A 72,089-nucleotide genomic window follows, 5' to 3' on the forward strand; every position below is an offset into this window, starting at 1 on the left:
GGGAGAGCCTAACCACCTCCCCTTGACATTCAGCTGCATTACCATCGCCGAATCCCCTACCATCAACATCCTGGGGGTCACCATTGACCAGAAACTTAACTGGACCAGCCATATAAACACTGTGGCTGAAAGAGCAGGTCAGAGGCTGGGTATTCTCCGGCGAGTGACTCACCTCCTGACTCCCTAAAGGCTTTCCCCCATCTACAAGTCACTGGTCAGAAGTGTAATGGAATGGTCTCCACTTGCATGGATGAGTGCAGCTCCAAAAACACTCAAGAAGCTCGACACCATCCAGGACAAAACAGCCCGCTTAATTGACACCCCATCCACCACCATAAACATTCACTCCCTTCAACATCGGCGCATAGTGGCTGCAGTGTGTACCTCTCACTGGATGCACTGCAGCCCCTCCCAAACCGGCGACCTCGAACACCTAGAAGGCAAGAGCGGCAGGCACATGGGAATACCACCACCTTCGTGTTCCCCTCCTAGTCACACACCATCCCGACTTGGAAATATATCGCCGTTCCTTCATCGTCGCTGGGTCAAAATCCTGGAACTCCCTTCCTAACAGCACTGTGGTAGAACCTTCATCACACGGACTGCAGCGGTTCAAGAAGGCGGGTCACCACCAACTTCTCAAGGGCAATTAGGGATGGGCAGGAAATGTTGGCCTCGCGAGTGACGCCCACATCCCATGAACGAATAAAAAAAAATCTACTCATCACTTCTGGCTGAAGATGGCTGCAAACGCTTCAACCTTGTCTTTTGCACTGACCTGCTGAAATCCGCTATCATTGAGGATGGGGATATTTACAGAGCATCCTCCTCCCGTCAGTTGTTTAATTGTCCACCACCATCCACGACTGGAAGAAGTCGGACTGCAGAGCTTTGATTTGATCCGTTGGTTGTGGAATTGCTTAGCTCTGTCTATAGCATGTTGTTTCCGCTGTTTTGCATGAATGTAGTCCTGTGTTGTAGCTTCACCAGGTTGGGCCCTCATTTTTCGATACGCCTGGTGCTGCTCCTGGCATGCTCTTCTAAACTCCTCATTGAACCAAGGTTGATCCCCTGCCTTATTGGTAATGGTAGAGTGAGGAATATTCCGGGCTATGATCTTACAGATTGAGCTGGAATACAATTCTGCTGCTGCTGCTGATGGCCGACAGCGCCTCGTGGATGCCCAGTTTTGAGCTGCTCGATCTGTTCTGAATCTATCCCATTTGGCACATTCGTTGTGCCACCGAACACGTTGTATGGTGTCCACAGTTTGAAGACCGGACTTCGTCTCGACAAGGGCTGTGCGATGGTCACTCCCACCAATACTGTCATGGACTGATGCATCTGCTATGTGTTCGATTGGTGAGGACGAGGTTAAGTCGGTTTCCCCCTCATTTGGGTTCGCTCACCACCTGCCGCAGGCCCAGTCTGGAGGTTTGTCATTCAGAACACGGCCAGTAGTGGCGCTACCAAGCCACTCTTGGTGATGGATATTGAAGGCCCCGAGCTGAGGATATTCTGTGCCCTTGCTACCCTTATTGCTTCCTCCAAGTGGTGCTCAACATGGAGGAGCACTGATTCATTAGCTTATGGATGACGGTAGGTGGTAATCAGCAGGAGGTTTCCTTGCCCATGTTTGACCTGATGCCATGACATTTCACGATATCCGAAGTCAATGTTGAGGACTCTCAGGACCACTCCCTCCTGAATGTATATCACTGTGCCGCCACCTCTGGTGACTTTGTCCTGCCAGTGGGACAGAACATACCAATGGATGGTGATGGAAGAGTCTGGGACTTTGGCTGAAAGGTATGATTCTGTGAGCATGGCTATGTCAGGCTGTTGCTTCGCTAGTCTGTATGACAGCTCTCCCAATTTTGGTGCAAGTTTCCAGATGTTATTGAGGACAACTTTGCAGGGTCGACTGGGCCTGGTTTGCCCTTGTCGTCTCCAGTGCCTAGTGATCCATCTGTTTTTATTCTTATTCTGACTTTTTGTAGCGAGATTGTACAACTAAGTGGCTTGCTGGGCCATTTCAGAGGGCAATTAAGAATCAACGACGTTGCCGTGGGTCTTGAGTCACATATAGGCCCGACCGGATAAGGACCGCAGGTTTCCTTCTCTGAAGGGCATTAGTCAACCAGATGGGTTTTTTTTAATGACAATCCGGTAGTTTCATGGCCACCATTACTGATCCTAGTTTTTCTATTATACCACATTTATTTCATTGAATTTAAATTCCCCAGCCACCATGACGGGATTTGAATTCATGAGTCCGGATTATTAGTCCAGGCCTCTGGATTACTAGTCCAGTCATATAACCACTGTAACGCTTTTATCCTTTTTGTGGCTTGATGTTACATTTTTGATAATTGCCCTTCTGAAGCATCTTGGGATGTTTTACTCCGTTAAATGCATTGTTGTGAGGAGGGAGATCACAAACTGGCAGAGTTCCAGTGAAACAGAGTTCCAGTTACGCAGAGCAGAAACAGGCCTAAGACGTGGTTTCCCCCATCTCTGTATAAGTGCACACAACGAATGGTGGAAGGATCAGGGAGTGAGATGGGAAGTGTTGTCAAATGGGAAGAGTTTAGGAAACGGATTCTAGAGTGTCGTGAATGAAGACTGGACCACCAATGGCGGAGAGAACACACAGTACCAAGAACAGTAACAACCTGCATGGTTGGCCACATATTTGGTGCAATAGGTGGAGATGAAAGTTATCTAAACAGTTGAGATCTTCATAAATGCCACGCCACAGACCGCCCTGCAGTGGAGGGCTTAAAAAGAAAAGCTTTTCGTTCAATCCAAGATTGAATGAAAATGGATAACTTTATTAACATTCAAAACCAACATATTTTTAAATTGATTCTCGGGATGTGGGCGTCACTGGCAAGGCCAGCATTTAATACCCATCTCATGTTGCCTTAAGGTGGTGGTGGGCCATCTTTATGCGCTGCAGTCCGAGTGGTTTTATTTTTGTTCTTCTCTGTAGTGGGTTTGATATCTCTGAATGGTTTGCTGGGTCACTTCAGAGGACAGTTAAGAATCAACCCTGTTTGTGTGGGACTGGAGTCACATATATGCCCAGACTGGGTAAGGACAGCAGGTTTCCTTCCTTAAAAAGGACATTAATGAATCAGCTGGGTTTTTATGACAATCCGACAGCTTCACGGTCACTTCCATTGAGACCAGATTTTTATTTCCAAGTTTTGTAAACAGATTTAGTTCAGCTGCTGGGAACAAGGCCGGAGGTGTGAGCAAATATTTTCAGGTGGCAACATGGAGTGCACACATTCAAGCAGCACCAGATTGTGTCAATCTTTCGAGAGCAGTGCAACAATATTTTCAGGGAATGCAGTGAGTTTACAAATGGAGATAGCTCTACTAAGAGCTCCATCTTTAATGGAGCATGTGGAACTGAGACAATATTTCTTTTGGTGTCCGGTGGTCCGTATGCATTGAGGTCGTCTGCAGACTATAGGAGGCGGGATGTCTGCAGGAGGGAATCACAATTCTCAGGGGATTTGGGGGAATTTACCATTTTTACATGACAGTCGGGGAACATTTTTATATTCAGATACAATTTATTGGAGCCTTTTGATATTCAGTTTTGTGTCACTGTGTTCAGAGGTTTGTAGGAGTGTTAATATTCCACGGCAGTGCATCAACATTTGCAAGAGATCTTGGATTTTGTCACTTTTTACATAGAGTAGAGGAGACTTTACACATTCTTGCAGTTCCCATTCATGAGAGTATTTCCAACGGTTTGTGGAGGTATGTCAGAGGAGTGTGTCAGTTCTTTCCCCCCAAGGGGTCCCCAGAGGGAGATCTAGGATAAAGTTCGATATTTGCTGGGGTCCGTGAGAGTGAGGCAATATTTGGAGGGCGTGTCAGACAGTTCCACCCGCGCCCAACCCCAAAGTGTGATAGTCTTTACACAGGACAGTGGCGGTCACCGAGTTCCCAGAAATGTGCCAGTATTCACAGGCGGGAACCAGAATGGTGTTCCTTTCTCACAGGTGTTCCCGAGAAGGGGATTCAATCAAACATCCAATTATTTCTGGGACTGAGTCTATATTTTAGAGAGAATCACGATATCATCTTCAATATTTTCAGGATGGCCGCAGGGGAGTGGATTGTGACAATAATCTAAAGTATTTTACAATATTTGCAGGGTGTACAGCGCCAATACTTATAGGCGAACCAGAGAATGTGCAGGTTTTTGCAGGGGATCGTAGGTAGTGTGCCTTTATTTGGAGAGGTCATGGAATCATCACAGAACTTTATAACACAGAAGGAGTCCACTCGGGCCATCGTGCTTGTGCCGGATCTTTTAAAGAGTTGCCCAATTGGACCCACGCACCTGCTCATTCCCCATCGTCCTGCAATTCTCTCCCTTCAAGGTCCCTGAAAGTGTTAATATTTGCAGAGAGTACCCCAGTCAAAGAATATTTGCAAAAGATCCCGGGAATTTTCTCTGGATTCATCCGGTCGACTGGAGTAATAGCCGAGTAGGATCAGATTTCTCTCAGATCACAGGGATTGCATTTCATAAATAATCTCAAATAAATGAACGAATCTCCTCTCACTTTTCATCTGGATTCTAAGACACAGAATTTCACACAATGTCCTGTTTTTCCATCAATCATTCGAATAATTTTCTGGTCGTTTCCACTGACGTTAACATAACATGTGATAAATGGACTTTTTTCCATGAAACGAGTCCGAGTGCAGGGGAATAGCTGAAGCTGTTTGTTCAATGACTGTAATTAATGTCAGTCTCAATGGATCACATTTGACTCACTGGAGGGTTTTCCCAGTAATATAAGGAAGCAGGCTCATTTCGCAGTGTCAGCGGACTGTGTTTCTCATAGAAAGTGGGAACATGGATCGCAGTCAAATGCAGGGGATTCACAGATCGCCAGGTGTGAAACAAAGTGAAAGGTCAGGGTGGTCTTATTTGGCACTGCTCAAGATATCGTTTGAATTTCGGAAAATACAGAGGATTTACTATCCAATCCTGGCTGCTTTTGGTGTTCCTTGTAAGTTGGTCTATCCAGATATTATTTCTGTAATTCATGCTTTGACGTATTACTGTTCTTGCCATTTATTGACCCATCCTCACTACTGTTGGTGACCCAGGTAATTCACTCTATTAACACATGGAAACTATGTTCATTTCAATGACTGTTCTTATCATTTGTTATCCCTCCTTCGCTGCTTTTAATGTACCACGTAAGTCACTATATTCAGCTATTAGTTCTATAAACTCGCTTTCACTTTATATATTTTCGGATTATTTCTTTCACGATATCGGTGGTTACTTGTGTTGAGTACATTCAATGTGTTGTATGGATATTAACGCTCCATGTTCCCCTGACATGATTCTTTCCCAGTCGCTAATTCACTAGTCTGAGATCTCAGTGTCTTGATTTCAATAACTTCAGATCATAACCGCTGCTCAGGTTTTTTTCGGACAGCAGGTGCTGGTAATGGTTCTGATGTTGCCATCTACAGCTCCTCTGGACCCATTTTTTGTTCCTTTACTTGTCCAATTAACGCCATTATAGCCTTGCACCTTCATTCCATTTGTCATTTAATCACTCCTGCCCACAACCCGATCCCTTTTTCCTTTCCTTCCCTCCCCCACCCACTTTGCGTTGCTCTGAACTTGCTTAAAAACTTAAATCTTCATCTTTTTAAATCGTTCTTGGGACGTGGACGTCGCTTGCAAGGCCAGCATTTATTGCCCATCCCTAATTGCCCTTGAGAAGGTTGTGGTGAGCCGCCTTCTTGAACCGCTGCAGTCCGTGCGGTGAAGGTTCTCCCACAGTGCTGTTAGGGAGGGAGTACCAGGATTTTGACCCAACGATGAAGGAACGGCGCGACATTACCAAGTCAGGATCTGTGTGGAGGGGAACGTGCAGGTGGTGTTGTTCCCGTGTGGTTGCTGCCCTTGTCCTTCTAGATAGTAGAGGTCACTTCTTTGGGAGGTGCTGTCGCAGAAACCTTTTCGAGTTGCTGCAGTGCATCTTTAGTTGGAAAACATTGCAGCCACAGTGCGTCGGTGCTGAAGGGAGTGAATATTTAGGGTTGTGGATGGGGTGCCAGTCAAGTGGGCTGCTTTGTCTTGGATTGTGCCGAGCTTCTTGAATGTTGTTGAAGCTGCACTCATCCAGGCAAGTGGAGAGTATTCCATCACACTCCTGACTTGTGCAAATTAGTTGGTGGAAAGCCTTGGGGCAGTCAGGAGGTGATTGTTGAGTATGTCCAGCATTTTCTGTTTTCATTAAAATTGGAGCTTTCGTTCAACAAAATGTTTCATCATTATACATCAGTGATTTGATTCCCAATCATTGTTCCGAAATGTGATATAATACCTGTGCAGGACAGTTGACGGTCAGAACAGAGAAACGGAGGGTATCTTTCTATTATCGCTTACTCAAATTTAATGTAAATGGTCTTAGTTGCTTGAACCTAGAGTTTTATTACTTTGTTATTTGAAGCTCATGTTCCAGTATCAATTAGGAGAACTCTCATTCCTCACTAACAATTATAAACATACAGGAGACGAAAATTCAAAAATTTTCGCAAATTTTGTTTGTGAAACCCGAGAGATAGTTTTCAGTGATCATTGATGTTATCGAACTATCTGAAGTGAAAGACGCATTCTAAAGAAAGAAAAGGAAAACGGTGAATTTATCTAGCGCCTTTCCCGGCCTTGGGACCTCCAATAAAGCAATTCTTGAAATATGGTCACTTTTCTAATGGAAGCAATGATCTGATCAAAGCAGAAAATGCTGGAAATACTCTGCCGGCCAGGTAGCATCTATGGAGAGAGAAACAGAGTTAACGTTTCAGATCGATGATCTTTCCTCAGAACTGGAAGCAGTAAATTAAAGTAAAGTAGTTTTTAAGCATATACAGGGCCAAGGAAAGGGGGAGTGGAAGAAAGTACAAAAGCGAAGGTCTGTGATGGGGTGGAGGGCAGAAGTGATTAAACGACAAAAGCAATGATGGTGCAAGGCAAATGGGGGTGGTAACGAACAGGAGCTGCAAATGGGCTGATTCCTCCTCCATAACCCAGGGTCACTGGATAATGGTCAGGAGCAGAACACGTGGCTGGTCGACCTCCTTAATAGTGAGCAAGAGCAAAATATGGGACTCATTTACCTTCGCCAATCCAGGGTAACTGAGAACAATTAGATCACTGTGACTGCTAACTCAATTCCCACCGAGAACTTGGCTTGGCACATTCTGGAGCAGTTCAGTGCCCTGTTCCAACCATTCTTGCTCTCGCAATTGAAGCATCTCAGGCGCTCATTTTATCACTGCGCTTTTTCTGATTAATATGTCGCCATTTATTTATTTTCCAATTTAATGTACTGTATTTAAGAGGAAACGAGGTCAGCTCAAAGAATCATAGAATAGTTTCAACACGGAAGGAGGCCATTCGGCCTATCGAGTCCGTGCCTGCTCTCTGCAAGAGCAATCCAGCCAGTCCGACGTCCCCGCTCTATCGCCGTATCCCTGCAATTATTTTCCCTTCAAGTATTTATCCAATTCCTTTTTGAAAGCCACGATTGAATTTGCCTCCACCACCGCCTCAGTTAATTCATTCCAGATCCTAACCACTCGCTGTGTAAAACACATTTTCCGTCATGTTACCTTTGGTTCTTTTCCAATCACCTTAAATCTATGTCCTCTGGTTCTTGACTCTTCCACCAATGGTAACGGTTTATCTCTATCTACTCTGCTAAACCTTCATGATTTTGAATACCTCTATCAAATCTCCTCTCAAACTTATTTGCTCCATGGAGAACAACCCCAGCTTCTCCATCCTATCCAAGCAACTGATGTCCCACATCTCTGGAACCATTCTAGTTAATCACTTCTGCACCCTGTCTAAGGCATTCGCGTCCTTTCCAAAGTGCGTTGCCCAGTACTGGACACAATACTCCAGTTGTTGCCGAACCAGTGTTTCATAAATGTTCAACGTAACTTCCTTGCTTTTGTACTCTATGCCTCTAGTTGTAAAGCCCACGATCCCGTATGCTTTTTTTAACCGCTTTCTCAACCTGCCCTGTCACCTTCAACGATTTGTGCACATTTACCACCAGATCTCTCTTTTCCTCCCCGAGGGAGAAAGGAATAGAACAATGTGTTGATCGGGTTCGACAGTGAAAGGTGGGAGGAGGCGCACGTGGCGCACGCATGGACCAGTTGGGCTGAATAGTTTGTTTCTGAGCTGTAAATTCTATGAAGCTATATAATCTTTTATGGTAAATAAAATGTATCGAGCAATCACTCCTGGTGACGGGTGAAATAATTAGATTCCGTCAATTCATGCAGTAACAAAGATCTCATTTTTGCCAATAACTCCGTCAGCCGTTCGCCCTGATACTGATCCTTTCTCTTTTCATTCCTTCCAGTTAACGTGGTGACGATTGTGATCCTATCTCGGGGAAAGTGCGGTCTCTCCAAATGTGTCACTCGCTACCTGGTGGCAATGGCAGCAATGGACCTACTCGTTATTATCATCGATGTGATACTGCGTCATACCCGTGTTGTTTATAATGTAGAGTTCTCTTTCATAAGATACATCCCAGTGTGCAATATCCACGCCGTCCTGCTTTACACAGTCACAGACTGTTCTGTCTGGTTCACGGTCAGTTTTACCTTTGATCGATATATAGCCATTTGTTGCCAGAACCTGACAACTAAATATTGTGTGGAGAAAACGGCGACTGTGGTTCTAGCAACAATTACAGTGTTTTTCTCTTTCAAAAATATTTTCTGGTTCTTTATGTACACGAATAGATATGGTTTCAGCAATCTATCCTGGTTTTGTGTTGTGAAAGACAGCGTTGCAGAGTCTAAGGTATGGGGCGCGTTTGAATTCTTTCATTATATTTTAACTCCATGCATTCCATTTCTTTTGGTCTTGCTGTTCAATGCTTTAACAGTTAGGTACATTTTAGTGGCCAACAGAGCCCGCAAAAGACTCCTGAATCGCGTCGGTGGAGAGAGTCCCAGTGACCCAGAGATGGAGAACCGCAGGAAATCCATGATTATATTGTACGCTATATCAGCAAATTTTATACTGTTATGGACGATATATATGATATATTCTATTTATTGGCGAATGGGTTACCTTGGTTATGAGGATGTGTATCTACCTGTGTTTGTCCGGGAGTTGGGGTTCATGTTTCAACTCATGGGTTGTTGCACCAACACCTGTATTTATGCGGTGACGCAGCGCAAATTCAGAGATGAGTTGAACAATCTGTTGAAATATCCTTTTACTGTAATTGTTAAATTAATTAAAAGATGAAAACAACTCAACACTAGAACTCAATCTCGCCTGGACTTTTATCATTTCCACCACCGACTCGACTCAGTGATCGGGACATAATGGGTCACATGAACTGTGAACTGTCACGTTCGTAGATGACACTGAGTTAGGAGGAACATTAAATTGTGTACATGGGGCAGGAAATTGTAAAATGAACAGGACAGATGAAGTGAGTGTGCGAAATTATGGTAAATGGAAGAGATAGCAGATGCACCATTGCATACATATAAAAATTCATTAAAGAAGAGAATAGTGCCAGACTGCTGCTGCACAGCTAATGTAATTCCTATGTTTAAAAAAAGAGTTAGAACCCTCCAGGGATCTATAGCCCAATTAGCTTAACATCGGTGGTAGGAGATCTAATGCAATCCTTATTCAAAGATGTAATCGAAAAAACATCAAGAAACCGAAAATATAATAAAGAACAGTCAGCTCAGATTTGAAAAGGGAATATTATGCTTCACCAACCTTATTAAATTCTTCCAAGGAGCAACAGAAAGGTTAGACAAGGGTAATGCAGTCGATGTAATGTATTTGATAATGAAAAGGCCTTCGATAAGCTACTACATAGTAGATTCATGACTAAAGTCAGAGCATGTGGAATCAGGGGACAAGTAGCAGAATGGATTGCAAGCCAGCGAGAAAACAGAAAACAGAGAGTAGAGGTTAGATGAAGTTAATCAGACTGGCAAAAGGTGGGAGGTGGTTTTCCACAAGGATCGGTGTTGGGACCACTGTTGTTCACTATTTTTATCAAAGATTGAGACTCGGGAATTGGAAGTAGAATTTCAAAATTAGTCGATGACACCAAATTGGATGGTACATTTAAAACCAAGGACGACTGTGACACAATGCAGGTAGACATGAATAAACTTGTAAAATGGGCATGTAATTGGCGAATGAATTTCAATATAGTTAAGTGTGACGTATTACATTTTGGTAGGAAGAATAAGGGGGCCTCATACTGCTTGGAAAATACGTCTAAACGGGGTCGAGGAGCAGAAGGATCTGGGCATTAATAATGACATAAGAAAAGCAAACCAAGAACTGGGATTCATTTCCAGAGTGATAGAATTGAAAAAAAGAGAAGATATGTTAAACTTCTATAGACCCATGGTTAGAACATACTTGGTGTACTATGAACAGTTCTGGTCTCCATGTTATAAAAAGGTTATAGACGCAATGGAGAATATAGGAACATAGGAACATGGGAACAGGAGTAGGCCATTCAGCCCTTTGTGCCTGCTCCGCCATTTGATAAGATCATGGCTGATCTGTGATTTCACTCCATATACCCGTCTTTGGCCCATATCCCTTAATACCTTTGATTGCCAAAAAGCTATCTATCTCAGATTTAAATTGAGCAATTGAGCTAGTATCAATTACCATTTGCGGAAGAGAGTTCCAAACTTCTACCACACTTTGTGTGTCGAAATGTTTTCTAAACTCGCTCCTAAAGGTGCATAAAAGATATACTCGGATGATTCCGGAACTCAGAGGTTTTCCCGTCAGGAACGATTGAAAAGAGTGGTGCTCTTTTCTCCAGAAAAGAGAAAACTGAGAGGTAAGCTGATAGAAGTCTTTAAGATTATGGAAGTGTTAGATATGGTAGACGTGGAGGAGATGTTTCCACTTGCAGGGGAGACCAGAACTTGGGGCTATAAATAAAAGATGGTCACGAATAAATCGAATAAGTAAATCAGGAGAAACATATTTTCCCAGAGTGTGGTTAGAATGTGCAACTCGCTACCACAAGGCGTAGCTGAGGCGACTAGCAAAGATGCATTGAAGGGGAAGCTAGATAAACACATGAGGGAGAAAGGAATGGAAGAATATGCTGATCGGGTTCGATGAATTAGCGGGGTAGAGGCTAGTGTGGAGCATAAACTCCGCCATGGACCTGTTGGGTCGAATGGCCAATTTCTGTGCTGTCCATTCTTTGTAATTCCATGTAAATGGAGTTCAATGTGAGGAAGTGTGACTTTAACAACTTTGGAGTCAGGAAAGTAAAATCGGAGATTTTCTCAATCGTGATGAAGTCGGAACTGAAGAAGAGCAAAGAGATTTGGGAGTCCATGTAAACAAATCATTTCAAAGTACAAAAAACAATTGAAAATGCAAACAGAATATTGGACTTTATCTCAAGGGGGCTGGAATGCAAAGTGGAGAAAGTTATGCTTCAATTATATCGAGTCTTGGTCAGACCCCATCTGGAGTATTGCTTTCAGTTTTGGGCACCGCACCTCAGGATGCACATATTGGCCTTGGAGGGAGTGCAGCGCAGATTCAGCTGAATTATACCGGGGCTAAGAGTTCCAGATGATAAAAACAGGTTACATAAACTTTGCATATACTTCCTTGAGTATAGGAGAATGAGGTGTGATCAGATCTAGGCGTTTAAAATATGGAAATGGAATGATAGGGTATGAAGAGATTAACTATTTCCTGTGGTGTTGGCATCAAGAACAAATCTGCACAATCTTAAAATTAGAGCTAGGCCATTCATGAGGGAAATCAGGAAGCACTTTACGGCACAAATGGTACTATAAATATAGCACTCTCCATCCCAATAGGCTGTGGATGCTGGGGGACAATTGGATTGCGATAGGTACACGTTTATTAGGTAAGGTTATCGAGGGATATGGATCATAGGCGGGTCACAAAAATCCATTGCTCTCACTCTTCAAAGCTCCAATTGAACCCAGCATCCACAGAACTCTGGGGAGAAAATTACAGATTTCCATTACCCTCTGTGTTTTATTTCATTCGTTTCTGGGATGTGGGCCTCTCTGGCAAGGCCAGCATTTATTGTCAATGCCAAATTGCGCTTGAGAAGGTAGTGGTGAGATGCCTTCTTTAATCGCTGAAGTTCATGTGGTGAAGAATCTCCCACAATGCTGTTAGGAAGGGAGTTCCAGGATTTTGACCCAGCGACGATGACGGAACGACGATATATTTCCAAGTCGGGATGGTGTGTGACTTGGAGGGGAACGTGCAGGTTGTGTTGTTCCCATGTGCCTGCTGCCCTTGTCCTTCTAGCTGGTAGAGGTCGCGGGTTTGGGAGGTGCTGTCGAAGAAGCCTTCGCGAGTTGATTCAGTGCATCCTGTAAAAAAAAACGCTTGCTGATTTTATTCCTGAATGGACGGGCTCTAATTTAAAATTTGTGCCCTTTGTTCTTGACTCCCACATCAGAGAAAATGGTCGCATTCTACCTGCTCTATCAAATCGTGCTTTTATCATTTTAAACACCTCGATCAGATTATCACTCTGCCTGCTTTACTCAAGGAAATACGGTCCAAATTTATACAATCTGTCCTCATAGTTTACCACTCTTAGCCCCGGTATTATCCTGGTGAATCTGTCCTTCTCCCTCTCCAAGGCCACTGTATCCTTCCTGAGGTGCAGTGCAGAAAAATAAATGCAGAATCTCCAGGTTGGATCTGACCAAGGTTTCGTACAACGGAAGCATCACTTGTTCGCTTTTCTGTTCCAATCCACTTGAGATAAAGTCAATATTCCATTAATCCTTTTCATCACTTCTGTATCTGTATATCAGCTCAATATTTACATTTATTCCTGGGATGGGGGAAACATTACCAAAGCTACAGTTATTGTCCAATATCAACTGTCCTCTGAAGTGGCCCGGCAAACCACTCAGCTCTGCAAAAGCGATGCAATGAATAATAGGAATAAAACCAGATGGACCACTCATCTGAAACCTAACCAATGAATAAGAACACGACGGAGGCACACCGATCCCAATTAACTACAATCGGCCGCATTTATATGTAGGGATTTGTGCCCAAGTACGGAACAATGTCCCACAAATTAGCCTAGCATCAGACTGACATATTAAAACTTAGAGAATCATAGCTAACAGCCAATGTCCCAGACCGTTCTAACACAATCCCATAACTTGTCCTGTGCCACCGCCAGGACAGACCCACCAGCGGTGAGGGCGCAGTGGTTTACAGTCAAGTGGGAATAAGCGTGGGAGTCCTTAACATTGACTCCGGGCCCCATGAAGTCTCATGGCTTCAGCTCAAACGTGGGCCAGAAAACCTCCTGCTGATTACCAACTACCGCCCTCCCTCAGCCGATGAATCAGTACTCCTCCATATTCATCACCAGTTGAAGGAAGCACTGAGGGTAGCAAGGTGACTCTGGGAGGGGGACTTCAATGTCCATCACCAGGAATGGCTCGGTAGAATATAACTTGACTGAACTGGCCGAGTCCTGAAAGAAACAGCTGCGACAGGTGGTGAGAGAACCAAGACGATGGAATAACCTACGTGACCTCGCCCTCACCAATCTACCTGTCGCAGATGCGCCTTTCCATGGCAGTATTGGTAGGAGTGAACACTGCACAGTTCTTTTGTGCTCAGGTCTTGTCTTCAAATTGAGGACACCCTCTATCAAGTTCGTCATCATCAAGCCAGATGAGTGCAGAAGATATATCTCAAAATGAGGTGTAAACCTGGTGAAGCAACAGCATAGGACTGAATGCTTGCTAAATAGCGGTTGCAGTATGCTCCAGACAAAGCTAAACGATCGCACAAAGAACGGATCAAATCAAAGCTCTGAGTCCTGCCACATCCAGACGTGAATGGTGGTAGACAATTAAGCAACGATTCAGCAGGATTGTACCGGGGCTCAGAATTCGAGATGATGAAAACAGGTTACATAAACTTGGCAAGTATTTCCTTCAGTACAGGAGAATGAGGAGTGGTCTGATCCAGGCGTTTAAAATATGGAAAGGGTTTGATGGGGTATGAACAGATGAACTATTTCCTCTGGTGTTGGCATCAAGAAAACATTTGCACAATCTTAAAATTACAGCTAGGCCATTGAGGAGGGAAATCAGGAAGCACTTTTCCATACAAAAGGCAGTAGAAATATGAAACTCTCCACCCCAATAGGCTTTGGATGCTGGGGGACAATTGGATTGCGATGGGTACACGTTTATTGGTAAGGTTATCAAGGGATATGAATCATAGGCGGGTCACACAAATCTATTGTTCTCCGTCTTGAAAGCTCCAATTGACCCCCAGCATTCACAGACCTTTGGAGAGAAAATTACAGATTTCCACCACCCTCTCTGTTTTATTTTATTCGTTCATGGGATTTGGGCGTCGCTGGCAAGGCCAGCATTTATTACGATGAAAAGACAAGCTGAGTTTATGACCTGAAATCTAGAAAAGTTGCTCAACCCTCATTGATTAAGGCAGCAAACTGTCCAGCAGCAGCGATTGGCAACCAGGTGCATTTTATTTATTTGTCCCATATTTTCAAACAGATGGGGCAAGAATGGACGTTCCACCGAAATTTGAACTCCGATCACTGGATTCAATGTCCAGCTTGCTCACCATTACACCATGGAAGCGCAACTCTCGGATCTTAGAAAATTCTGCTTTCGCCAGCTCTCCTATCATTAACAGCCATTGGAATCTCTCCTGATTCCAGTTCAGTGTGAATTGTGAGAGAATTATCGAAATTTACAGCACAGAAGGAGGCCATTCGGCCCATCGTGTCTGTGTCAGCCGAACAAGAGCTTTTGCAGCCTAATTCCACTTTCCAGCTCTTGATCCGTATCCTTGTAGGTTACGGCACTTCATGTGCATTTCAAAGTACTTTTTAAATGCAATGAGGGGTTCTGATTCTGCCACTCTTTCAGACAGTGAGTTCCAGACCCGCACCACCCTCTGGGTGAAAATATTTCTCCTCAGCTCCCCGATAATCCTTCCACCAATTACTTAAAATCTATGCCTTCTGGTCACTGACTCCTCTGCAAAGGGAAATGGGTCCTTCCTATCCACTCTATCAAGTCCCTCATAATTTTACACACCTCAATTAAATCTCCCATCTGCATTGTCTGTTCCAGAGCTAACAACCCCGGCCTATCCAATCTTTATTATTCTTGATGGTGTACCCCCAGCCCCCCACCCCCCGCATTTTTTGATGGTGGATGTATCTATGAATGATATTTATATGAACTTCCATAAGGTTCTACATAGGAGACTGTTAACAAAATATAACATAGAGTAGTGATAATGGGATAGGGATATATACTCAAAGTGGCATGATGTGACGAGTGGTGTCTTCCAGGGATTTATATAGGGGCCTCAGCTATTCACTGTATTTATAGAATGTTATGGCACAGAAGGAGGCCATTCAGCCCATCGTGTCCATGCAGGCCGAAAAACAGATTTACAGCCTAATCCCAATTTCCAGCATTTGGTCCGAGACCCTACAGGCTCAAGTGCACATCCAAGTATTTTTTAAATGAGCTGAGGGTTTCTGCCTCTACCACACTTTCAGGCAGTGAGATCCGGACCCCCATCGCCCTTTGGGTGAAAATCTTTCTGCTCATCTCCCCTCTAATTCTTCTACGAATCACTTTAAATCTATGCCCCCTGGTCAGTGACCCCTCTATTAAAGGGAGATTGGTCCTCCCTATCCATTCTATCTGGGCCCCTCATAATTTTATACACGTCAATTAAATCTCCCCTCAGCCTCTTTTGTTCCAAAGAAAACAACCCCAGCCTATTCAATCTTTTCTCATAGCTAAAATTCTGCAGCCCTGACAACATCATTGTAAATCTCCTCTGTACCTTCTCTCCTGCAATCACATTTTTCCTGTAATGCGGTGACCAGAGCTGCAGGCAGTGCTCAAGCTGAGTCCGAATTCGTGTTTTATACAGTTCCACCATAACCTACCTTATAGTCTATGCCTCGGCTAATAAAGGAAATTATCCAGTATGCCGCGGAAGATATGTACCCAAAGTGGCAGGATGTGACAAGCGGTGTCCCCCAGGGATCTGCACTGGAGCCTCAGCTATTCACTATATTTATAAATGACATGGATGAAGGAATTGACAGCTGTATATCCAAGTTTGCTGATGATACCAAATTAGCTGGCATCGTGAAGTGGGGGCAGAAAGTTGTAAAGGGACATTGATACATTAAATGAGTGGGCAAAACTGTGGCAGATGGAGTTCAAAGTGGGAAAGTGTAAGGTCACCACGTTGGACCTGAGAAAGATAGATCAGAGTATTTTCTCATTGTCTAAATGGCAAGAAGTTAGTAACTGTGGATGGAGAGAGAGATTTATGGGTCCAAGCCCAGAAATCACGAAAAGCTAGAATAATTTAAAAAGCTGTTGTCCTTTATCTCACGGAGGCTGGAATAAAATGGGGTGGAAATAATGTTACAGCTGTACAGAGCTCTGGTTAGATTTCATCTGGAACGCTGTATTCAGTTGTGGGCACGACACCTCAGGAAGGATAAACTGTATTGGCCTTGGAGGGGTTGCAGCACAGCTTCACCAGAATGATTCCACGGCTAAAAGGATTAAATTATGAGAATAAGTTGCAGAGACCACATTAATATTCCTTTGAGTACTGAAGATTAAGAAGTGAACTAATTGAGGTGTTTAAGATGATTTAAGGAATTGATAAGCTTGATACAGACCACAAGGCGGCATAACTTTAAAATTAGAGCGAGGCCATTCAGGGGTGATGTCAGGAATCATTTCTTTCCCTTTTCACTTCATCAAATCAGTTCATAATTTAAAACATCTGTTAAATCAGCACTTCGCCTTCTCTGATCCATTGCAAAGTCTCGGTATCTCAAGTCTCTGCTCAATTATAGTTTCCGATTCTTGGCATGTGACTAAGGCGGTTGGGGGAGGGGGAGATCATTGCCCAGGGGAGGTTCGGTCAGTGCCTGGGGGTCAGTGTCCGGAGAGGACAGTGTCTGGGTTCAGTGTTCTGCCGTGGTTTCAGTGTCCAGGGTGGAGGCGATGCCCAGGGAGGGGGGCGTAGGTGTCAGTACCCTGTCAGCGACTGGCGTGGGATCATTATTCCGGGGCTGGGGGCAAGTGCCGAGGCGTTTAATGCCCTGGGCCGGGGTAGGGTCAGTGTCCAGGGGCGCGTCACTGTCTCGGGGACTGGCAGTGCCCCGGGAGAACAGTGGCCGGGGTGTCAGTATCCGGGGGAGAAACGTATCCGGCGGGTCAGTGTCCGGCGGAGAACAGTGTACGGGCGGTAGTGTGGGATGTTCAGTGTCCGGGGGATAACAGTGTCAGGGGTGTGCGGGAGTTGGACATTGTCCGTTGTTGTTATCAGTGTCCTGGGGCTCTCAGTGCTCTGAGGTTCAGAGAAACGTCGGGGGATCAGTGGCCGTGGGAGTCGTCAGTATCCGGATGGTCAATGTCCGTGTGGTATCACTTTCTGTGGGGTTTAGTCATCAGGGGTGTCAGTGCATCAAGGGGAACAGTGCCTGGGATGAGTCAGTTTCCTGCAGGCTTTCACCGTCCAGGGAGCAGGTGGGGGGTGGTGGTGCTCAGTGTGCTGGGCGGGGGGGGGCTGCAGTTTCGGGTGGGTGATGTTAATTTCAGCGGGGGTGCATCATGATCCCTGGGGTTCAGTGACAGGGTCAGGGTAAGGTGGCGTCATGTCTGTGAGGAGGTCAGTGTCTGGGCGGGGGGCGGGTTGGGATTGTGCTCTGTGCCTGGAAGAGAGAAATGTCCGTGGTGATCATTGCCTGTGATGTGACAGTGTCTGGAGGTGGGGTTCAGCATCCGGGAATGTGTTCAGTTTCGAGGGCGTCAGTGCCCTGGTGGGGATCAGTGTCTGGGGAGATAATTGCCTGTGGGGGGACAGTGAGTTCCCACGGGGGTGGGTGGGGTGGGGTGTTGGTCAGTATCCGGAGGGTGTCAGCGTCCAGGGAGGGGATCAGGGTCGGGGTGGCGGGTTCAGAATAGACAGATGGAGCTTATGATCTGAAATCTGGACAAGGAGTTCAATCATTGTATGCGCATTCCATGGTGTAATGGTGAGCTCGGGACTCTGACGCCAGAGCTCCGACTTCGAAATCGGTTGGGCATGTTTTGAATCAATCCCTACGTTTCCCATGCGGAAGGTGTTACTTTTTGAAATGTGTACAGTAGTTGTCTCTTGGTGCAGGTCTGCTGCTGCTTTTATTCCACAATCTCAGTCTTCTACTCTCGGGTCCACTACCGCTCTGCAGGAAAAGTTTGGAAAAGCAATGCAAAGCAGCACCTACTCTCTGCCTCCCACCTCCGAACTAATTCCCTGCACAGTCAACACGTTGCCTCCAATACCATGTACTCTCATTATTGCTAGCAGTCTCCTTTGTCTCTTATGCACAGTTTAAGCCAAGGATTTCCAATATACAATGGATCGAATGCCTCTGCTGGACTTTGCAGACAAACTTACCCAGAATGCCCAGCTTTGATTGCTCTTTTACGAACGTTGGAACAGGAGGAGGCCATTCAGCCTCTCAAGCCTGTTCTGCCATTCAATGAGATCATGGCTGATCTGTATCCTAACTCCCTTCACCCGCCTTTGCTCCATATCCCCTAATACCTATGGCAAGAACAATATATCGATCTCAGGTTTAAAGTTGTTGATTGAGCAAGCATTTACTGTTTTTTGTGGGAGAGAGTTCCAAACTTCTCCCACCCTTTGCATGTAGAAGTGTTTCCTAACCTCTCCTGAATGGCCTGGCTATGGTTTTACGGTTATGTATTCTTGCCTTAGAATCCCCACCAGCGGCAAAACTTTCTCTCCATCTGCCCTATCAATTCCTTTCAAAATTCTAAAAGGTTCAATAAAATCGAGTCTTAACCTTCTATATTGCAGGGAACGCAAGCCTCGCCTTGATTGGGCCGACTCCCCCTCGATGACATTGGCTGCAATGAAACATTCAGAATGGCCACGTTTAGTCTTTGACAGTTTTATTTTTCCTTCAATTATTATAGAATCATAGAATCGTTACAGCACAAAGGGTGGCCATTCGGCCTCTCGAGCCTGTGCCGGCTCTTTGTCATAGCAATCCAGTTCGTCCCATTTCCCTGCTCTTTCCCATAGTCCGTCATTTTTTTTCCTTCAAATATTTATCGAATTCCTTTTTCAAAGTCACAATTGAATTTGCTTCCAACACCGTTTCAGGAAGAGCATTCCAGACCAATACCACTCGCTGCGTAAAACATGTTTTTCCTCACGTCACCTTTGTATTTATGTGTTTATTCCCTTTAAAAAGTTATTAGTGTATCAGTTTAGACCTTCCTTTCAGGCAGTGCATTCCAGATCATAACAACTCACTGCTTAACGACAATCTTCTCATCACCTCTCTTATTCTATGCCAAGTACTTTCAATCTGTGTCCTTTGTTTCCCAAACCTTCTGCCACTGGAAGCAGTTTCTCCCTATTTATTAAAACCCTTCTTGATTTTGAACAACTCGATTAAGTCCTATCTTAATCTTCTTTGCTCCAAGGAGAACAACCGCAGCTTCTCCAGTCTCTCCACATAACTCAAGTCCTTCATCCTTGCTGGCAATCTAGTAGACCTCGGCTGTACCCTTTCTAGTGCCAGAACATCCTTCCTAAAGTAAATGCAGTTAAGATACAGATCAGCCAAATTAATCGCTGAATGGCCTCCTCCTATTCCGAAGTTCCAAAATGAAACCAACTGTGCCAATCTTGCCCCACGAACTGTGGGAAAGCATTCCATTGTGCGCTCCTTGTGCAAGGACATTTCTCCAAAACCCTTCCAAACTCTCTAATTGTCATGTCTTAAACCGTTGCCTCCACAATAGAGGAAATACTCTTTCCCTATCCACTCCATCAAAATAATTCATGATTTAAATCATCTCTTTTAGAATCATAGATTATAGAATCATAGAAGTTTACAACATGGAAACAGGCCCTTCGGCCCAACATGTCCATGTCGCCCAGTTTATACCACTAAGCTAGTCCCAATTGCCTGCACTTGGCCCATATCCTTCTATACCCACCTTACCCATGTAACTGTCCAAATGCTTTTAAAAAGACAAAATTGTACCCGCCTCTACTACTGCCTCTGGCAGCTCGTTCCAGACACTCGCCACCCTTTGAGTGAAAAAATTGCCCCTCTGGACCCTTTTGTATCTCTCCCCTCTCAACTTAAATCTATGCCCCCTCGTTATAGGCTCCCCTACCTTTGGGAAAAGATTTTGACTATCGACCTTATCTATGCCCCTCATTATTTTATAGACTTCTATAAGATCACCCCTAAACCTCCGACTCTCCAGGGAAAAAAGTCTCAGTCGATCCAACCTCTCCCTATAAGTCAAACCATCAAGTCCCGGTAGCATCCTAGTAAATCTTTTCTGCACTCTTTCTAGTTTAATAATATCCTTTCTATAATAAGGTGAGCAGAACTGTACACAGTATTCCAAGTGTGGCCTTACTAATGTCTTGTACAACTTCAACAAGACATCCCAACTCCTGTATTCAATGTTCTGACCAATGAAACCAAGCATGCTGAATGCCTTCTTCACCATCCTATCCACCTGTGACTCCACTTTCAAGGAGCTATGAACCTATACTCCACGATCTCTTTGTTCTATAACTCTCCCCAACGCCCTACCATTAACGGAATAGGTCCTGGCCCGATTCGATCTACCAAAATGCATCACCTCACATTTATCTAAATTAAACTCCATCTGCCACTCATCGGCCCACTGGCCCAATTGATCAAGATCCCGTTGAAATCCTAGATAACCTTCTTTACTGTCCACAATGCCACTAAACTTGGTGTCATCTGCAAACTTACTAACCATGCCTCCTAAATTCTCGTCCAAATCATCAATATAAATAAAAAATAACTGCGGACCCAGCACCGATCCCTGAGGCACACCGCTGGTCACAGGCCTCCAGTTTGAAAAACAACCCTCTGCAACCACCCTCTGTTTCTGTCGTCAATCCAATTTTGTATCCAATTGGCTACCTCACCTTGGGTCCCGTGAGTTTTAACCTTATGTAACAACGTACCATGCTAAAGTCCATGTAGACCACGTCTACTGCACAGCCCTCATCTATCTTCTTGGTTAAATGACCACTTCGCCTTCTCTGCCCCAGTGGGAAATCTCAGTCTCTCAAGTCTGTGCCCAATTATAGTTTTCCATTCTTGACATATGTCTTGGGGAGGGGGCTGGCCAGTGTCCGGCGAGGTGGGATCAGTGTACACGGCGGGTTTAGTGTCCGTTGGGGGGATTGGACTGTGTCTGGGGATCAATGCTCCTGGGGATTCAGTGTCCTGGGGGTCAGTGCCCTGGGATTGTCAGAGTCGCGGGGTGGAGCGTCAGAGCCTTGGGCGGGGTGGGGTGGTAAGTGCCCGGGGGCCCGGTGGAGAGGTCAGTACCCCGGGGTCTCGTTCCTCAGCCCGACAATGTCAATACACAACTGACCCCTCGCGGCTACTGGCAAACATGTCCCGCCAGCAAAACTGCAAGCACTGGACAATTCTGCCCTTCCAATTTGGCTCGGCCCTGTCTCGTCCATACCTTCAGCTTCCCCTCTTTCTCCTCTGCTAATTATCGATGCTTGAGCAAACACACAGCTGAAGAAAAGGGAAGGTCTGTGATAGGGTAGAGGGTAAGAGTGATTAAATGACAAAAGCGATGATGGTGCAAGGCAAGGAGGGTTTTAATGGGACAAGTTAAGAAGGAAAAGATCGGTATGGAGTGGATGTAAATAGCAACATCAGCAACATAATGAGCAGCTGCAGTCCAATAAATCACAAATATATATATTGAAAAAATGGGAGCAGTGGTTATGGTCTAAAGTTATTGAAATCAATGTTGAGTCCCGAAGGATGTAAAATGCCTAATCGAAGGACGAGGTGCTGTTCCTCGAGCTTCCGTTGAGCTTCATTGGAACAGTGTAAGAGGCCGAGGACAGAGAGATCAGAGTTGAAGTTAATCGGGCGATTAAAATGGCAAGCGACCGGCAGGTCAGGGTCACGCTTGCTGACAGAGCGGAGGTGTTCAGCAAAGCGATCACCCAATCTGCGTATGTTCTCCCCAGTTTGGAGGAGACCGCAGCATGAGCAATGAACACAATACACTAAATTGAAAGAAATGCAAGTAAACCGCTATTTCACTTGGAAGCAGTGGTTTGGGCCCTGGACGGTGGGAAGGAAGGAGGTGAAAGGGCAGGTGTTGCATCTCCTGCGCTCGCACGGGAAGTTGCAGTGGGGAGGAGAGGTGGTGTTGGGGGTGATGGAAGAGTGGACGAGGAAGTCACGGAGGGAGCAGTTCCTCGGGAATGCTGAAGGGGGAGGGGAGGGGAAGATGTGTTTGGTGGTGGGATCGCGCTGGAGTTGGAGGAAATGGCGGAGGATGATAAGTTGAATGTGGTGGTTGGTGGGGTGGAAGGTGATGGCAAGGGGGACCCTATCATGGTTCTGGGAGGGCGGCGAAGGGTTGAGAGCAGATTTGCGGGAAATGGAATGGACACGATCGAGGGCCATGTCAACTACAGTGGTGGGGAATCCTCAGTTGAGGAAAAAGGAAGACATATCAGAAGCATCGGTGTGTATGTGACATCATCAGAAGAGATGCGACTGAGATGGAGAAACTTGGAGAAGGGATTACAATCCTTACAGGAAGCGGGGTGGGAGGAATTGTAATCAAGGTAGCTGTTGGAATCGGTGGGCTTGTAATAGATATTGGTTGACAGCCTATTCACGGAAATGGAGATAGAGAAGTCGAGGAAGGGAAGGGAACGTTCGGAGATGGACCGTCTGAAGGCGAGGGAAGGGTGGAAGTTTGATGTAAAGTTGATGAAATTTTCTCGTTCGGGGCGAGAGCAGGAAACGGCACTGATACAGATATCAATGTACCGGAAAAAAGTATTGAGGGTGGGGACCTGAGTAGTTCCACGTAACCCACAAAAAGGCAGGCAGAGTTAGGACCCATATGGGTTCCCGTGGCAACACCTTTTATTTGGAGGAACTGAGTGGAGTCAAAAGAGAAGTTGTTCAACGTAAGAACAAGTTCAGTCAGATGGAGAAAGGTGGTAGTGGATGGAAGAAGCGGAAGGGCCGCACTTCGTCATGGTGGGGGATGGAAGTGTCGAGCGACTGGACGTCCATGGTGAAAAAGAGATAGTTCGGGACTGGGAACTAAAAGCTGTTAATGTGGCGGAGGGCGTAGGAGGACACGTGGAAGTCGGAAGAGATTGAACAAGGGGAGAGAAAATAGAGTTGAGCTGGGAAGAAATAAGTTCCGTGTGGGATGAACAGTCTGAAATGATGCGTTTCCCGGGACAGTCCTCTTCGTCGATCGTGGGAAGGAGTTCGAAGCGAGCTATGCCGGGTTGGGTGAATATGAGGTTAGATGACGCGTAGGGAAGATCTCCGAGGACATGAGGTCATTGACCGTCTGGGAAAGTATGGGTTGATGTTGGACGGTGGGATCATGGTCCAGGGGGAGGTAGGAGGAGGTGTCGGAGATTTCTCGTTCAGACACCACAAGTTGGAGGTTTGTTCGCCACGCAACAACAGCGCTGTCCTTTTCAGCAGGTTTAATAACAATGTCAGGGTTGGACCTGAGAGAACGGAGTGCTGTAAGTTCGGAGGGAGGTAGGTTAGAGTGAGTGGAAGAAGGAGAGAATTTGAAACGGCCGATGTCACGCCGGCAGTTCCGAAGGAAAAGTTCCAGAGAGGATAAGAGGCCAGATGAAGGGGTCCAGGTGGAACGAGAATTCTGAAAAAGGGAGAAAGGGTCCGCTGAGCGTGGGGAAGACTTCTGTCCAAAGAAGTGGGCGCGGAGGCAAAGGCGACGGAAGAACAGCTCAGCAACGTGTTGAGCTCGAAATTCATTGAGGTGGGGGCGTAAGGGGATGAATTTAATATCTGCGTTTAAAAGGGCGGTTTTCTGCGATCACCAGCCTATTTATCTGGGCTCAATGGCGTTTACTTGGATCATCATCGTATATCTACGTTTATCGAGATTCACTGGCACCACCAGCCTCTGTATCTCGGTTTATCGGGGTTTACTGAGATCACCAGCCTCTATATCTGGGTTTATGTGGGATTACTGGGTTCACCAATCTATATATTTGGGTTGATCAGTGTGCTGGACTGGAATCACCAGCTTATATATCTCGGTTGACCGGATTTACTGGGATCACCAGCTTATGTATCTGGGTCTATCAGAGTTTACTTGGGTCACCAGTTCATATATCTGGGCTTATCGGGTTTACTGGGATCACCAGCCTATGTATCTGGCTTCATCAGTGGGTTTTCTGGGATGATCAGTCCATATATTTGGGTTTATCAATAGATTTACTGGGATTACCAGATAATCTACCTCGGATTATCAGGGTTTATGGAGGTCACCAGCCTATATATAAATATATAGATTGATTGTGGTTAACTTTGATCACCAGCGTGTATATCGTAGTTTATTACCGATTACAGTGATCAACATAGAGTCATAGAATCAAAGGAAGATTACAGCATGGATGGAAAGAGACCATTTGGCCCATCGAATCTGTGCCAGCTCTAAGCAAGACCGATCCAGCTAGTCCCAGTCCTAAGTCCTGTTCCCGTAGCCCTGCATTTATTTCCCTTTCAAGTTCTTATCCAGTTCCGTTAGAAGGCCATGATTGAATCTGCCTCCACCACCTCCTGGGACAGTGCATTCCAAATCCTAACCAATCGCTGTGTAAAAAAGGTTTTTCCTCATGTCACCCTTGGTTCATTTGCCAATCACATTAAATCTATGTCCTCTGGTTCTTGATTCTTCCACCAATGGGAACAGTTTCTCTCTATCTGCTCTTTCTAGACTCTTTATGATTTGGAATACACCTATCAAATCTTCTCGCAACTGTCTCTGTTCCAAGGAGAATGACCCCAGCTTCTCCAGCCTATCCATGTGACTAAAACCCCTGAAATCATTGTGGTAAATCTCTTCTGCACCCTCCCTGAGGCATTCACATCTATCCTAGAGTGGGGTGCACAGAACTGGAAACAATAGTCCAGTTGTGGCCGAACCAGTCTTTTATACAGGTTCATCATGACTTCCTTACTTTTGTATTCTGTGCCGCCATTTCAAAAGCTCAGGATCCCGTCTATTTTTTAAGACTTTTTCTCAACTTGCCCTGCCACCTTCAGCGATTTGTGCACATATACTCCGAGATCTCTCTCTTTCTGTTTATATTGCATTTCCTCGTTCTTCCTATCAATGTGTATTACTTCGCATTTTCTGCGTTAAATTTTATCTGCCACGTGCCCGCCATGCCACCAGCCTGCCTAGATCCTCCTGAAGTCTACCACTATCCTCCTCACTGTTTCCTACCCTTCCAAGATGTGTGTCATTTGCAAATTTTGAAATTGTGGCCTGTACACCCAAGTCCAAGTCATTTATATATATAAAGAAAAGAAGTGGTCCCAGAACCGACCCGTGGGGAACACCAATGGACACCTCCCTCCAGTCCGAAAAACAACAGTTCACCACTACTCTTTTTTCCCCCTGTCACTGGGTTTATCACGGTTTGCTGACACACCAGGCTACATATCTGGACATATTAGTGTCGGGGCTTGTCAGGTTTTCCTGCAATCCCAGCCTATATATAGGATCATTGAGATCAACAACATGTATATCTGGTTTATTCGGGTTTGCTGGGTTCACCAGCCAATATATCTGAGTTGATCAGAGTTTACTGCGATCACCGGCCTGTACATCTGTATTTATCGCGGTTTACTGGGATTACCAGTTGATATATCTGGGTTTTGCGGGGTATGTTGGTACCGCCACTCAAAATATCTAGGTTTTTCGTGCTTGCCCAGTATCACCAACATATATATTTATGTTTTTCGTGGCTATTCACGTCCCCAGGAAGACAAGTTCTGAAGTAGCTCCTGTGTACACAGCGTGTTTGTTCAGTGACTGTAATTAAACCCAGTCAGCGCGGGACTTCATTTTCCGAACGGTTGAATTCGCTCTGCTATAATTAAGGAAAATCCGCTCAATGTTTCAATCGGAGAATTGATCCCAGCACTTGGACCAACCACCGAATCATCGCTTCTGACTGAAGGGGAAATAATGTCTCTTAGTTTTATGATCAAGCTCCAGATTCTATGGGCGCTTTATGATATACAATTGATTTACTACCCCATCCTGGCTGCGTTCGGTGTCCCGGGTAAGTTACTATCTGCACCTGGTACTTCAGGAAGCCGAGTTTATCTGTACGCGGCGTCTTAGTCCGCCTGTTCAGCTCTTTATTTTATTACTCTCCCTACATTACAACATTGACTACACTGCAAATTTCATTGGTTGTGAGGCACTTTGGAAGGTTCTAAGTTTATGAAAGACGCCATCAAAATGTAATTCTTTCTTTCTTTCCATTGCTCTTGTGTGTTTAATAATGGCCCATGGTCCACTGATGTGAATTCTCATTCATTGGTGTCAGTTCAATGAAAAGTGTGGCCTAAGTGGTCATTATTAGTCCCATTCCATGCGATCTTATTAAGATCCCGGTCTTCTTTCAGACTACAACACACGTCATGTGACTGGATCTTTCTGTTCATTAAAAGTGTGCATTCTGCTGTAAATACTGAGTCCGACTGACAAGTGAGAAACGTTTTATGATCTCACACGGTCTGCAATTTCGGCTGGATATATTTAGTTATGTAGTTGTACAGATGAGTCCAACCAGATAAATGACCAATGCATTTATGATCCAATCTGGTTCAACTCTCTCGCTTTCCACCGCTTCATGGTTTACACTGGTGTCACTGTCTCTGAATGGTTAAATTAGAATGGTTCAGTGAGCTACTATTAATTTTATTCACGTCATTTAATGGATTCATTTCCAATAATTATTCTTCATTAACAATCTAATCCCGTGCCCGCTTGCTACAGTGCTTCGTTTCTCTGATCAGGACCCACAATCAATGTAAGGGGCGTATTCTGATAGTGAAACTCATTCAATATTTTATTCGGCATTTTCCCTATATAAATTGGAAGTTTATTGAATTCGCACTGCGGAAGCGAAATAGCAAGATTAACAGTATTTGACTAGAATTCAGATCGATTTGTAATCACAGGTTGGTTTGAAGGATTAGGGAGAACTGAGGACAATTATTTTCACCCAGAGGGTGATGGGAGTCCGGAACTCGCTGCCTGAAAGGGTGGTAGAGGCAGAACCCTCAACTCATTCAAACAGTTGAAGTGCCGTAACCGACATGGCGACGGACCAAGTGCTGGAAACTGGCATTAAGCTGGTTAGTTCGGTTCGACCGGCACGGACACGATGGGCCGAATCGTCTCCTTCTGTGCCGTAACTTTCTATGATTCTATGATTCTATGGTGTATTATATTACCAGTAATATTATTCCACGATTTAATGTAAATGCTCGTTGTTATAAATGTTACCTGTAATATAATTGGAAAACTTGCCTGCAAAATTAACGAAATTATATTATCATTTTCTACATTTGTATTTTTTGGTGCGGAGCATCACACATGACCCTGAATATTCAATTGCCGATCATGGAGCTTAGCTCGACTGTAACTCCTTTCATCCAATGATTGACCATTGGGAATCAGGGAACAGAGTATCAGATTGGGCCTCACTTCCAAAATATAAAACGAACAGGGATTGAAATATTTAGTATTTTAGACCAGGAGCAGAAAACTGGAATAATTATCTCAGGGGCTAGATAATGTGGGCCACGACAGGCTGTTTCCGTTTCACCTTGTCCAGAACAACAGGACAGTAGCGGGCAACGCCTGCAATTGAAGGGTGAGTTGGGGCGTGAAGTCAAAAGTAAGCTGCAGAAACAATATTTATGTGTTTGAGCAGCCAATCTATGGAACAGGCTCCTTAGGGAGATGGTGGAAGCAGTTGGTATTGATTCATTAGTGAGGTTTCTTTCAGAAAATAACATTTTGGGTACAGTAGATGAGTAATATGAAACATGACGTCTGCTAAGTGTAACATGATGGGCGGGGGGGGTGTGGCTGGTGGAAAGGTGGTTTTGGATCTATGGTTCTCAAACGTTTCGAAATATGAGGATTTCCTCACCTCATGTCTGGGTCTGTTGTACATTATTTGTCAGAGATTGATTGCTATGATTTATCGACAACCCCTTTATCGTTGTATCATGCGACTACCGGGAAGGTAGAAGGTGCACTCAATGGACCTTGGTGTTTTTTAATCTTGCAATTCCTCTGTTCCAATATTCCTGTCTCTCACGTACATTAATACATTGGATGGGAGGGTTTGATTTGTGTCATTGCACAGTTGCTCTCAATGGCTTGAACAAGTGACCATCGTCAATGTATGAGCACAGACAATGGGTGTTGTTAGCTCACTATTCCATTCAAAGGTTATCAGCGATTCCACCATTCCTTTTTCTCCCTGGGCCCTTTTATCCCTTCCCCAGCTCGAGACATTAAATCCAGATATCACACCAACAGCTGACACACACACACTGCAATTCAAATACGCAAACATCTGACCTTTTATTTACCCCGCTGTCTCAAGTGTCGGTGAGGCTCTCGCTTTCCGTTTGGTTACTTTTGTATTCATTCTCGACTAAGTTTCTGTTTTCAACCATGTTTCATTTGATCCCGTTGCTTCACTTATTTGCCGAAGCCCGTCACAGCTAAAATAATCGGATTCCATCATTGGAGACAAAGTCAAGATGCAAATTCTTAACGCATTTAAGGTTATTATGAAGATCATTATTGCCCCATGTTCTATAAGCTGCTCCTTTATTTCACTGGAAATGCATCAAATTAGTGTTTTTCCTGAGTCTGGTGAATCATTTCCCTGTTTCGCTTTTTACAGTTAACGTGGTGACGATTGTGATCCTGTCTCGGGGAAAGTGCGGTCTCTCCAAATGTGTCACTCGCTACCTGGTGGCGATGGCAGCGGCAGATCTACTGGTTGTTATCTTCGATCTGATATTAAGGCAGGTTCCGATTATTTATTGGGAAAAATTTAGATTTCTGTGGTACGTTGGACTGTGTAATATCCACGCCGTCCTGCTTTATGCAGTCACGGACTGTTCTGTTTGGTTCACGGTCACTTTCACCTTTGATCGATTTGTGGCCATTTGTTGCCAGAAGCTGAAAACTAAATATTGCACCGAGAAGACGGCGGCTGTGGTTCTCGGAACAGTCACTGTGCTGAGCGGCTTGAAGAATATTTTCTGGTATTTTCTGTATAGAAATGAGTATTGGCTTAATAACAGTCCCTGGTTTTGCCGCGTGACACCCGAAGTATCTCGTTCGCTGGCCTGGGCTGTCATTGAATTGATGCATTATATTTTCACTCCATTTGTTCCATTTCTTTTGATTGTACTGCTCAATGTATTAACGGTCAGACACATTTTGGTGGCCAGCAGAGCCCGCAGGAGAATCCGGGGTCCGAGCAGTGGGGAGAGTTCCAGTGACCCAGAGATGGAGAACCGAAGGAAATCCATCGTTGTACTGTTTGTTATATCAGGGAATTTCATCCTGTTATGGGTGGTGTTCATGGTGTGTTCTATATTGAGGCGGTTGGATTATTTGGGATATCCTGTTCCCCTGCCCACATTTCTGCGAGAAATCGGCTTCATGCTCCAGCTCCTGAGTTGCTGCACGAACACTTTTGTTTATGCAGTGACTCAGAGGAAGTTCAGAGAGGAGTTGAGGAATGGAGTGAAATATCCCCTCGCAATGATGGTCAAATTAATTAGATGAGAAGATCTCACACTTTCTAACATTCTCAGGTATTTTTGTTTCATATTCTGTTGAATCTAATATTGGGCGTATTTAACTCTTAATATTTTGTGAAACATTTCACACTCTGCTCCCGTCTTAAAAGTAAGTTAATGTCGCCATTCTTCACGAGATAGGACCCAGATATGATCTAACTACAGATGCGGTTTGAACGTGTCATTGCCCTGGAGCGATTAGCTGCTTTAAACAGTCCTGTGCTCAACACGCAGTCCGGGGTGTTTTGGGAATGACCCCTTGTTGTGATTATTTCCAAAAAAATAATCCACTTGTGCACAATGTCCGGTCATACAGAGGATGTTTAGTACCTCAGTGTTGGTAAGTTTCTCTGATCTCTGGCACTCTTTGAAGGAAGCCTTTGTGAATAACAAGATAGACACCAGAAAACAGTCAAGGCAGCAGGTAGATTGTGGATGCTATTAAACTGTGCACCGTCACTGAGACAAATAGAGAAAAATAATCAATGTTGCTACATTAATTCTAATCAACTCGTGCGCCTTAGTCTAAGTGTGTTCCATTTATTTGTCACAGTTTCCATGCAGATGTTGAACTAATTTCATCGAATGTATTTAATCGTGTTCAGTGTTCTGTATCTTTTACCTGTGGTTGAATAAAGCAGATTGTGAATCGGACTAAAAGATGCTTAGCCCAGTGATAACTTGGTCCACCGTTACAGGGATTGTAAGAGGACAAATAGATCTGTAGCAGATCAATATTGCTCCACTCCCGGGACCAGGTAAAGCACAGTTCCGTATTCCAGTACTGCACACTGAACCGTCCCGGTCCAGCACTCTCCCCGGTCCTCGTACAGCACACTCCCGGGTCCCTATACAGCACACTTGCGGGTCCCGGTATAGCACATTCCCAGGTCCCGTTACAGCAAAATCCCGGATCCAGGTACAGCGCACTCACGGGTTCTGGTACAGCACACTCCCCGCTCCTGGAAAAGCACTCTCCCGTGCTCCGGTAGAGCAAATTCCCAGGTCCCGCAACAACACAATACCGGATCTAGGTACAGCATGCTCCCGGGTCGCAATACGGCAACTCCCCGGTCCCGGTACGGCAAACTCTCGGGTCTCAGTATAATATATTCCCAGCTTCCTGCACAGCACACTCCCCGCTCCCGGAAAAGCACTCTCCCCGGACCCGGTACAGCACATTCCTGGGTCCCGTAACAGCACATTCCTGGATCCAGGTACAGCACAGTCCAGATTCCTGGTATTGCACGGTCCCGGATCCAGGAACAGCACACTCCCAGGTCCAGATGCAACACAATCCCAAGTCGCCTCACGGCAAACTCCCCGATCCCGGAATAGCATGCTCCCGGGTCCCGATAAAGCACGCTCACAGGCCGCGGTATATCACATTCCGGGGTCCCGGTATAGCACACTCCTCTGTCCAGGTACAGGACACTCCCTGTCCCAGCAGACCACACTCCTCGTCTGCACCACGTCTTTTTTGTCAACTTTATTATATTTGTGTGCTTTAGTTACGAACTCTCCTACCAGTGGAAAGAGTTTCTCCTTATCTACTGTATCAAAACCTCGAATCATTTTGAACAGAACTATTCCCCCTTCACTTAACCATCGCTGCTCTCAGGAGAACAATCCCAGCTTCTCCAGTCTCTCCACATTACTGAAGTCCCTCATATCTGGTACCATTCTAGTTGATGATACAATTGGTGTGTTCCGAAATGCATCGATTTATTAGTGTTGCCTTGTGGACCTTAGGTTCCTCCGGCCTACCGTGTTACAACAGCAGATGAGAGTTTTAAAACAGCGTTTCAGTATTACTTGTTTAAAGGAGGGAGTGGGGCGATTGGCGACAATTGATTTGGGTGAAAGGGCGGGCCACAGGTCTTCAAATCGAAAGAACCAAACACATAATTCCTATTTTCGTGAAGCAGATGTACATCGCTTTGAACTGTCAATTAGGGAAATTGGGAAGGGAAAGATGCTCCCTGGTGTAAACGGATGAAATTACTCAGCTTACAGTTAAAGATCCGCTGAAAGGTCGAGCGGCCTTTTCCAGTTCCCGTGTGGGAAAAGTTTAGGGTTTTAGGCACTTGATAAGGTGCTTTTTTGATTTGGTTCTCACCAATGAAAAATAATATTTGTCACAAACGAGAAGATGAGGAAATCATGGGTTACCTGTCCATGTTTCCTACATGATGTACAAAAGAAACAAATATTCTCCTGAATACGTTTCTGGGAATTTTGAAAGGGTCCCTGACGTGCATTTGGACTCTGAAAATTAAAAGGCCACAAATGAAGCGGTTTGATAAAATTCGATTGGGTGGGAGGAGGCTCGTGTTGAGCATAAAAGCTGGCATAGATCAGTTGGGTCGAATGGCCTGTTTCTGTGCTGTAAATTCTGTGTAATCTATGCAAACGTGGCACTGACATTTCTCTGTCTCGAATGTACAATGCTCACCGAGGCAGAGGTCTGAGAGTCCTCGGTTCAACACTTTTAAAACAACAACTTGCTTTTATATATCGCGCCAATAACGTAGTAAAAAGCCCCATGGCGCTTCACAGCAGCGATTATCAAACATAATCTGACACCGGGCTACATGAGTAGATATGAGTAATGGTGACCAAAATCTTGGTGAAAGTGATAGATTTTCAGGAGCGACATCAAGGAGGAAAGGTTTAGGGAGGGAATTCCAGAAATTATGGTATAGGCAGCTGAAGGAAAGCCGCCAATGGTGGAGCGAAGGAAATTGTGATTGTGCAAGAGGCCAGAATTGGAGGAACACTCAGATCTTGAAGGGTTGGATGGTAGGAGGAGGTTACAGAGATAGAGAGGGGCGAGGCCATGTAAGGATTTGAAAACAACCAGGAGAATTTTAATGTTGATTCGGAAAATCAAACGAAGCCAAACCTGTGACCAGTTTGACGGCGGCAATTCTCAAATCCCAATATTTGTCCTTAATCCGGCATTTTACCATATTTTCAGCACAGAGTCCTTCTCAGTCATGTATCGAGTTACATTGAGTTACATCGAAACTACAATACAGAAACAGGCCATTCAGCCCTTCTGGTCTATTTATTCTGCACACGACCGTCCTCCCTCCTTACTTCATCTAACCCTATCAGGACACCCTTCTATTCCTTTCCCCCTCATGTGGTGATCCAGCTTCCCCTTAAATGCATCGATGCGATTTGCCTCAACTCTTCCTTGTGGTAGTGCGTTCCACATTATTACCATTCTTTGGGTAAAGAAGTTTCAGCTGAATTCCCAATTGGATTTATTAGGGACTATTTTGTATGTGTGACCTCTAGTTTTGGACATGCCCAGAAGTGGAAACATATGCTCTAGGTCTAACCTATCAAACCATATCATTATTTTAAAGTCCTCTATCAGGTCACCCCTCAGCCTTCCCTTTTCTCGAGAAAAGTGAACCAACCTGTTCAGCCTTTCGTGATAAGGATGTCCTCTCCTTTCTGGCATCATCCTTGTGACTCAAGTTTTCGCCCTCTCCAATGCCTCCATATCATTTCTAAAGTATGGAGACCATAACTGTGCACAATACTCCAAGTGTCGCCTACCCAAAGTTAGGCACAAGTTTAAAATAACTTCTTTGCTTTTCAATTCTATCCCTCGAGAAATGAACCCCAGTGCTTGATTTACCTTTTTTATGGTCTTAGTAATCTGTGTTGCTACTTTTTAGTGAATTGTGTATCGATAACCCTAAATTCGTCTGCTCACTTATTCCATTTGGACTCTTATTATCCAAGCAGTATGTGGCCTACTTAAACTTCCAATCACTTTGCGCCACCTCACACTTACCTATATTGAAATTCATTTTCCAATTACATGCTGATTCTGCAATTTTATTGGTGTATTCTTGCATTTTGACGCATTCTTCCTTTGCAATATCTATACCTCCCAATTTCATGCCGTCCGCAAATTTTGAAATTGTACTTCGGATTCCTGAATTCAAATAGTTAATGGAAATTATGAACACCAATTGACCCAGCAGCGATCTCTGTGGAACATCACTACCGACCTTTTGCCAGTCTGATTAGCTATCCTTAACCTCTACTCTCTGTTTCCTGTATTGTAGCCAGCTTGTTATCCACTGACTCCACATGCTCAGATTTTAGCCATGAAACTACAATGCTGTATCTTTTTTTTATTCGTTCATAGGATGTGAGCGTCGGTGGCGAGGCCGGCATTTACTGCCCATCCCTAATTGCCCTTGAGAAGGTGGTGGTGATCCGCCTTCTTGAACCGCTTCATTCCGCGTGGTGAAGGTTCTCCCACAGTGCTATTAGGAAGGGCGTTCCAGGATTTCGACCCAGCGACGATGAAGGAACGGCGATATATTTCGAAGTGGGGATGGTGTGTTACTTGGAGGGGAACGTGCAGTTGATGTTGTCCCCATGTTCCTGCTGCTCTTGTCTTTCTCGGTGGTAGAGGTCGCGGGTTTGGGAGGTGCTGTCGAAGAAGCCTTGGCGAGTTGCTGCAGTGCATCCTGTGGATGGTACACACTGCAGCCACTGTGCGCTGGTGATGAAGGGAGTGAATATTTAGTGTGGTGGATGGGGTGCCAATCAAGCGGGCTCCTTTGTCCTGGATGGTATCGAGCTTCTTAAGTGTTCTTGGAACTGCACTCATCCAGGCAAGTGGAGAGTATTCCATCACATTCCTGAATTTTGCCTTGCAGATGTTGGAAAGGCTTTGGGGAGTCAGGAGATGAGTCACTCGCCGCAGAATGGCCAGCCTCTGACCTGCTCTTGTAGCCACAGTATTTATTTGGCTGGTCCAGTTAAGTTTCTCGTCAATGGTGACCCCCAGCATGTTGATGGTGGCGGATTCGGCGATAGTAATTCAATTGGATGTCAAGGGGAGGTGGTTAGACTCTCTTTTGTTGGAGATGGTCATTGCCTGACACTTGTCTGGCGCGAATGTTACTTGCCACTTATGAGCCCAAGCCTGGATGTTGTCCAGGTCTTGCTGCGTGTGGGCTCGGACTGCTTCATTATTTGAGGGATTGCAAATGGAACTAAACACTGTGCAATTGTCAGCGAACATCCCCATTTCTGACCTTATGATGGAGGGAAGGTCATTGATGAATCAGCTGAAGATGCTTGGGCCTAGGACACTGCCCTGAGGAACTCCTGCAGCAATGCCCTGGGGCTGAGATGATTATCCTCCAACAACCACTATCATCTTCCTTTGTGCTAGGTATGACTCCAGCCACTGAAGAATTTTCCCCCTGATTCCCATTGACTTCAATTTTACTTGTGCTCCTTGGTGCCACACTCGGTCAAATGCTGTTTTGATGTCAAGGGCAGTCATTCTCACCTCACCTCTGGAATTCAGCTCTTTTTTCAATATTTGGACCAAGGCTGTAATGAGGTCCGGAGCCGAGTGGTCCTGGCGGAACCCAAACTGAGCATCTTATCTGCTGATGTCCTACTTTGGAACATGAGCAGATATACCTCAAGTCCACGTTTCCGCACAGGAAGCAGTTCCACAAGTTTGTGTGTATGTGCGTACGCATGTGTGCATGCGTGCGCTTGTATGCGTGAGCGTGTGTGTGTTTAAATCTGATTGAGTGTGGATGTGTGTGTATGTGTGGTGCATATGTATGTGTGCGTTAATATGTCTATGTTCGCTTTTGTGCGTATGTTTGAGCGCGTGTTTGTGTGTATGTGTGTTTTTGTGTGTACATATGTGTGCGTTAATGTGTGTATTTGTGTTTTTGCGTAGGTATGAGCGCGTGTGTGTGCGCACGTTTTTTGTTTATTTTGCTATGTGCGTGCTTTTGAGTGCGCATATGTGTGTATGTGTGCACGTCTGTGCGTATTTCCACGTATGTGCGCGTGTATTTGTGTCTGTGTGCTGAGTAAAGAGCCAGGGTTCTTTTAATGGTGTATGCTCAACACAACCTTTGCGTTGTTTCGGTGGTGTAATGGTGAGCACTGTGGAGTTGGAATCCAGTGTACCGCGTTTAAATCTTGTTGAAACCTGTTTTGAGTTGATCCCTATGTTTCCCATATCAAAGAAGACACTCTTTAAAATGTATGCACAGGTCGAATCTCGAGTTGAAAATTCAAAAATCCTCCAGCCACTGCAGCTGCTGCAATCCATCTTACTGGAGCTTCAGGCCAGCTCATTGCGCAATGACGGATTGTTTTCTTGCAGTGAATGTTAATTCTTAAGTTGTCAGAATCCATCTCGTCTCATAACCTGGGCTTGTTCTGCTCTCTTTCTTTCTTTCCTCCTTAAGCGGTAAAGAGATCTTTCTGCTCCACTGGGCTTCATGTGACTGGCGCAGCAGAAGCTGGTTTTCGTCCAGTTGAAGCGCTGGATAAGAAAGATTTCCTTTCCTCTCTCATTTTTGCCAATCAAGAATATTGGAAAATGACAAATGGCTGCTCTTAAAATGCAGCAGGTGCTCACACTGTGCCATTCCTCAGGCAGGATGCTTCATTCCTGGCCGCTTGGTGGCCTTTCGAGTCCTGCAAAGAATGGGCGCTTTTATGCGTACAACCGATGGGAGCGCTCTCATGGAGCGCAAATAAAGACCTCAAAGCTGTTTTAATCCGCCTTCAAATAGAACGGGAAAGAATAAAACTAAAAATACCGATCAGAACTAGCTGGCCCAGAGTGGAAATGAAATGGTCGAATTCTTGTTGTTATCCTCTTGTGACAAGTTCCGAAGCTCTCTCGAGTCCGATGACAAAAACATTAATGGACTAATGATTCAAGACCGAATGCTTTATCTGCTGCCTCCCCGTACACGGAACATTGACAGAAGATTCGGCCCGTTTTTTTTTCCCAGTGCAAGGGAGAGAATTGTCTGATCAGCTCTGCTAATTAAGGTAGAAAAATCTCGGGGAAATTGGTCACCCCTGAGTGATTCATAGGGAAGTTTTGGATCATTTGTAAAAGCCTCCGACTCACTCAGAAACAAACCCAGACACACGGATTGACCCAGAATTAACCAACAGATGGACACAGAGACAACACAGACCGAGGCAGTATGGAGGAACACATGGGGATAGACAAGAGAAAGAGAAGGACAAAGTGATTTGTTGACAAAAACGTGACTTAAAACTGAAAAGACAACCACAAGAGGCTGCTAATGTTTGTAGTGACCGGATGTGGTGTCTAGGATGTGCCGCAGGGCTCCATGCCTTAGTTGATGAAAAATCCTGTCGAACAAGCAGGGATTCCTGGCATCAAATCCCAGCGAGATCTCATTCTATTCACCTTGGTTGCATTTCCCTATTTGTGAATTTTAAGCGAGGGCTTTGAGAATCTTCGGAATTCAGCAAATACAGCGATGCCAACTGCACCTTTAATGTGCGGACTGACATCTCACAGAAAGTATGAAGTAAGATGCTGGAAGTCTGAAATAATAACAGAAAATACTGGAAAAACTCAGCGGGTCAGACAGCGTCTGTGTAGAGACGAAGATCGGATAACGTTCTGGCGAAAGGTCATCGATTGAAAAATTTTTCAACCTCCCTCTCTCCACAGATGCTGCCTGAACCGTTGAGTATTTCCAGCATTTCCTGTTTTTATCTCAGTGAATGAGTCGATGACGTGTGTCGAGTATCCTCCGCTGGAGAAACGATTTTACAAACCACGTTACTTACACAGGATCAAAGGAACACGAGAAGGCCATGGAGCCTCTCCAGCCTGTTCCTCCATTCAATCATATAATGACTGATCTGTACGTGAATTCCATTTACACGTCTATGACCCATTTCCCTTGATACTCTTACCGAGGAAAAATCTATTTATAGCATTTTCAAAATTTCAATTGACCCAGCACCCACGGATTTCCACTACCCTTTGTGTGTCCAAGGTGCATCCTGATAACACCCATGAACGACCTAGCTCTAATTGCAAGAATATGCTCAATTGTTCTACATTCCTCCGCCAGAGGAATGTAGAACAATTGAGCATATTCTTGCAATTAGAATCTACCCTATCGAATCTCGTTATCATTTTAGACACCTCGAATGGGTGGTCATCCCACCGTGTAAACTCAAGGTAATACAAGCAAGTTTTATGCAAACTTTGCACGTAATTTTCCCTTTTAAGCTCACGTATTCAGGTGAATCTTTGCGTCACTCCATCCAGCGTCAATATATCCTTCTGAGTTGCAGTGCCCAAAACTGAACGAAGTTCTCCAGGTGGAATCTCACCAACGATCTGTGCATCTGAAGCATCAATTCCTAACTTTTGTTTTCCAAACGCCTTGAGATAAAGGCCAAAACTTCATCAGCCTTTTGGATTGCTTTTTGTACCTGCACTGTAGCTTTTAATGATTTATGTTCCTTGACGCCCGAATATCTTTACTCCTTCACACTTCCGAGTCTCTCGCCACAAAGAAAATATTTCGAGTTTTCTTTCTTGGATCCAAAGTGGATGACCTCACACTGCCTCAAATTAGCTTCATCTGCCACGCTTTTGCCCACCCGCTTAGGCTGGCAATGTCCTTTCTTAACTTCCTGCTCCCATCTACACACCTTACTGTGCCTTCCAGTTTAGTGTTATGTGCAAATTTGTATATAGAACTCTCTCCGTCTTCGTTCAACGCCATTTGCCACATTCTGGCAATCCGAATACATTCATAGAATCATAGCATCATCGAATGATACAGCACAGAAGGAGGCCATTCGGTCTTCGTGCATGAGCGGCTCTTTGAAAAGCTATCCAATTAGTCTCAGTAGCCTGCCCTTTCCCCAAAGCCCTGCAAATTTTCCATCGTCAAATATGTATCCAATTTTCTTTTGAAAGTTATTATTGAATCTGCTTCCACCACCCTCTGATGCATTCCAATCGCTGTTTTTTTTAAATGTTCTCCTCATGTCGCCTCTGGATCTTTTGACAATACTATCAATCTGTCTTGTCTGGTTACCGGCCCTTCTGCCTCTGGAAACAGTTTCTCCTTATTTGCTCAATCACAACCCTTCATGATTAGGAACACCTCGATCAAATCTGCCTCTTACCTTCTCTGCTCCAAGAGAAAGGTTCCTCCTTCTTTAGTCTCTATGCACCTTTTCTCTCTCTTATAACTTTTAAACAATTCCGAACCTATTTCACAAGCTTACCTCCAATTCCATGCACTTTAAATTCCGCTAACCATCTCTTGAGAGGAGCCTTATCAAATACCTTCTGGAAGCCCAGATAGAGGATATAATTGGGCATTTTCTTATTTATTCATTCATGGGATGTGGGCGTCGCTGGGAAGGCCAACATTTATTGCCCATCCCTAAATGTCATGTTAATAAACGTGGAATAGAGAGGAGACAATGAGACGATAGGCGGGAGTCCAAAGTTAAATAAAGACGTACCGTGGTAGGATCAATTTGATGTAGATAGGTTGGAGTCAGCTGGAGCATCGACGAACTGATGTCCAGGTTCGGAGGCAGGTGTGGACAACGAGTGAGTCGAGAAGCTTTTGAAGGGTAGAGTATCAGAGGACGCACAGCTGGAGGTATTTCCGACCGAATGAAAAGCCAGGAGATGTGCAGAACCAATCGCGGGGAGAAAAACTGTGGGGAAATTGAAGATCATTTGAAGATCCAGAAACGGCGGAGAAATTGACTACGGTCCAGGAGAGTGAATTTATAGCCAGGAACCAGGAACTGAAGCAAAATAAAGCTAACAAAATAGTAGGACCAGTAGGATAGTCATAAGCTCAGCAGGTAATAGTGGTGGTGGAAGATGGGCTTCAAGCTGGACAAAATTACCGTCAAACTGAAGCAAATGAATAGCAGATAAGACTCACAGCAGCTAAGGGTAAAAATGTAATCCTGTGCAGTCCCGTGGAGTAGCGTAGTCTTGAAGTCTAGGTAAGTCCAAGAATTTGGAAGCCAAATTTGAGCAAAGATCCAGTGCTTACTGATGAAAATAAAGAGCAGACATGGTCGGGGAGTGGGCCCAGGTAACTTTATAGTTGCAGCTTGAACTTATAGTTCGGCCTAAAGTGGACCTATTATTAGAGTCAGTGGAAGTTAAACAGGGGAAGAGAGTATATTTGGGGAGAAAGGGCTTAGGATGGCAAAGGATGCACAAGGATCGTTTTGAACAGCAATGGACCTCCCTATGGACCTGGCAGCCTTGGAGCCATCATAAAAATGCCATCTTTTAATGTAAGTATGTCAATCTTCGAGGGGATAAGAAATAAATTTTCCAGAGTAAACTGGGCTGTGCTGTTAAAGGGTAGCCCATTGACCAAGGTAGTAAATATTCAAATGTTTATTTGTAGAATCCAAAACCAATTAATACCTCTTAAATGAAAAAAAACACGAACTGTGTAGTTAAGCAACCATGACCAACTGATGAATTAAGAGAGAGTATCGATCTAAAAGAAAAGTCTTACACAAATACAGGAAAAGTGGAAATCCAGTGGACTGGGGGAGCCATAAAAACATTAAAATGATAAAAACAAGTGAATAATATGTGCATGAAGCTTTTAGAAACGATAATCCGGGACATAATTAATGGTCACTTGAATAAGTGTGGATTAATAAAGGAAAATCAGCATGGATTTGTTAAATGCAAATCGTCTTTAACTAACTTGATTGTGAATTTTGAAAAAAGCAACATGGAGGGTTGATGAGGGCAATGTGGTTGATGTTGTGTATCGGGACTTTTAAAAGGCGTTTGATAGATTGCCACATAATCGGCTTGTCAGCAAAATTGAAGCCTGTGGAATAAAAGGTGCAGTGGCAGTATGGATATGAAATTGGCTAAGTGACAGCAAACAGATATTGGTGATGAACGATTGTTTTTCGGACAGGAGGAAGGTGCACAGTGGTGTCTGAAAGGATGGTGGAAGCAGAAACCCACAACTCATTTAAAAAGTAACTAGATGTGCACCGACAGGGCTACGGACCAAGTGCTGGAAAGTGGGATTAGGCTGCGTGGCTCATTTTCGGCCGGCGCGGACATGATGGGCCGAATGACCCCCTTTTGTGACGTAAATTTTCTATGTTTCTATGATTCTATGATTCTATGTTCCCCAGGGCTCGGTACGAGGGCCATTGTTTCATATATATATAAATATATATATGTAAATGACTTCGACTTCGGTGTACAGCCCACAATTTCAAAATTTGCAGATGAGACAAAACTTGGAAGTGCAGTAAACAGTGAGGAGGATAGTGATAGACTTCAAACAGACATAGACAGGCTGGTGGAATGGGTGGATACATGGCAGTTCTGATTTAAGTTGGAAAGTGGGAAGTTACACATTTTGGCAGGAAAAATGAGGAGAGGAAATTTGAACGAAATGGTACAATTCTAAAGAGGATGTAGGAGCCTGTGGTGTATATGAGCACAAATCTATGAAGATGGCATGACAGGTTGAGAAAGAGGCTAAAAAAGCACAGGGGATACTGGGCTTTATAAATGGAGGCCTGGATTGCAAAAGCAACGAAGTTATGTTGAACTTTTATAAAGCACTGGGACGGCCACAGCTGGAGTATTGTAAACAATTCTGGGCACGACATTTTAAGAAGGATGTGAAGGACCTTGAGAAAGTGCAGAAAATATTTATTAAAATTGTTACAGGCACGAGGGACGTCAGTTACATTGATAGACTGGAGAAGCTGCTGCTGTTCTCGTCAGAACAGAGGAGGTTGAGAGGAGATTTGATAGAAGTGTTCAAAATCATGAGGGGTTCAGATAAAGTAATTTAAAAGAAACTTTTCCTATTGCCGGATGTGTCGGGTACCAGAGGACACAGATTGAAGGTGTTTGGAAAAAGAACCAATCGACAAAAGTCGACATGAGGAAAAACGTTCTGATGCAGCGAATAGTTATGATCTGGAATGCGCTGTCTGAAGGAATGGTGGAAGCAGATTCAATCGTCGCTTTCCAAAAGGAATTGGATAAATATTTGAAGAGAAACATTTGTAGGACTACAGGGAAAGAGCGGAGGAATGAGACTAACTGGATTGCTCTTGAAAAGAGCCACACGTGTTCGATGGGCCCAATGGCTCCCTTCTGAGCTGTAAGCATTCAATGATTCTATGATTCTACGAATCTGTGAATGGAATATGAAATAGAAAATTGCAAGGGCTATCGAACCAGAGAGTAAAAGCTGTTATCAATATATCAAATGAAAGAGAGTGATCAGGGGGACTTGAGATCATTAAAGATTGATACGAGCGAGATTATAATGGATAATAAGGAAATGACAGAATTGTTAGATGAATAATTTGTATCAGTTTTCACAGTGGGGGAAGAGGACAAAATACAATCAGTACAAAGGAACTCGTGAAACGGAGGAATGTACATGATATATTATGAAAAGCAATGGTAATGGAGAACATAATGGAAGTTAAGACAGAAAATTCTCCACAACCTGGTTGTTTCCACTTCAGAGTATTAAAAGGAATAGGTGGGGAAATTACAAATGCGTTAGTAATCAATCTCCAAAAGTCTCTAGATTCGAGCTTTGTGCGTCTCACTTGGTCAATTCAAAATGTCGCGTTATCAGCAAAGAATGGAGGGACAGGGCAACCAGGAAACTACAGAACTTTTAGTTTTACGTTAGTGGTCGGGAAGTTACTGTAATATATCAAAAGGTACAGAGTCTCTGATCACTTGGACAAGTACGAACTGATCACAGAATCAGCATGGATTTGTGAATAGTAGACATGACTTGATTAAACTAGTTGCATTTTTAGGAGGACACTATCAGCGTGAATAGGTCCGTGAACATCCCCATTCTCAATGATGGCAGAGTACAGCACGTGAGTGCAAACGACAAGGCTGTAACGTTTGCAACAATCTTCAGCAATTAGTTCTGAGTAGATGATCCATCTCGGCCTCCTCCCGATATCCCCACCATCATAAAAGCAAGTCTTCAGGCAATTCGATTCATTCCACGTGATATCAAGAAACGGCTGAGTGCACTGGATACAGCTGCAAAAGCTATAGAGCCCGACAACAACCCGGCTGTAGTGCTGAAGACTTGTGCTTCAGAATTAGCCGCGTTTCTTGCCAAGCTGTTCCAGTACAGCTGCAACTCTTGCATCTAGCCGAAGAAGTGGAAAATTGCCCAAGTATGTCCTGTCCAGAAAAGGCAGGACAAATCCAATCTGACCAATTACTGCTCCATCAGTCTACTCTCAATCATCAGCAAAGTGCTATCAAGCAGCACTTACTCACCAATAACCTGCTCACAGATATTCAGGTTGGGTTCCGCCAGGACCACTCGCCTCCAGACCTCATTACAGCCTTGGTCCAAACATGGACAAAAGAGCTGAATTCCAATGGTGAAGTGAGATTGACAGACCTGGACCTCAAGGCAGCAATTGAGCGAGTGTTGCATCAAGAAGCCCTGGTAAAATTGAAGTCAACGGGAATAAGGGGCAAAGTTCTCCAATGGCTCGAGTCATACCAACACAAAGGAAAATGATTATAGTTGTTGGAAGCCAATCATCTCAGCCCCAGGACATCGCTGCAGGTGTTCCTCTGGGCAGCATCCTCGGCCCAACCATCTTCAGCTGCTTCATTAATGACCTTCTCTCCACCATAAGGTCAGAGGCGGGAGTATTTTGCTCCATTCGCAACCCCTCAGAAAATGAAGCAGCCCGTGCCCGCATGCAGGAAGAGGTCGATAACATGCAGGCTTGGACTGTTAAGTGGCAAGCAAAAATCACGCCAGACAAGTGCCGGGCAATGTCCAACAAGACAGGGCCTAACCACCTCCCGTGGACGTTCAACGGGATCACCATTGCCGAACACCCCACCATCAACATCCAGGAGGTCACCATTGACAACAAATTAAACTGGAACAGCCACATAAACACTGTGGCTACAAGAGCAGGTAAAATGCTGGTTTTCGGTTTTTAAAATGAAACAGAAAAGGAGGCTTATGGCGAATTTCAGGTTCATAATACAGTAGAAAACCAGGCGAAATACAGAAAGTGCAGAGGAGATCTAAAAAGTGAATGCGAGGTAAAGAGATCTGATGAAAATAGAATGGCGACAAACTTAAAAGGGAAACCAAAAGCCTTTAATTAACATATAAATAGGAAGAGGGTAGACAAGGAAGGGTCGGATCGATTAGGGTCAAAAAGGAGCACTTCATGTGGAGGCAGAGGGCATGGTTTGAGGCACTAGATGAACACTTCACATTCGTCGTCACTGGAGAAGAGGATGCTGCCATTTTAGCTGTAAAGGAGGAAGTAGCAGCGATATTGTTCCCATTGGTGGAAGGGTCAAGAACAAGAGGGCATAGATTTAAAGTGATTGGCAAAAGAATGAAAGGTGATATGAGGAACACATTTCTACACAGCGAGTGGTTAGGATCTGGAATGCACTGCCCGAGGGAGTGGTGGAGGCAGTTTCATTCATGGCTTTCAAAAGGGAACTAGATAAGTACTTGAAACGAAAACAATGTGCAAGGCTATTGGGATAGAGCGGGGCAGTGGGAGCAGTTGGATTGCTCATGCATCGAGCTGGCGTGGACTCGATGGGCCGAATGGCCTCCTTTGGTGCTGCAACCTTCTATGATTTTATGATAGGGCATGGGAGTGGGACTAGCTGGATTGCTCTTGCTTAGAGACGGCTCGTACTCGATGGGCCGAATGGCCTCCTTCCGTGCTGTAACTTTTCTGTGATTCTATGATTCTATGATTCTAAAAATAGATAAAGAGGGGGTAATTAAAAGATTGGCAGTACTCAAAGTACAAAATTCACCTGGTCCACATTTGATGCATCCTATGTAACTGAGGTCAGTAAGGGTGGAAATTGCGGAGGCTCTGGCCACAATCTTCCAATCCTCATTAAATATGGGGACAGTGCAGAGGACTGGAGGATAGAAAAAAGTTACGCTTCTTTTCAAAGAAGGGGAGAAGGATAAACACGGCAAAATTACAGGCCAGTCATCCGAACATCAGTGCTGGGGACACTTTCAGAGACAATAATCCGGGATGGGCGAATAAATAAAAGTATGATGTGGAGATGCCGGTGATGGACTGGGGTGGACCAATGTTCGGGATCTTACAACACCAGGTTACAGTCCAACAGTTTTATTTGAAAATCACAAGCTTTCGCAGGCTTTCTCCTTCGTCAGGTTACTCAACTGACGAAGGAGAAAGCCTCCGAAAGCTTGTGATTTTTAAATAAAACTGTTTGACTATAACCTGGTGTTGTAAGATTCCTTACAAATAAAAGTATGGGCTAATAAATGAAAGTTAGCATGGATTTGTTGAAGGAAAGTCGTGTTTGACCATCTTGATTGAGTTCTTCGAAGAAGTAACGGAGAGGGTTGATGAGGTTAGTGCGGTTGATGTTATGTATATTGACTTTCAAAAGGCATTTAATACAGTATCACACAATAGACTTGTTAGCAACATTAAAGCCGATGGGATTAAAGCGACAGCGGCAGCATGGATACAAAATTAGCTAAGGGACAGAAAACAGGGTAATAGTGAACGGTTGCTTTTCAGACTGGAGGGAAGTATACAGTGGTGTTCCACAGAGGCCTGTATTAGGACCACTGCTCTTTTTGATACATGTATTAATGACCTGGATTTGGATATACAGGGCATAATTTCAAAGTTTGCAGATGACACCAAAATCCTAAATGCAGTAAACCATGAATCGAATGTACTTCAGGAGGACATCGACAGACTGATCAAATGGGCAAACACGTGGCAGATCAAACAGAACGCTAGGAGGTGTGAAGTGATATATTTTGTTGGGAAGAATGAGGAGTTGTAGTGATCTGGAATGTGCTGACTAACAGGGTGGTGGAAGCAGATTAAATAGTAACTTACAAAATGGAGTTGAATAAATTCTCGAGAGGGAACAAAGTACGGGTCTGTGGGGAAAGACAGGGGAGTAGGACTAATTGGAAAGCTCTTTTAAAGCTCGGGCACAGGCATGATGGGCCAATGGCCTCCTCCTCTGCTGTACCATATGATGATACCATGACACTATGATATTTTGATCCGCCATTGAAACATGCTCCATTTTCTCCACTTCGTTCCCCAGATCCAGCTGCAGCACTGCTTCCTTCCTCGGTTGTCTGGAAACGTACTGATCAAGGAAGTTCTCTTGTACACATTTGAGGAATACCTCCCTCTTTTTGCCCTTTACACTGCTATTTTCCCAGTTTATTTTGGGATAATTGAAATCCCCCATTATCACTACCCTAAAAATCTTGCATCTGTCTGCAATTTGCTCCTCTATCTCCCTCCCACTATTTGGTGGCCTGTAGCATACACCCAGCACCGCAATCAATACTGCCAAATACCACTCTATTTCCATGTTTTCCCTTACTATCTTTCCGAAATGCATTGTAGCCAGGAATATTAAGTGCCCATTCCTCTCTTATTTGAGCCAGGTCTCTGTTATTGCCGCCATATCATAATCCTATGTGGCTATCGGAGCCTGCTGATTACCATTCATATTTGCCGTGCTACATGCATTCACGCACAAGCACTGCAAATCCATCCTAGTCTGCCTTGGATTGCCCCCATGTCTGTTCCCTGCTATTTCTGAACCACTCTTTAATCTAATGCTGTTTTTCTCTCCCAGATCTCTGTGCACCTTGTAACTCTTCTCCAATGCTTCATCCAGGTGATCATCACCTTTTCAAATTAGTTTACACCCTCCCTCACAGCACGAGTTAACCTCCCCGCGACAGCATTCGTGCCAATCCCATTAAGGTGTAATCCATCAATCTTTTACAGGACCCGCCTGCCCTAGAACATCAGGGCGGCAACGCAACATGTGAGACTCAAATTGCCGGTAGCAGAAACGCCTGTCTATGCCCCCTGACTATTGAACCCTCTACGACCACTGCATTTCTACACATCGCTGTGCTCCCACGGTGCATTGTATGTGCTATCAACTGAACAACCCCAAGGTGTCACCACATTCAGTACTGAAAACCAGTTTAAAAGTGTCACACACCTGGAGAATTCCCGCACTGTTTGCCTTGTCCTACCCTGCCGGGGGCGACCAAATTACTGTTCTCCTTACCACCCTCTGGCTGCGGAGTATCCAACTCATGTGATGAGCAGCAATGGTTCCCGGGAATCGAGGGGCCAGGGGCGAAAATATATTGATTATATCAGGCTTGCAATAAGGGCCAAGCAGGTCACCACGTGCATTTCGCCTGTCGGGGCATAAGGAATTTGTTTCTTTCCATTATTCATTCATGGGATGTGGGCGACGCTGGCAAGGCCAGCATTTATTGCCCATCACTAATTCACCCTGTGAAACTAGGAAAGTGGGAACAGTGTGAATCAGAGAGCGTAAGAACATTGCGAATCAGAGAGTGTGGAAACAGTGTGAATCAGAGAGAGAGGGGACAATGTGATTCAGAGAGAGAGGGAACAGTGCGAACAAGAGAGAGTGGGAACAGTGTGAATCAGAGAGAGAGGGAACAATGTGAATCAGAGAGAGAGGGATCAGTGCGAATCAGAGAGAGTGGGAACAATGTGAATCAGAGAGAGAGGGATCAGTGCGAATCAGAGAGAGTGGGAACAGTGTGAATCACAGAGAGTGGGAACAGTGTGAATCACACAGTGGCAACAGTGTAAATCAGAGGGACTGGGAAAAGTCTGAATCAGAAAGAGTGGGAAAAGTGTGAATCAGAGAGAGAGGGAACAGTGTGAATCTGAACGATTGGGAACATTGTGAATCATGGAGAGACGAAACAGTGTGAATTAGAGAGAGTGGGAACAGTGTGAATCAGAGAGAGTGGGAACAGTGTGAATCAGAGAGAGTGAGAACAGTGTGATTCAGAGAGAGTGAGAACAGTGTGAATCAGAGAGAGTGAGAACAGTGTGAATCAGAGAGAGTGGAAACAGTGTGAATCATGGAGATTGGAAACAATGTGAATCAGAGGGAGTGGGAACAGTGTGAATCAAAGAGAGTGGGAATAATGTGAATCAAAGAGAGGGAACTGTGAATCAGGGAGAGTGAGAATAGTGTGAAATAGATAGAGTGGAAATAGTGTGAATCAGAGTTCGTAGGAACATTGTGAATCAGAGAGAATGGGAACATTGTGAATCAGATAGAGTGGGAACTGTGTGAATCAGGGAGAGTGGGAACTGTGTGAGTCAGAGAGAGAGTGAACAGTGTGAATGAGAGAGAGTGGGAACAGTGAGAATCATAAAGAGTGGGAACAGTGTGAATCGGAGAGAGCGGGAACAGTGTGAATCAGGGAGGGATTGAATAATGCACATCAGAGAGAGTGGAAACAGTGTGAATCAAAGAGAATGGAAGCAAAGTGAATCGGATAGAGTGGGAACAGTGTGAATGAGGGCATGAGGAACATAGAGAATCAGAGAGAGAAGGAACAATGCGAATCAGAGGGAGTGGGAAGAGTGTGATTGAGATAGAATGGTAACATTGTGGATCAGAGAAAGAGGAATTAGCGTGAATCAGGGAGAGTGTGAACAGTGTGAATCAGAGACAGTGGGAACGGTGTGAATCAGTGAGAGTGGGAACAGTGTGAATCAGGGAGCGTGATAACAGTGTGAATCAGTGAGTTGAAACAGTGTGAATCAGAGAGAGTGAGAAAAGTGTGAATCAGAGAGAATGGGAAAAGGGTGAATCATGACTTGTGGGAACAGTGTGAATCAGAGAGAGTGGGGATCATGTGAGTTAGAGAGAGTGTGAACAGTGTGAATGAGAGAGAGTGGGAACAGTGAGAATCATAAAGAGTGGGAACAGTGTGAATCGGAGAGAGCGGGAACAATGTGAATCAGGGAGGGATTGAATAATGCACATCAGAGAGAGTGGGAACAATGTGAATCTGGGCGTGTGGGAGCAGTGTGAATCAGAGAGAGTGGGAACAATGTCAATCAGAGAGAGTGGGAACAGTGTGAATCAGAGAGAGGGACCTGTGAATCAGGGAGAGTGAGAACAGTGTGAAATAGCGAGAGTGGGAACAGTGTGAAACATGGAGAGTGGGAGCCGTGTGAATTAGGGAGAGTGGCAAAATTTTGAATTAGTGAGATTGGGAACAGTGTGAATCATGGAGTTGGAACAGTGTGAATCAGAGAGAGTGGGAACAGTCTGAATCAGTGAGAATGGGAACAGTGTGAATCAGAGAGAGTGGGAAGAGTGTGAATCAGAGAGAGTGGACACAGTGTGAATCATGGAGACTGGGAACAGGGTGAATCAGAGAGAGTGGGAACGGTGTGAATCAGGGAGAGTGGAAACAGCGTGAATCAGAGAGAGTGTGAACAGCGTGAATCAAGTAACGTCGGAGCGGTGTGAATCAGAGTGACTGGGAAGAGTTTCAATCAGAGAGGGTGTGAGCAGTATGAATCAAACCGAGAATGAACAGAGTGAATCAGGGCGAGGGGGAACAGTGTGAATCAGAGAGAGTGGGAACAGTGTGAATCAGAGAGAGTGGGAATAGTGTGAATCAGAGAGAGTGGGAACAGTCTGAATCGGAGAGAGCGGGAATAGTGTGAATCAGAGAGAGTGGGAACAGTGTGAATCATAGAGAGTGGGAACAGTGCGAATCGGAGAGAGCGGGAACAGTGTGAATCAGGGAGGGATTGAATAATGTATAGCAGAGAGGGTGGGAACAGTGTGAATCAGAGAGTGTGGAAACAATGTGAATCAGAGAGAGTGTGAGCAGTGTGAATCAGAGAGTGTGGAAACAATGTGAATCAGAGAGAGTGTGAGCAGTGTGAATCGGAGAGAGTGGGAACAGCGTGAATCGGAGAGAGTGGGAATAGTGTGAATCAGAGAGAGGGAACTGTGAATCAGGGAGAGTGGCAAAATTGTGAATCAGTAAGATTGGGAACGGTGTGAATCATCGAGTTGGAACAGCGTGAATCGGAGAGAGTGGGAACGGTGTGAATCAGGGAGAATGGATACAGTGTGAATCAGAGAGAGTGTGAACAGTTTCAATCAGAGAGAGTGTGAGCAGTATGAATCAAAGAGAGTATGAACAGAGTGAATCAGGGAGAGGGGGAACAGTATGAATCTGAGCGAGTGGAAACAGTGTGAATCGAGAGAGTGGGAAAAGTGTGAATCAGAGAGAATGGGAACAGTGTGAATCAGACAGAATGGGAACAGTGTGAATCAGAGAGAGTGGGAACAGTCTGAATCGGAGAGAGCGGGAACAGTGTGAATCGGGGAGGTATTGAATAGTGTGTATCAGAGAGAATGGGAACTGTGTGAATCAGGGATTGTGGCAACCGTGTGAATCAGAGAGAGCGGGAACAATGTGAATTAGAGAGAGTGTGAGCAGTGTGAATCAGATAGAATGGGAACAGTGTGAATCAGAGAGAGAAGGAACAGTGTGAATCGGAGAGAGTAGGCACAGTGTCAATCAGTGAGGGATTGAATAATGTGTATCAGAGAGAGTGGGAACAGTGTGAATGAGAGAGAGGGGGAACAGTGTGAATCAGACAGAGTGGGAACAATGTGAATCATGGAGTGTGGCAAAAGTGTGAAACTTAGAGATGGATCAGTGGGAATCTGGGAGAATGGGAACAGTTTGTATCAGGGAGAGTGGGAAGAGTGTGATTCAGAGATCGTAGGAACATTGTGAATCAGAGAGAGTGGGAACATTGTGAATCAGATAGAGTGGGAACTGTGTGAATCAGGGAGAGTGGGAACTGTGTGAGTCAGAGAGAGAGTGAACAGTGTGAATCAGAGACAGTGGGAACGGTGTGAATCAGTGAGAGTGGGAACAGTGTGAATCAGTGAGTTGAAACAGTGTGAATGAGAGAGAGTGAGAAAAGTGTGAATCAGAGAGAATGGGAAAAGGGTGAATCATGACTTGTGGGAACAGTGTGAATCAGAGAGAGTGGGGATCATGTGAGTTAGAGAGAGTGTGAACAGTGTGAATGAGAGAGAGTGGGAACAGTGAGAATCATAAAGAGTGGGAACAGTGTGAATCGGAGAGAGCGGGAACAGTGTGAATCAGGGAGGGATTGAATAATGCACATCAGAGAGAGTGGGAACAGTGTGAATCTGGGCGTGTGGGAGCAGTGTGAATCAGAGAGATTGGGAACAATGTCAATCAGAGAGAGTGGGAACAGTGTGAATCAGAGAGAGGGACCTGTGAATCAGGGAGAGTGAGAACAGTGTGAAATAGCGAGAGTGGGAACAGTGTGAAACATGGAGAGTGGGAGCCGTGTGAATTAGGGAGATTGGCAAAATGTTGAATTAGTGAGATTGGGAACAGTGTGAATCATCGAGTTGGAACAGTGTGAATCAGAGAGAGTGGGAACAGTCTGAATCAGTGAGAATGGGAACAGTGTGAATCAGAGAGAGTGGGAAGAGTGTGAATCAGAGAGAGTGGACACAGTGTGAATCATGGAGACTGGGAACAGGGTGAATCAGAGAGAGTGGGAACGGTGTGAATCAGGGAGAGTGGAAACAGCGTGAATCAGAGAGAGTGTGAACAGCGTGAATCAAGGAACGTCGGAGCGGTGTGAATCAGAGTGACTGGGAACAGTTTCAATCAGAGAGAGTGTGAGCAGTATGAATCAAACCGAGAATGAACAGAGTGAATCAGGGCGAGGGGGAACAGTGTGAATCAGAGAGAGTGGGAACAGTGTGAATCAGAGAGAGTGGGAATAGTGTGAATCAGAGAGAGTGGGAACAGTCTGAATCGGAGAGAGCGGGAATAGTGTGAATCAGAGAGAGTGGGAACAGTGTGAATCATAGAGAGTGGGAACATTGCGAATCGGAGAGAGCGGGAACAGTGTGAATCAGGGAGGGATTGAATAATGGATAGCAGTGAGGGTGGGAACAGTGTGAATCTGGGCGTGTGGGAACAGTGCGAATCAGAGAGAGTGGAAACAATGTGAATCAGAGAGAGTGTGAGCAGTGTGAATCGGAGAGAGTGGGAACAGCGTGAATCGGAGAGAGTGGGAATAGTGTGAATCAGAGAGAGGGAACTGTGAATCAGGGAGAGTGGCAAAATTGTGAATCAGTAAGATTGGGAACGGTGTGAATCATCGAGTTGGAACAGTGTGAATCGGAGAGAGTGGGAACGGTGTGAATCAGGGAGAATGGATACAGTGTGAATCAGAGAGAGTGTGAACAGTTTCAATCAGAGAGAGTGTGAACAGTATGAATCAAAGAGAGTATGAACAGAGTGAATCAGGGAGAGGGGGAACAGTATGAATCTGAGCGAGTGGAAACAGTGTGAATCGAGAGAGTGGGAAAAGTGTGAATCAGAGAGAGAAGGAACAGTGTGAATCGGAGAGAGTAGGCACAGTGTCAATCAGTGAGGGATTGAATAATATGTATCATAGAGAGTGGGAACAGTGTGAATGAGCGAGAGGGGGAACAGTGTGAATCAGACAGAGTGGGAACAATGTGAATCAAAGAGAGGGAACTGTGAATCAGGGAGAGTGAGAATAGTGTGAAATAGATAGAGTAGAAATAGTGTGAATCAGAGTTCGTAGGAACATTGTGAATCAGAGAGAATGGGAACATTGTGAATCAGATAGAGTGGGAACTGTGTGAATCAGGGAGAGTGGGAACTGTGTGAGTCAGAGAGAGAGTGAACAGTGTGCATCAGAGAGAGAGGGAACAGTGTGAATCACACAGAGGCAACAGTGTGAATCAAGGAGAGTGGAAACAGTGTGAATCAAAGAGAATGGAAGCAAAGTGAATCGGATAGAGTGGGAACAGTGTGAATGAGGGCATGAGGAACATAGAGAATCAGAGAGAGAAGGAACAATGCGAATCAGAGGGAGTGGGAAGAGTGTGATTGAGATAGAATGGTAACATTGTGGATCAGAGAAAGAGGAATCAGCGTGAATCAGGGAGAGTGTGAACAGTGTGAATCAGAGACAGTGGGAACGGTGTGAATCAGTGAGAGTGGGAACAGTGTGAATCAGTGAGTTGAAACAGTGTGAATCAGAGAGAGTGAGAAAAGTGTGAATCAGAGAGAATGGGAAAAGGGTGAATCATGACTTGTGGGAACAGTGTGAATCAGAGAGAGTGGGGATCATGTGAGTTAGAGAGAGTGTGAACAGTGTGAATGAGAGAGAGTGGGAACAGTGAGAATCATAAAGAGTGGGAACAGTGTGAATCGGAGAGAGCGGGAACAGTGTGAATCAGGGAGGGATTGAATAATGCACATCAGAGAGAGTGGGAACAGTGTGAATCTGGGCGTGTGGGAGCAGTGTGAATCAGAGAGAGTGGGAACAATGTCAATCAGAGAGAGTGGGAACAGTGTGAATCAGAGAGAGGGACCTGTGAATCAGGGAGAGTGAGAACAGTGTGAAATAGCGAGAGTGGGAACAGTGTGAAACATGGAGAGTGGGAGCCGTGTGAATTAGGGAGAGTGGCAAAATTTTGAATTAGTGAGATTGGGAACAGTGTGAATCATCGAGTTGGAACAGTGTGAATCAGAGAGAGTGGGAACAGTCTGAATCAGTGAGAATGGGAACAGTGTGAATCAGAGAGAGTGGGAAGAGTGTGAATCAGAGAGAGTGGACACAGTGTGAATCATGGAGACTGGGAACAGGGTGAATCAGAGAGAGTGGGAACGGTGTGAATCAGGGAGAGTGGAAACAGCGTGAATCAGAGAGAGTGTGAACAGCGTGAATCAAGGAACGTCGGAGCGGTGTGAAACAGAGTGACTGGGAACAGTTTCAATCAGAGAGAGTGTGAGCTGTATGAATCAAACCGAGAATGAACAGAGTGAATCAGGGCGAGGGGGAACAGTGTGAATCAGAGAGAGTGGGAACAGTGTTAATCAGAGAGATTGGGAATAGTGTGAATCAGAGAGAGTGGGAACAGTGTGAATCATAGAGAGTGGGAACAGTGCGAATCGGAGAGAGCGGGAACAGTGTGAATCAGGGAGGGATTGAATAATGTATAGCAGTGAGGGTGGGAACAGTGTGAATCTGGGCGTGTGGGAACAGTGCGAATCAGAGAGAGTGGAAACAATGTGAATCAGAGAGAGTGTGAGCAGTGTGAATCGGAGAGAGTGGGAACAGCGTGAATCGGAGAGAGTGGGAATAGTGTGAATCAGAGAGAGGGAACTGTGAATCAGGGAGAGTGGCAAAATTGTGAATCAGTAAGATTGGGAATGGTGTGAATCATCGAGTTGGAACAGTGTGAATCGGAGAGAGTGGGAACGGTGTGAATCAGGGAGAATGGATACAGTGTGAATCAGAGAGAGTGTGAACAGTTTCAATCAGAGAGAGTGTGAGCAGTATGAGTCAAAGAGAGTATGAACAGAGTGAATCAGGGAGAGGGGGAACAATATGAATCTGAGCGAGTGGAAACAGTGTGAATCGAGAGAGTGGGAAAAGTGTGAATCAGAGAGAATGGGAACAGTGTGAATCAGACAGAATGGGAACAGTGTGAATCAGAGAGAGTGGGAACAGTCTGAATCGGAGAGAGCGGGAACAGTGTGAATCGGGGAGGTATTGAATAGTGTGTATCAGAGAGAATGGGAACAGTGTGAATCAGGAATTGTGGCAACCGTGTGAATCAGAGAGAGCGGGACCAATGTGAATTAGAGAGAGTGTGAGCAGTGTGAATCAGAGAGAATGGGAACAGTGTGAATCAGAGAGAGAAGGAACAGTGTGAATCGGAGAGAGTAGGCACAGTGTCAATCAGTGAGGGATTGAATAATGTGTATCAGAGAGAGTGGGAACAGTGTGAATGAGAGAGAGGGGGAACAGTGTGAATCAGACAGAGTGGGAACAATGTGAATCATGGAGTGTGGCAAAAGTGTGAATCTTAGAGATGGATCAGTGGGAATCTGGGAGAATGGGAACAGTTTGAATCAGGGAGAGTGGGAAGAGTGTGATTCAGAGATCGTAGGAACATTGTGAATCAGAGAGAGTGGGAACATTGTGAATCAGATAGAGTGGGAATTGTGTCGATCAGCGAGAGTGGGAACAGTGTGAGTCGGAGAGAGTGGGAAAAGTGTGTATCAGAGAGAATGGGAATAGTCTGAATCAGTCAGAGTGGGAGCAGGGTGAATCAGAGCTGGTGGGAACAGTGTGAATCGGAAATAGTGGGAACAGTGTGAATCAGGGAGGTATTGAATAGTGTGTATCAGTGAGAATGGCAACAGCGTGAATCAGGGCTTGCGGGAACAGTGTGAATCAGAGAGAGTGTGAACAAAGTGAATTAGAGAGAGTGTGAGCAGTGTGAATCAGAGAGAGTGGGAACAGTGTGATTCAGAAAGAGAGGGAACAGTGTGAATCACAGAGTGGGAACAGTGTGAATCACAGAGTGGCAACAGTGTGAATCAAGGATAGTGGGAACAGTGTGAATCAGGGCGTGTGGGTACAGTGACAATCAGAGAGAGAAGGAACAATGTGAATCAGAGAGAGTGGGAAAACTGTGAATGAGATAGAATGGGAACATTGTGAATCAGAGAGAGAGAGGAATCAGTGTGAATCTGTGAGAGTGGGGCCAGTCTGAATCAGGGAGAGTTGGAACAGTGTGAATCAGTGAGAGTGGGAACAGTGTGAATCAGCTGGTTGGAACAGTATGAATCAGAGAGAGGGAACAGTGTGAATCAGAGAAAGTGGGAAGAGTTTGAATCAAAGACAGTGTGAACAATGTGTATCAAAAAGATTGGGAACAGCGTGAATCAGAGAGTGGGAACAGTGTGAATCACCGAAAGTGGGAACAGTTTGTATCAGAGAGAGTGGGAACAGTTTAAATCGATGAGAGTGGGAACAGTGTGAATCAGCGAGACTGTGAACAGTATGAATCAAGAAAAGTTGTAACATTGTGAATCAGTGAGATTGGCAACAGTGTTAATCAGAGAGAGTGGAAACAGTGTGAATCAGAGAGAGTGGAAACAGTTGAATCAGAGAGACGGAACATTATGAATCAGGGAATGTCAGAACAGTGTGAATCAGAGAGAGTGTGATTAGTGTGAATAAGATAGATTGCGAACCGTGTGAATCAGGGAGAGTGGGAACAGTGTGTATGAGAGATGTTTAAAAAATGTTCATTAGATAGAGTGGGATCAGTGTGTATCAGCGAGATTGGAAAGAGCGTGAATCAGGGAGAGTGTGAACAGTGTGAATCAGAGACAGTGGGAACTCTGTGAATCAGTGAGTGTGGAAGAAGTGTGAACTAGAAAGCTTAGTAACATTGTGAATCAGAGAGAGTGGAAACATGGTGAATCAGAGAGAGATGGAACAGTGTGAATCAGAGAGAGTGGGAACATTGTGAATCAGAGATGGTGGAACAGTGTGAGCCATAGAGAGGGAACAGTGTGAATCAGGAAGGGTTGGAATAGTGTGAGTCAGCGAGAGTGTGAAAAATGTGAATCAGGGCGTGTGGGAACAGTGTGAATCGGAGAGAGTGGGAACAGTAATAATCAGTGAGAGTGGGAGCAGTTTGAATCTGCGAGTGGGAACAGTGTGAATCAGAGAGAGTGTGAACGGTATGAACCAAGGAAAGTCGGAACAGTGTGAATGAGAGAGAGTGGGAGCAGTGTGAAACAGAAAGAGTGAGAACAGAGTGAATTAAGGAGAGTGGGAACAGTGTGAATCAGTGAAAGTGTGTACAGTGTGAATCAGTGACAGTGTGAACAGTGTGATACAGTGACAGTGTGAACAGTGTGAATCAGTGACAGTGTGATCAGTGTCAATCAGTGACAGTGTGAACAGTGTGAATCAGTAACAGTGTGAATCATTGACAGTGTGAACAGTGTGAATCAGTGACAGTGTGAACAGTGTGAATCAGTGACAGTGTGAACAGTGTGAATCAGTGACAGTGTGAACAGTGTGAATCAGTGACAGTGTGAACAGTGTGAATCAGTGACAGTGTGAACAGTGTGAATCAGTGACAGTGTGAACAGTGTGAATCAGTGACAGTGTGAACACTGTGAATCAGTGACAGTGTGAACAGTGTGAATCAGTGACAGTGTGAACAGTGTGAATCAGTGACAGTGTGAACAGTGTGAATCAGTGACAGTGTGAACAGTGTGAATCAGTGACAGTGTGAACAGTGTGAATCAGTGACAGTGTGAACAGTGTGAATCATAGAGAGTGGGAGCAGTGTGAATCAGTGACAGTGTGAACAGTGTGAATCAGTGACAGTGTGAACAGTGTGAATCAGTGACAGTGTGAACAGTGTGAATCAAGTCGAGTGGGAACAGTGTGAATCAGAGAGAGTGGGAACAATTAAACAACGAAAGAGAAGCGGAGGCTCTGTAAACATCCCCATCCTCAATCATGGCGGAGTCCAGCACGTGAGTGCAAAAGACAAAGCTGAAGTGTTCGCATCCAACTTCAGACAGAAATGCAGAGTGGATGATCCATCTCGGCTTCCTCTCGATATCCCCACCATCACAGAAGCCAATTCGATTCACTCCACGTGAAATCAAGAAACGGCTGAGTGCATTGGATACATCAAAGGCTTTGGGCCCCGACAACATCCCGGCTGTAGTGCTGAAGATTTGTGCTCCAGAAATGGCTGCGCATCCAGCCAAGCTGTTCCAATACAGCCAGAACACTGGCATTTACCCGACAACGTGGAAAATTGCCCAGGTATGTCCTGTCCACAAAAAGCAGGAGAAATCCAATCCGGCCAATTACGGCCCAATCAGTCTACTCACAATCATCAGCAAAGTGATGGAAGGTGTCCGCACTTGGGAACATCGGAATATGGGAACATAGGAACAGGAGTAGGCCATTCAGCTCCTCGTTCCTGCTCCGCCATTTGATAAGATCATGGTTGGTCTGTGATCTAACTCCACATACCTGCCTTTGACCCATATCCCTTAATACCTTTAGTTGCCAAAAAGCTATCTATCTCAGATTTAAATTTAGCAATTAAGCTAGTATCAATAGCCGTTTGCGGGAGAGTTCCAAACTACTACCACCATTTGTGTGTCGAAATGTTTTCTAATCTCATTCCTGAAAGGTCTGGCTCTAATTTTGAGACTGTGCCCACTACTCCTAGAATCCCCAACCAGCGGAAATAGTTTCTCTCTCTCCACCCTATCTGTTCCCCTTAACATCTTATAAACTGCGATCAGATCATCTCATAACCTTCTAAATTCCTGAGAATACAACCCCAATCTGTGTAATCTCTCCTCGTAACATAACCCATGAAGTCCGGGTACCATTCTAGTAAACCTACGCTGCAATCCTTCCAAGTCCAATATGTCCTTCCGAAGGTGCGGTGCCCAGAACTGCTCACAGGACTCCAAGTGCGGTCTAACCAGGGTTTTGTGCAGCTGCAGCATAACCTCTGCCCCCTTGTGCTCTCGTCCTCTCGATTTTAAGGCCAGCGTTCAATTAGCCTCATTGATTATTTTCTGCACCTGTTCATGACACTTCAATGATCTGTGTCGCTGAACAGTTAAGTCCCTTTGGGCATCGACTTCTTTTAATTTTTTACCATTTAGAAAGTACCCTGTTCTATCCTTTTTTTGATCCAAAGTGGATGACCTCACATTTGTCTACATTGAATTATATTTGCCACAGTTTTGCCCATTCACCTAATTTATCAATATCTCTGTAATTTTCTGTTTTCATCTACACTGCTTACAATGCTACCAATCTTTGTGTCATCGGCAAACTTAAATATGAGGCTTTCTATGCCTTCAGCTAAGTCGTTAACAAATATTGTGAATAACTGAGGCACCAAGACAGATCCCTGCAGGACTCCACTAGTCACATCCTGCCAATGTGAGTCCCTACCCATTATCCCCACTCTCTGTCGCCTTTCGCTCAGCCAATTTCGTAACCAATTCCGTATTTTCCCTCGATTCCATGGGCTTCTAACTTTGCTAACAGTCTCTTATGTGGGACCTTATAAAATGCCTTCTGGAAGTCCATATAAATAACATCCATTGACATTCCCCAAGACACTACATTAGCCATCTCTTAAAAAAATCAATCAGTTTTGTCAGGCACAACCTACCTTTCACAAATCCATGCTGGCTCTCTCTGATTAACTGAAAATTCTCGAGGTGTTCAGTCAACCTATCTTTAATTATGGACTCCAGCAGTTTCCCAACAACAGATGTTAGGCGAATTGGAAAAAGCTGAGTGACATTTGCAATTTTCCAATCAAAAGGGACAGTTCCTGAATTTAGAGAACTTTGACAGATTATAGTTAGGGCATCTGCAATGTGCTCACCTACTTCATTTAAAACCCTGGGATGGAAACCATCTGGTCCTGGTGATTTGTCACTCTTTAGTGCTATTATTTTCTTCGTTATTATGGCTTTACTTATGTTAATATTTTTGATTCCCTGTTCCCGATTCAATATTACTTTACTTGGTATTTCCGGCATGCTATCCTCTTTTTCTACTGACGCAAAGTAATGGTTCAACATGTCCGACATTTACCCATTGTCAATGACAGTATCCGCACTATCAATTTTTAAAGGGCCAACACTGCTCCTGACCACCCTCTTTTTCCGAATATAACTCGCAATAACTCACCAATAACCCACTCACCGCTGCTCAGTTTGGGTTCCGCCAGGACCACGCGGTACCAGAACTCATTACAGCCTCGATCCAAACATGGACAAAAGAGCTGAATTCCAGAGGTGAGGTGAGAGTGACGACCCTTGACATCAAGGCAGCATTTCACCGAGTGTGGCATCAAGGAACCCGAGTAAAACTGAAATCAGTGGGAATCAGGGGGAAAACTCTCCAGTGGCTGGAGTCATACCTAGCACAAAGGAAGATGGTCGTGGTTGTTGGAGGCCAATCATCTCAGCCCCAGGACAATGCTGCAGGAGTTCCTCAGGGCAGTGTCCGAGGCCCAAAAATCTTCAGCTACTTCATCAATGATCTTCCCTCCATTATAAGGTCAGAAATGGGGATGTTCCCTGATGATAGCACTGTGTTCAGTTGCATTCGCAACCACTCAGATAACGAAGCAGTCCGTGCCCCCATGCAGCAAGACTTGGACAACATCCAGGCTTGAGCTGATAAGTGGCAAATAACATTCGCGCCCGACAAGTGCCAGGCAATGAGCATCTCCAACAAGAGAGAGTCTCACCGCCTCCAGTTGACATTCAACGCCATTACCATCGCCGAATTCCACACCATCAACATCCTGGGAGTCACCATTGACCAGAAACTTAACTGGACCAGCCATATAAATACTGTGGCTACAAGAGCAGGTCAGATGCTGGGTATTCTGCGGCGACTCACTCACCTCCTGACTCTCCAAAGCCTTTCCACCATCTACAAGGCACAAGTCAGGAGTGTGCTGGAATACCCTCCACTTGCCTGGATGAGTGCAGCTCCAACGAGACTCAAGAAGCTCGAACACATCAAGGACAACGCAGCCCGCTTGATTGGCACCCCATCCACCACCCTAAACATTCACTCCCTTCACCACCGCCGCTCAGTGGCTGCAGTGTGTACCATCCACAGGATGCACTGCAGCAACTCGCCAAGGCCTCTTCGACAGCACCTCCCAAACCCGCGACCTCTACCACCTAAAATGACAAGAGCAGCAGGCACTTGGGAACAATACCACCTACACGTTCCCGTCCAAGTGACACACCATCCAGACTTGGAAATGTATCGCCGTTCCTTCATCATCGCTAGGCCAAAATCATGGAACTCGCTTCCTAACAGCACTGTGGGAGAACCTTCACCACATGGACTGCAGCGGTTCAAGAATGATGATCACCACCATCTTCTCAAGTGGAATTAGGAATGGGCAATAAATATTGGCTTTGCCAGCGACGCCCACATCCCATGAACGAATCAAGAAAAAAAATCAGGGCGTGTGTGTACAGTTTGATTCAGACAGAGAGGGAACAGTGTGAATCAGGGCGTGTGGGAACACGGTGAATTTAAGAGAGAAAGAAAATTGTGAATCAGAGAGAGAGGAAACAGTGTGAATCAGCGAATGGAACAGAGTGAAACATGGAGAGTGGAACCAGTGTGAATCGGTGTGAGTGGGAACAGTGTGAATCAGAGAGAGTGGGGACAATGTGATTCAAGGAGAGTGGGAACAGTGTGAATCAGAGAGATAGGGAACAGTGTAAATCAGGAAGAGTGGAAACAGAGTGAATTAGTGTGAGTGGGAACAGTGTGAATCAGAGCGATTGTGGACATTGTTAATCGGAGAGATTTAAAACAGTATGAATCAGAGAGAGTGTGAACAGCTGAATCAAGTATGGTGGGAACAGTGTGAATCAGAGAGAGTGGGAACAGTGTGAATCAGATCGAGTGGGAACATTGTGAATCAGAGCGACACGAAACAGTGTGAATCAAGGAGAGTGGGAACAGTGTGACTCAGAGAGCGAGGGATTTAATAAGGGTACGATAGCATAGTGGTTACGTTGCTGGACTAATAATTCTAAAAGCTCGAATTAATATTTGCGAAGTCATGATTTCAAGTCTCGCGACAGCAGCTGGAGAGTTTAAATTCAAATAAATAAAATCTAGAATTAAAAAATTAGTGGCTGTTCAACTACCGGATTGTCATAAAAACCCATCTGGTTCACTAATATCATTTAGGGAAGGAAATCTGCTGGCCTCTCTGTGACTCCAGATCCACGGTAATGTGGTTGATTCTTAATGGCCTCGCAAGCCACTCAGTTGTTCATGCCAGCGATGCCCACATCCCATTGAACGAGTGAAAAAAAATCAGGATGTGTTGGAAAAGTGTGATTCCAGGAGTGTGGAAAGAGATTGAATCAGGGTGAGTGTGAACTGTGTGAAACGAGGAGAATGGGAATAGTATGAATCAGAGTGGGAACATTGAAAATCAGCCAGCGAGAGGAAGCATTGTGAATTAGATCGAGTCAACCGTGCGGAACAGTGTGAAATAGCGAAAGAGGAAGCCGTGTGAATCAGAGACAGAGGGGGAACAGTCTGAATCGGATGGAGTGGAAACAGTGTGAATCAGAGAGAAGGACTCAATTAGGGTATGGTGGTGTAGTGGTCACGTTACTGGACTAATAATCCAAAAAGCATGCACTAATATTTCAGAGATATGAGTTCAAATCTCGCCACAGCAGCTAGAGAAATTAAGTAAATAAAATCTGGAATTAAAAGAAAAAGTAATCTTATTAATGGTGGCTGTGAAACTACCGGATTGTCATCAAAATACATCTGGTTCGCTGATGTCTTTTGGGGAAGGAAATCTGCCGTCCATACCTGGTCTGGCCTATATGTGACTCCAGACCCACAGCAATGTGGTTGATTTTTTATGGCCCAGCAAGCCAGTCATTTGCTCAAAATGTTGGCTCACCTCCACCTTCTCAAGGGCAAACAGGGATGCTCAATAAAATGCCGGCCTTGCTTGCGATGCCCACATCTCATGAACGAATTTTTAAAAATCAGGGAGAGTAGGAAAAGTGTGAATTCGGGAGAGTGGAAAGAGATTGAATCAGGGTGAGTGTGAAATGTGGGTAACAGTGTGAATCAGAGAGAATAGGAAAAGAGTGACACAGAGTGAGAGTGGAAATAGAGTGAATCTAGGAGTGTGGGAACAGTTAAATAAAGGAACATTAATTAGCATTCGAAAAATAGAACAGTGTGAATCAGAGAGACAGAAAAAAAAGTTAATGAGAGAGAGTGGGAAAAGTGTGAATCAGGGAGAGTGGGAACATTGTGAATGAGAGAGAGAGGAAAAATATTAATGAGAGAGTGGGGACAGTGTGAAACTGAAACAGAGAAAGAGGACAAATGTAAGGAATCTTATAACACCAGGTTATAGTCCAACAAATTTATTTTAAAATCACAAGCTTTCGGAGATTATCTCCTTCGTCAGATGAATGAATGTGATGCTGTCCCAACATAGTATAAGATATGCGATTTGAGAACCTTTTCATTCATCTGACGAAGGAGATAATCTCCGAAAGCTTGTCATTTTAAAATAAATTTGTTGGACTATAACCTGGTGTTGTAAGATTCCTTACATTTGTCCACCCCAGTCCATCACCGGCATCTCCACATCAGAGAAAGAGGAAGCCGTGTGAATCAGCGAGAGTGATAACAATGTGAATCAGAGAGAGGGGATAATGTTAATGAGAGACAGTGTGAATCAGGGAGAGTGGAATGACTGCGAATCGGTGAGAGTGTGAACCAGAGAGCGGAGGAACATTGTGAATCAGGGAGGGTGGGAACAATGTGAATCAGAGTTAGGAAACAGTGTGAATCAGAAAGACTGGGAACATTGTGAACCCGAGAAAGTGCGAATCAGAGAGGGGGACAGTGCTAATCATGGAGAGAAGGAACAGTGTGATTCACAGAGAGTGGGAGCAGAGCAAAACAGAGAGAGTGGGAACAATGTGTATCAGCCATTGGGAACAGTGTGAATCAAGGAGAGTGGGAAATTCATGCTGACTGTCCTTGATTAATCCGTGCCTTTCCAAATGCCGATTAAAACTGCCCCTCAGAAATGTTTCCAATAATTCGAACACCTTCAAGCAGCTGTTTCCAGCCCACCAGCAGGGAGTGGATTCCAGCTGCGTTTTATTTTTTCGACCTGCAGTTGCAAACAAATGGGACAAAAACAAAATAGGTTCCACCGAGATTCGAAATCGCATCGCTAAATTCAGAGTTTAGAATGCTCACCATTACTCCATGGAACCCACTTGTTATTGTTTTTTATTCGTTCATTGGATGTGGGCGTCGCTGGCAAGGCCGGCGTTGATTGCAAATCCCTAATTGCCCTTGAGAAGGTGGTGGTGAGCCGCCTTCTTGAACCGCTGCAGTCTGTGTGGTGAAGGTTCTCGCAGAGTGCTGTGAGGAAGGGAATTCTAGGATTTTGACACGACGAAGATGAAGGAACGGCGTTATATTTCCAAGTCTGGATGGTGTGTGACTTGGAGGGGAACGTGCAGGTGGTGTTGTTCCGACGTACCTGCCGCTCTTTTCCTTCAAGTTGGTAGAGGTCGAAGAAGCCTTGGCGATTGCTGCAGTGCATCCTGTCGATGGTACAAACTGCAGCCACAGTGCAACCACAGTTATTACGCAGCACCCACCATTCAAAGACACTTGGCTCTTTTCTCAGCACAGCCATGTCGCTGCATCACTGACTTCTCGAGGCTGTTGCCAACCCTCTCCCATCAGCAAAACTACAAGAACTGGACAATTCCAAATTGCCATTTTGACTCGGCCCTTTCTCATCTCTTCCTTCAGCTTCCACTCATTTTCTTCTGCTTAGTATCGATGCTCAGCCAATCACACAGCTACTCGTCAAATCCATCACTTCCCTCGTCACTGCTTCTCTTTCAATCTGCTCAGCGCAGCTCCTATTACAGTCTTGCCGGATAATCTGTCAATCAATATTTCAAGGCACTGATGCATGAAGATTGGCGTAAAACAAAATGTAAACTTTGTGCGAGGCCACGATCCAAGCAATGCCTGCATTTCAAGAGGCAGTGCTTTGAATTTCTACACGTTTGCCTGCTGAATGCAGATTGCAAAGAAAAATTCAGCAAACACCATTTTTTGGTGCAGTGAAGCGCAGCGTTGCACATAAAGCAACTTTGTCTTCTGAAGATTTAGGAAAGCAAAAGACAGGCTGAGCTGATAGACTCATAGAAAGGTTACAGCACGGAAGTAGGCCGTTCGGCCCAGTGAGTCCTGCCAGCTCCATGCAAAAGAAATCCAGCCAATCCCACTTCCTCACCCTCTCCCCGTGGCCCTCGGCATGTTTTCCTTTAAAGTATTTATGCAGTTCCCTCTTCAAAGCCACGATTGAATCTGCCTCCACCACGACCTCTGGCAGTGCATTCCAGATCCTAACCACTCACTGTGTTAAAAATGGTTTTTCCTCATGTCACCTTTTGTTCTTTTGCCAGTCACCTTAAATCTGTGTCCTCCTGTTTTTGACCTTTCCGCCAATACGAATAGTTTGTCTCCATCTAGTCTGTCAATACCCCTCATGATTTTAAATACCTCTATCAAATCTCCTCTTAATCTTCTCTGTTCTAAGAAAAACAACCCCAGCTTATCCAGTCTATCCACGTAACTAAAGTCCCTCATCCCTGGAATCATTCTCGTTCATCTTTTCTTAACCTTCTCTTAGGCCTTCACATTTTTCCTAAAGTGCGGTGCCCAGATCTGGACACAATACTCCAGTTGTGGTCGAACTAATGTTTTATCAACGTTCATCATGAATAGCGTGCTTTAGTGCTCTTTGCCTCTATTTTTAAAGCCCAGGATCTCGTATGCTTTTTGAACCGCTTTCTCAACCTGCCTCGCTACATTCTATGACTTGTGCACATATACCTCCAGATCTCTCTGTTCCTCTAACCCTTTTCGAATTGAGCACTCTAATTTATATTGCTTCTCCTCGTTCTTCCTACCGAGATGTATCACCTTGCATCTTTCTGCGTTAAATTTCTATATCCTCTTGAAGTCTATCACTATCCTCCTCACTGTTCACTATACTTCCAAGGTTTGTGTCATCTGAAAATTTAGAAATTGTGCCCTGTACACCCGAGTCCAAGTCATTGATAAACATCAAAAGGGCAGTGGTGCGAGCACCGACCTGTGGGGAACATTACTGTACACCTCCCTCCAATCCGAAAAACTGTGTGGCCGGGTCCTGCTCCGACTTCTTGTGTTCTTTCGATTTGTGGTTGGGATCAGATCAGCCATGATCTTATTGAATGGCGGAGCAGGCTCGAGGGGCCGATTGGCCGACTCCTGCTCCTATTGCTTATGTTCTTATGTTACTCCTCACCAGCAGGGAGTGGATTCTCGCTGCATTTTGTTTTTTCGTTCTGCAGTTGCAAACGAATGGGACAAAACAAGTTCCAGCGAGATTCGAACTCGAATCGCCAGATTCAGAGTCTGGAATGCTCACCATTACACCGTGGAACCCATTCGTTAATAAATGCCGCACCCTCCATCCAAAGATATTTGGCTCTTTGCTCAGCACGGCCATGTCGCTGCGTCACTGACTTCTCGAGACTGTTGCCAACCCTCTCCCATCAGCAAAACTACAAGCACTGGACAATTCCAAATTGCCATTTTGACTCGGCCCTTTCTCATCTCTTCCTTCAGCTTCCACTCATTTTCTTCTGCTTAGTATCGATGCTCAGCCAATCACACAGCTACTCGTCAAACCTATCGCTTCCCTCGTCACTGCTTCTCTTTCAATCTGCTCAGCGGAGTTTGTCTCCATCTGGTCTGTCAATACCCCTCATGATTTTAAATACCTCTATCAAATCTCCTCTTAATCTTCTCTGTTCTAAGAAAAACAACCCCAGCTTCTCCAGTCTATCCACGTAACTAAAGTCCCTCATCCCTGGAATCATTCTCGTTCATCTTTTCTTAACCTTCTCTTCGGCCTTCACATTTTTCCTAAAGTGCGGTGCCCAGATCTGGACACAATACTCCAGTTGTGGTCGAACTAATGTTTTATCAACGTTCATCATGAATAGCGTGCTTTAGTGCTCTTTGCCTCTATTTATAAAGCCCAGGATCTCGTATGCTTTTTGAACCGCTTTCTCAACCTGCCTCGCTACATTCTATGATTTGTGCACATATACCTCCAGATCTCTCTGTTCCTCTAACCCTTTTCGAATTGAGCACTCTCATTTATATTGCTTCTCCTCGTTCTTCCTACCGAGATGTATCACCTTGCATCTTTCTGCGTTAAATTTCTATATCCTCTTGAAGTCTATCACTATCCTCCTCACTGTTCACTATACTTCCAAGGTTTGTGTCATCTGCAAATTTAGAAATTGTGCCCTGTACACCCGAGTCCAAGTCATTGATAAACATCAAAAGGGCAGTGGTGCGAGCACCGACCTGTGGGGAACATTACTGTACACCTCCCTCCAATCCGAAAAACAACCGTTCATCACTCCTCACTGGTTCCTGTTACTGAGCCAATTTTGTATCCATGTTGCGACTGCTCCTTTTATTCTATGGGTATCAATCTTGATGACAAGGCTATCATAAGGCACTTTATCAAACGACTTTTGAAAGTTTATATGCACCACATCAATCGCATTGCCCTCATCAACCCTCTCCGTTAGCTCATCAAAAACTCTATCAAGTTAGTTCAATACGATTTGCCTTTAACAAAAGGCCAAATTTATGCAAGGAGCTCGAGCCTCATTGATTGAGGCTGGGAACTGCCCACGAACAGGGATGGGATTCCAGGTGCCTTTTATTTGTTTCCCCAAAAGTGACGGTTCCACTGAGATTTGACCTTGGATCGCTGGATTCAAAGTCCAGAATGCTTACCATTACACCACGGAACGCATTCATTTCAAAAGACGGCCCCCTCCCTTCAAAGATACTGGGCTCCTTTATCAGCATCGCCATGGCGCTGCATCATTGGCTGCACGAGTCGAATGGCAAACCTCTGCCATCAGCAAAACTGCAAGCACTGGTCAATCCCAACCTGCCATTTTTGCTCCGCACTTTCTCATCCATACTTTCAGCTTCCCCACTTTCCCATCTGATAAGTATAGATGATCAGCCAATCACACAGCTACTGTCTAATCCATTGGTTCCCTCGTTGCTGCTTCTGTTTCACACTGCTCAACGCAGCTCGTCTTGTTGGATAATCAGTGCATAAACATTCCAAGGCACTGATGCATGAAGTTCGGGTTGAAAAGAAAAGAGCTCGATCCTCACTGATTGAAGCTGCGAAATCCCATCCAACTGAGATTGGATTCCAAGTGCTTTTTACTTGTTTGCCCTCAATTTGCAAACGAATAGGACAAAATTCAAGGTTTAATCGAGATTTGAATTTGGATCGCTGGAATCCAAGTCCAGAATGCTTACCATTGCACTATGGAAACCAATTGATTACTTCAACTGGCACCCACCATTCAACGATTTCAAGATGTCCATATCAATGATGTTAACAACTGAGGCACCCGTATTAAAGGCAGTTGCTCTATCACTTATCACAGATTTTTACGTCTCCATATTTGTCTATCTCTTTTACGATGTCCACCTTCATTCCATGTCGTGCTTTGTTTTAACACTTGAGTTTGGAGGTGTTGATATTATTGTTGAGTTTTCTTAGCATTCTCAATGCGAGTTAGATAATTTGTCAGGGAAGGACTCCCTTCTTTGGTCAGATCTTGTATTGGAGCTACTATTCGTGAATAGTTTCAAATACAATTGCGAAATTCCTTATCATACTGTGGCGGGGTAAAACTGATAGGCGTTTAGTACCCTGTGTCAGTACATAGCTCAAGTAATGGACTTCCAATTGTCCAACCTATGCTTTCTCTTCATACGATTTGTTTTACATTCCTTTCTTATCAATTTTTTTCTCACTGTCGCATTGTCTGTGTGGAAACTTATAACTCAATCAATTGTAGCCTTTGGCATTTCCGAGTAATTGGGTCAATTCTAACAATATAACCTATACCAATTGTTACCCCATGTTCACCTGTGTAATGGTTAGCCTCAGACAGTTCTCAAGCGACTGGGTCATTTCTATCTGTTTGAACGGCTCTTGGCATGATAGTCTGGCTTCTTGGGATGGAAAGGGTTAATATTAACTTGCTCTTGTGGCAGGAGTAATTTGATACTTCTCCCTTTCAGATTAAGTTTACACTTCCACCTTCAAAATTTCTATTCACACAGGTTTGACTGATTTTTTTTCACATTTATTGATTGCGTTACACTATCTATTTTGCACACTATTTTTGAGATTGATTTTGATCATAGTGTTTTATCAATCACAATAGCACAAAATGCTTCGCAGATCAGTTTAATTTATAACCAGAGATCATCCTACAACTATAACTTGTAATTCTTTAAATCTGCACTTTATCTTTTCTTTTACAATCAAACCTCATTTTGTCTTGGTGAATTGAAAACAGATGTCGGTGTCCTTGGAAAGGGTTAACTTTTTTTTTTGACAAAACGACGGAGCCGGATATCAGATTCACGCAGCGTTCGCAGGACACGTCAATGTAATTTGCACATAAATTATTTTTAAATAAAAATTCATACCGGCAAATAACATCTCCCATCGTCCATTTTAGCTTATATCTACCTTTGTTTTCGGTACCCCTCAATTTTCACATTGCTTCGTAAGTTTTATAATTTGCTGTCCAATTCACTTTTTTTTTCATATTCTTTTTATAACCAACTCTCCGAGCTGTTCCAGCTTTCCGACTTTTCCTATCACGGTGATACCAGATAGCTATTTTTATCTGTCCCGTTCATTTTTTTTAACCTTTTGTTTTAAACCACAGCCAATCACAAGATAAAAATTCAAAATGCCAATTTTTTTTTGAAGACCCCATGTCTGGAATTTAACATGCTCACATTTTATTAGCACCAGAATTTAATAGGTCACTTAACCTCAATAACTCCAATTTTAATTCAGCAATATCAGAATTAAACACAAGAGAAAACAGATACATCACACAAAAGAAGAAAACACGTAAGACGCAGTGAGAAGGGGGCGTGGCCCACAACACCGACAGAAAACACTGATCAGGACAGGCTTTTTAAAGGGACAGTACACTGAAACAAAGGAACCTTTCTTTTTCGGGTCTCTGTCCTTTAAACATTTTTCTAGTCACTTAATTCGATCCATATTAAATGTACCGTCTTTGGGAAAGGGATATTTCTTAGTTCTGGTCCATTTGGACCAAACTATCAACTCGTCAGTTGTTTCTTTCCCAAAGTTTCTGTACATGTAAGCAGCAGGTGTTCCCTTTGGAGGGATTTTGTTCATAGTTTATACAATCCTCCACACTGTAATTACACGAAAATCAAGACCTATCTTAACTATCACAATTCTATACTTGATAATTCAGCTGATTGGATAAGACGTCATGTGTTCTCTTCACCGACTTTAGGGTCCCAGCCTTCACGTGGGGTTAAAACCCTTTTTCTTGAGAGAAACGTCTGCACTTAGTTGAATCAGCTGACTTACGCAAGACTTTTTAAAAAAGTGCTCCTTCCCTTGAGCAGGGTGAACACCAGCAGTGTTTCTACCTAAACACATAATTCAGGTAAACCAGAATTTCACACTTTTCCAAATCCGCGACATCCACATCAGTCTGCGTTTATCGCCACTACTAAATTGTAATTTCACACTTTTCCGAATTACGCAACATCCAGTCTGCGCTTGTCCAAATTACAACTTCACACTAAGAATTTTTTAAACAAGTCTGTAAACTGGTTATCTCTTTTCCTGGCGCCTCTATCCACACGGAGCTGACAGTCTGTCAGTCCTTACATCGACTTTAACTTCACCCTAGTCACCGGTATCACAGATCTACTCCGTTATTGCTCTCTCTCAGCCCGTTAATACAAGACCGTAGTTGACAATATCGAGTAATCTGTCGCGCATCTCTCTTTTTTTGTCCCCTTTTTCTTTCCTTGTCTATACGAAACACATTTCCGATGATCGCCTTCCAATTCCAAAAGGCAAATAGAAGAATTAGTCACGTCAGTTAATGCATTCACTCATCAATCGCAGTGTATCTGGGTTTGTACAGATAACTTGTGTCCGTACTTACCGGAGATCACAAGCGATCTCGGTGGAACCTCCAAGAAACTGTCGAAAACTTAATTACCTATTATACACAATGCTTTAACTCCAAACACTTATTTTCAGACAAGTAAGAATTTATTCGACGAAGCTTGAGCTCAAGGGAAGCTGTGTTCCAAGCAATGGTTGGGACCACCTCTTCGCTGAGCAGAAGAAACGGTTAACTTTTATACAGTTCAATTAGTAATGTCTGTCTATCATTGAATATGGGAGTACATGTACACTCTCATTGGTTCAAGTGGATTGTCAATCAAAAATAGGGAACCCACCCTCTAGTCTCCCATGTCCTTTAGCTGGCCCCTCACAGGATCTGGGAAAGATACGTTGCTTCAGCAACACTGCTCCTTTATCAGTCGAAACTGTTCCTAGTCTCAAGGCTACATGGTCATTAATTTCTGTTAGTTAGACAGTTATCTCATAAGCAAAGAAAATAACTCTTCTGTGTGTCTTTGCTGGGAACGTGAACACTTTAAGCTTCCAAATGTATATTCAGTTGGTCAGCTAACATGGTCACTTATCCATCATGCTTTGCTTCTTTTATGGTCAAGTAACTGTTTAGTATTTCTACATTAATATGGTCAGCTTTATGGTTTTCCACAGGCTTTCTGAGCAATATTCATGCGACGAGGTGGCCGAGTGTTGAGATGATGGATTCCTGATCCACTGTGCTCCATGGTTTTTTATCTCATCCGCGCCATTATTGCATTTACCGTTTGATGTGTTGGTTCCTTGCTGAGATTCTACCAGAAGTCGTGGGCCTCGCTCCAATCCGAAGCCACGGTGGATGAATTTTGCATTGCTCGCTGAAATCTGCTCAAATCAGCAAGGTCCTGGTTGGCGCACGGAGGTGTTGCGAGTGTAAGATGTGAATAACGTGAAGTATCAAGCAAGTGCACAATGCTGCCCCGGTAAAGCGAGAATCTGTCCACAGAAGCAACCTGACCTGCTGAGTGTTGCCAGCGGTTTCTGGATTTATTTTTGAGCGTTCACTGTTGCCGTTTTCCTGAAAACCTGAAACATTGCTCAAGGGCGCAGCTTCAAGCACAACTTTCTTGTGCTCTTCTCACACACATGATCGCACTTAATTTCCGACACTCGCTTTAAAATCTGGCTTATCCGCACACAGCCTCGTGCACCACGAGAATTTGAAACACCTTTCGCTCATGGCCTGTAATCGCTCCTTTTTCGCCACAGGCGCTCTTTACATTTATCCTCTACTCGATTCAATCGCATGTTTCAACAGAACTATTAAGATCAAGGCGGAACACTTCCGATCTTCCTGGGCCGCCCCAACTTGCCAAATGTGCACCTCTCAACCGCCACTCGCAGCTCTGCAGCGCTGCCCGTTGGTCACGCAACTCAACTGCTGAAAGAAAGAAGCCAAAAAGCATCAAAACAAAAAAACAGTTCTTCAGTTACCATCACCTGGATCACAAGATTCGACAAGTAAAATTCGTGAACAATCGGGCGGCTGTCTTTCCCGAGGCCAGCCCTGCTTTCGTGGTGTTTGTCTGTCGAGCGGGCACGCAGATCGAAATGTATCGACTGGTTTCAAGGCGCAAATGAACATTGGTGCGAATCGGACATCTGTCCAATAGAAACAGCGGTCGTCGCACAGCAAACTTGAAGGCGTGAGATCATGAAAGTGAATGTTAGAGTCCGCAATGCCGCAGGAAAGTTTCCATGAAATGGAAGGAAGAAAGGAAAGGCGGCCTATTGACTGTGGAAGGAAGAAAATGTGGGGA

General features: G+C 44.6%; 1 protein-coding gene across 1 annotated transcript; it reads left to right on the top strand.

The window, feature by feature from the left end:
* Window positions 1-26,256: 26,256 nt before the first annotated feature.
* LOC137301979 (probable G-protein coupled receptor 139) lies at window positions 26,257-29,904 on the top strand. The gene is made up of 2 exons (XM_067971695.1): window positions 26,257-26,353; window positions 29,009-29,904. Exons 1-2 carry the CDS (start codon window positions 26,257-26,259, stop codon window positions 29,902-29,904), a joined length of 993 nt encoding a protein of 330 aa, XP_067827796.1.
* Window positions 29,905-72,089: the final 42,185 nt, after the last annotated feature.

The sequence above is a fragment of the Heptranchias perlo genome, chromosome 35 (assembly GCF_035084215.1).
Source record: "Heptranchias perlo isolate sHepPer1 chromosome 35, sHepPer1.hap1, whole genome shotgun sequence".
Classification (NCBI taxonomy): domain Eukaryota; kingdom Metazoa; phylum Chordata; class Chondrichthyes; order Hexanchiformes; family Hexanchidae; genus Heptranchias; species Heptranchias perlo.

Excerpts from the sequence above, each read along its gene's own strand:
- LOC137301979 (XM_067971695.1), top strand. The coding sequence starts at position 26,257 with ATGTCTCTTAGTTTTATGATCAAGCTCCAGATTCTATGGGCGCTTTAT. Across the intron at positions 26,354-29,008 it reads GGCTGCGTTCGGTGTCCCGG|TTAACGTGGTGACGATTGTG; the intron begins GTAAGTTACTAT and ends CGCTTTTTACAG.